Source organism: Lithobates pipiens, unplaced genomic scaffold (genome assembly GCF_037356315.1).
Source record: "Lithobates pipiens isolate NorthernLeopardFrog02 unplaced genomic scaffold, aLitPip1_a1.2 Scaffold_30, whole genome shotgun sequence".
NCBI classification, from domain to species: Eukaryota; Metazoa; Chordata; class Amphibia; order Anura; family Ranidae; genus Lithobates; species Lithobates pipiens.
Genome location: NW_027507791.1, coordinates 47,055,051 through 47,127,139, shown reverse-complemented (window position 1 = coordinate 47,127,139; position 72,089 = coordinate 47,055,051). Strand labels below are relative to the sequence as shown.

General features: G+C 45.7%; 1 protein-coding gene across 2 annotated transcripts; it reads right to left on the bottom strand.

Moving 5' to 3' along the window:
* Positions 1-37,705: 37,705 nt before the first annotated feature.
* Positions 37,706-70,596, bottom strand: LOC143942774 (signaling lymphocytic activation molecule-like). 2 transcript variants are annotated; one of them, XM_077464166.1, is made up of 8 exons: positions 70,459-70,596; positions 65,165-65,476; positions 53,935-54,207; positions 50,614-50,724; positions 49,740-49,858; positions 49,571-49,657; positions 47,933-48,031; positions 37,706-37,869 (listed from the first exon to the last, which is right to left on the bottom strand). In XM_077464166.1, exons 1-7 carry the CDS (start codon positions 70,574-70,576, stop codon positions 47,972-47,974), a joined length of 1,080 nt encoding a protein of 359 aa, XP_077320292.1. In that variant the 5' UTR covers positions 70,577-70,596; the 3' UTR covers positions 37,706-37,869; positions 47,933-47,971. The 2 variants fall into 2 exon arrangements, with proteins under 2 accessions (XP_077320292.1, XP_077320293.1); XM_077464167.1 differs by lacking the exon at positions 37,706-37,869 and adding an exon at positions 37,903-38,914.
* Positions 70,597-72,089: the final 1,493 nt, after the last annotated feature.

Below are 72,089 nucleotides of genomic sequence, written 5' to 3'. Positions count from 1 at the left end.
GGCAGGTGGCCTGGTATGGTCCAGAGGGGGAGGTGTGAGTGCTCTTTCTCCCCCCCCCCCCTTTCCTGACTTGGCTATCTGCATGCTTGGATAAGGGTCTGGTATGGCTGTTGGGGGGGGGGGCAGCCCCATGCCATTTTGTTTGGCGTGGGGGGGTTCCCTTAAGATTTATACCAGTCCAGTATCATCTTGGGGGAGTGAGCCTCGCGTGAGGTTCTCAGCACACAAGTCGGATCACCTTGATGCGACTTCTATTCAAATCAATGGGCTCCCATAGGGAACCATTCATTTTGAATAGAGGCAGAGAAATGCTGGACAAGGCTTAACGCGGTGTGTGTGTATACAACGTTGAACCTCATTAAAACGCGTTCAACACCTTTTACTGGTGTCTGGTGTGATGTGTTTCCTCCTTTTTTTTTTTTTTTTTTTTTTTTTTTTTTTTTTACAGCTCTAGCGCTGGAGCCTCAGAACGCGCTGGTCCTGGGCTTTTTATTTGTATTTATTTGTATTATTTTTTTTGGAGCTTAAAAACGCCATGGTCCAAGTCTATCAAAATGATCAAGTCTGCAGACCATCAAATAGCCACACCTTCCCTTCCAACTGTTGGACTCCAGTGTCGATCAAACAGCAGAGTTTTGCACCAAAATCGGTAGCACTGAGATACTTTGTTCATGAATACACTGGTATGTAGATCGATCGGATTATGAGATTACATGGAGAAAACGGGGGCGTGATCAATCATTTATGATTGTAAGTTAAGATCATGTCTTCATTATTGATTGGCATTCCCTTCCCTGTGTGGCATGGCAATCAAGTCGGTTGTCAACCATAGATTTATTGTCCCTATCACAGGAGATCGATTGGAGAGTACACCCCTCACATTTTTATTATCATTTATACAGCGCCAACAGTTTACGCAGCACTTTACAATATAAAAGGGAGATCATACAGTTATAATACAATAAGATACAAAAGGATTAAGAGGGCCCTGCTCAGAAGAGCTTACAATCTATTTTTGTAAATATTTTATTCTATCTTTTTTTTTTTTTTGTATTTGCCAACATAATGGAGACTCTCTGATCGTTAAAATTTATAAACCCCAAAAATGTAATATACTGCACCTGACCAGTCTGTGGTGGCTGCATCAGTTAGTTCTCTTTTCGCCTGGTGATCCTGCCAGTAACATACTTCCTGTACTGTGACAACACTCGCTGTACTGTATCTTTGGAGGGGCAATGTTGTCACCCTAGGATGCTCTCCTGATTTTTATTTCAGGTACTTTTACAGCGCCGTCAATTTACGCAGCGCTTTACATTTCTCATTCGTTGATTGACAGACTCGGACTTCATAACGGTAGGGTTTTATCGCCTCCGCAGGAGTAGGACTAGGCAGAAACAAAACACTTGGCCACTCCCATGGGCCGTCCACAGTCCGCATATAACCCCCTCCCTGCTCCAGGTATTCATTTTTTTTTTCTGCCTAGTCTGGAGTAAAGCACTTAGTTGCCTGCCGGGATCGCTAGTCCTGGGAATTTTTTGTTTATTTTCTCTTTTTCCTGAATTTTTATTTTATTTTTTTCCAGTAAGATCTACAATCAACTGCCGGTCTGGGCGACGGACTGGATATGTAGATCCAGAAGGTCAACCTACGCGCTAGGTCGGCCATGACATGGCCCCCACAGGACAGGGGCTGGCCCTGAGAGTTAAAAATCTTGCGAGGTCACATACGACCGGGTCTCGGCCTGTGTCGCAGCGTCCCTCATGGCCGACAGCCCCCCACTTTGGTGGCGAGGAGGATCTGTCCGGGAGCGTTACCCGCGCAGTTCCCCGGAGTGGTGTGGGACGCGGGTACTCCCTTGGGTGGTCGGTTCCTCTGGGGTTCTCCGTTTCTCCCCCCCCTTTCCCGGATGAGGCCCAGGCTTTTCTGGCCAAGGGACTTTTTGGGACACATGGCCCCTTTTTTTTCCACCCTCGGGATTTATATTGGGGGGGCGGTATCTGGTGGTGGGGCCTAGGTCCTAGGGCTGATCCATCCTGGGCTCAGGGTCGGCCCAGTCCCCATGCGGGACGCATGCTCGTGGCGGGCGGCCAGAAATTTAGACCGTGGCTTTTGCGGCCTACCACGGTCCGCCCGCAGACCGCATGCTGGCGTCGGGCGGCCAGAAATTTAGGCCGCGGCCTGCTAGGCCATGTGGCAGCTCCCCCTTTCCTGAGGGGTGGCCCTGTGGGCGTCTGTGTCCCCTGTGGGGGGGGTCACAGTTTGTGGTCCCTGTGGGGGGGGCTACGGTTTGTCTCCTGTGGGGGGCCACGGCCTGTGCCCCCTGTAAGGGTTTGTGTCCTGGTGAGGGTCCCCGGTTTGTGCACCCTGTGAAGGGCTTTTGTCTGGGCCCCCTGTGAGGGGCCTTGGTCTGTGGAGGCTTGGGTTTGTGTCCCCTGTGCAGGGCCTCAGTCGACGCCCTCCATGTGGACCTCGGGGGGGGGGGGTCCTGGTGGGTGGGACCCCCGTCTCCCCTAGTTTTTTGGTGTGGCGCTTAGGCAGTTAGCTTAGTATTAGTATAGGGCACTCCTGCCCTCCCCTGTTGAACAACCCTGTCTCACTCTGGCGCACGGAGATGGCCACCTTGCGGGCTGGTGGCCACGCTCCCTATCCTGTCAGTGAGTGGGAATGACGGCAGAAGGGCTCAAGGGGGCGCTGGTTGTCGCACTTGCATCTGTGCGGGAACCTTTCAGGTTCGGGGATACAGCGGTGGCTGCAGAGGAGGGCCGGTACCCGCTTGGATAAGCCGTCTTGCATGGCGAAAGCATTCCCTTCTTTCTTATTTTTGACAAATTTGTCCAGGAAGGCTGGGAATGTCAAAAGTGCCTTTTGCGTTTCCAGAAATGCTGGCTGTAAGGTACCCCTTTGGGGAGTCCCCCCTTCAGAAGGGGACAGTTACATAAGTGGCAATCCCCTCTGTCTCTAGGCTGCTAGAGGCAAACATGGCTCTAATAGAGGAATCTCCGGCTTCTAAGGATCCAGCTGGCATACCTGGAGGGGGAGCAGAAGCCCCCTGCCTTTCTGCTTGGGGACCTATTGGGTAGGCGCTGTGGTTTGTCCGCTATGCCTCTTGGCAGCAGTTCTGGTTGCTGAGTCAGTTGTCTTAGTGGTGCTTAGACATGTATTTTGGGGGGGTTACTCTGAATGACTTAATCGTCTTGTGTTTGGCCGGTAATGAGAGTTTCTAGATGTGTTCCTCCAAAACAGTTTGTCGCTTCCAATAGTCGTCTGTCACCAGACTGTTTGCTGTCCTCTGGGGGGGGGGGGGCCTTGATCTGCCTTGTGTGGGTACAGGAGTTCAGGATGGAGTCCGTCCACACAGTGGTGGCACTCCATCATGGGTTCTTTCTGACTTCTATGACTTTACGAATGCTTAAGCTTTCTGTTATGTGCTTGACTACAGCACTTCCTCCATCTGCTGTGGGTGCGGAGCATTATCGGCGTGTGGTGTGGTCCTTTTTGATCTGGCCACCACTCCTCTGGGGTTCATGAGGTGTTGACCCCAGATCTGGCAGGGTTACATCAGTGGGGGTTGATGGTGCTGGGCAGAATTCTCGTTTACCCCGAGGAGCAATGTAGTTTCTAGACAGACTTCTCTGATTTTCAGTTGGTGTCTATACTATCGGAAGCCAGCGTTGGCCCGGCCAGAACATTGATTTATCTGCGCCTGACCGGGCTTCAGTGTTTCTTCTCCTGGACAGACTCCAGGAGTGGCATGTGGCGTTTGTTTAATTTACTATCCGGCAGGTGGGCTCCTCCGCGGGTCCTCATGTGGATGTCAGGTCTGATGGTGTCTACCCTTCTTTGAGGCAAGGTCATTTGCACAGTTCCATGTAGGCTCCCTTTGGGGAAATCCTGGCATAATGGGACATATACCCAAGGTCTTTGAACAATCGGATTCAGCTGAGTCAGGAAACCAGAGGTTTCCTAGTCTGGGGGCTTGGTTCTCCGGTTCCTCAGTGGGGAGGATTCTTTCTCCCTGCATATTGAACAGGGTGACCACCAATACCAGTCTGTCTGGGTGGGAAGAAGTCCTGGGACTGAGCTCGGCTCGGGGTCGTTGGACATTGGCGGAATCCGGACTACCGTGTAATATCCCAGAACTTCAGTTGATCACACTATGTCTGGATCATGGACGGCTCAACTTCGGGTGCTTCCAGTATGGATACAGTTGGACAGGCAACAGTGGTGGCTTATGTCCCTCGCCAGGATGGGCCAGAAGGCTATTGGCGACCCTGGCTGTGGCCAGTATCCTCCTCCGGAGGGCAGAACATCTAGTTCCGGCCCTTTCCGACAAATGCATTCCAGAAGTGGAATGCTGTCAGACGGATACATCCAGTTGGCTAGGGTCGGACCACGGGGTGGGCCTTTCTCTGGGCCGAGTTTCATTAGATTTGTCCTTGTTCCTTTTAGGTGGCTCAGTTTTTTCCTACCTCTGTCTCGGAAAGTGACCTCTTGGTGGCTATCACCTCTACTCACAGGGGGTCGTGAATGATGGAGTTCTCCTTACCTAGGTTAGGGTGGTGCTTTGTTTAAAAAAAAAAAAAATAGTTCTGTCCTTCGATTTTCATTTGAATAAGGACATTGGAGTTGGCTTCTTGTGTCCCTGGTCAACACATCCCAAGGAATTGGCTTTATCTGGCTGGGATGTAGTTTGGGGGAATTGTATGTATTTGCCAGCCACTGAGTTTGTTGGTCTGGATGGATCGGACAGATAATGTCTCTGGGCTATCCTGTCAGGGATTGGTTTCCTCCTTTCCCGGTTATGGTGCATGCCTCTCAGGCAATTAGTGCTTCTTGGGCCTTCTGTCATCAGGCGGCTGTTGGGCAAATTGGCAAGGCGGCCACTGGTCGTCGGTGTACATTTTCACAAGTTCTACAAAGTGGATGGTTTGGCATCTGCGGGTGCCTCTTTTGGCCACAAGTTTTTTTGCAGGCCACCGGTTAGAGGGTCTATTCCCTCTGGAAGGGTTATCGTTCAGGTTGGGTTCCAGCTTGTCCTGGGTGAAGTTCCTGTTACCTGGTTGGCTCTTATATTAGCCTTGGGATTTTTTGTTTTTCCCACCCCTCATATTCGCACTGCTTTGGGATGTCCCTATTGTTATGAAGGCTGTGTCTGTCCATGAACGAATGAGAAAATAGGATTTTTTTTTACTTACCGTAAAATCCATTTCTCTGAGTTCATTGACAGACACAACACCCACCCCTCTATGGAGTTATTTTGATACTTCTATTACTGCTTGCTACTAAACTGAATACCTGGAGCAGGGAGGGGGTTATATACTGACTGGGGATGGCCCATGGGAGTGGCCAAGTGTGTTATTTATTTTATTTTTTATTTTTTCCTGCCTAGTCCTACTCCTGCAGAGGCGATATAACCCTATCGTTATGATGGCTGTTTCTGTCAATGAACTCAGAGAAATGGAATTTAAGTTAAGGAAAAAAATTGTATTACGCTTACATATTTAGACTACAAGTACCCCCTCCCCCTCTGTAGTTTGTAGCTCACAGAAATTCAGTGAGAACATTAAGATTTCTACTCGGTGCAGTCAGGAAGTTTGCTGGTGGGTTCAGCAGGAAACAATTTAACCACTTGCCAACTGACTCATGCCCATATACGTCGGCAAAGTGGCACAGGAGTGCAAAATCCTGTATTGGGTACCTCGGTCCTTTAAGAGCTGTGTGCGTGCGTGCGTGCGTGCGTGCGTGCGCAAATCCCTGTGCTGTCAGAGGAGAGGAGACATGTTGGTTGTTCCTAGTAAATAGGAACAACAATATGTCTCCTCCCCATACAGTTAGAACACACTGAAGGAATGCACAATTAGCCCCTTGATCGCCCCTTCCCTACCAGTGACATTTAAACAAGTAATCAGTGCATAGTTATATCACTGATCGCTGTATAAATGTCAAAGGTCCCAAAAGTGTCCGATCTGTCGCAATCCGGATATAAAATTCGCAGCTCGCCGCCATTACTAGTAAAGAAATGTTTTTTTAAAAAAATGATAAAAATTGCATAAATGTTTGCCATAGTTTGCAAACACTATAACTTTTGCGCAAACCAATCAATATACGCTTTATTGCGATATAATTGTATTTTTTTTTTTTTTATAGAGCAAAAAATAAAAAAAAACACAGAGGTGATCAAATACCACCAAAAGAAAGCTCTATTTGTGGGGGAAAAAAAGGACACAAATTTTGTTTGGGTACAGCATTGCAGGACCGCGCAATTGTCAGTTACAGTGAAAATTGTAAAAAGTGCTCTAGTCAGGAAGGGGGTAAAATCTTCCGAGGCTGAAGTGGTTAATTAGCATGCCATAAGAAATGAATACATTTATCACATTGAAGGAGGGGTTAGCTCCTACCACATGACATTTTAATTGTTGCATTTAGATATCCTTTATAAGAGAAGGAAGTGATTTGGTCCACCTGTCCCCCATCAGCAATCAGATGGCAGTCCTTATACATCCCCAGTTACAGATCTGCCTGTCTATTTATCCCTCTGATATGGAATATACATACAATCTTCAGGCTCCTATGTGTTCTCCTAATAGATGACACAGCCCGAATTTGCTGGTACGTATACAGTGGGGGGGGGGGGTTTGGGTCCCTGTCCTGTGATCGGTCCTTCCTATAGGAGAGCCTTCTCCCAGTAACAGGTGTATGACCCGTCCATTCTGCCCCCTCATCCCTGTCCGGGGATGAATGATAAGGATCCCCCGAGCCCCTGTACTACGATGAGAAGACCGCCGAAGAAGGAAGAAGACCCCCGGAGCTGTGCAATAAACTATTTTAACCCTTGTGTGCTGTGTTTCTTTCTTTTTTTTTTTTTACACAGGTGAATGGGTAGGGGTACATTGTACCCCATACTCATTCGCATTGCGTGGGGGGGCCAGGATCCGGGGGCCCCCTTATTAAAGGGGGCTCATGGATTTCGATAAGCCCCCTGCCCGCAGACCCCGACAACCAACGGCCAGGGTTGTTGGGAAGAGGCCCTTGTCCTCATCAACATGGGGACAAGGTGCTTTGGGGTGGGGCGCGCGGCCCCCCTTCCCCAAGGCACCCCCCCATGTTGAGGGCACGCGGCCTGGTACGGCTCAGGAGGGGGGGCGCGCTCGCTCGTCCCCACCCCCTTTCCTGGCTGGCTGGGTAGCGTGCTCGGAAGGGTCTTAAGTCCATACCAGGTGACGTGGCCATCAACGCCTCCTTCGCTGGTCCCGGCTACCTGGAGATGTGCTCAAAATGAGCGGACTTTTCTCCGGTCGGGAAAAGTCTGTTAATTTCAAAAGTACGGCGGACTGGCACACACACGGCCGTATTGTCCGCCGAAATGCGAGGGACTTTTGGGTAAAAAAAAAGTCAGTCGGAGCCTACACACGGGCGGATTAGTCCGCCGGACTTTTCCACCGGATTGTTTGATCGTGTGTACGAGGCATTAGGGTGTGTGTCCATCATCTGAAGGTGGCCTATAACCCACATAGTATCTACTATGGCTTTGTGTCCCGTAATGTACTCCCAAGAAAAGGATTTTACAGGTAAGCTTTTATAACAATCCTATTTTCTTTTGGTGGCATTTGATCACCTCCTGCGGTTTTTATTTTTTTGCACTATAAACAAGAAAAAGCGTACATTTTGAAAAAAAAAACACCATATTTTGTACTTTTTGCTATAAGAATTATCCCAAATGTAAAAAAATAAAATAAAAATTCTTCATCAGTTTAGGCTGCTATGTATTCTCCATATTTTTGGTAAAAGAAAATCGCAATAAGTGTATATTGATTGGTTTGCGCAAAAATTATAGCGTCTACAAAATAGGGGATAGATTTGAGGCATTTTTATTATTTTATTTTTTACTAGTAATGGTGGCAATCTTTTTTTTTTTTAATGGGACTGAGACGTTGCAGCGGACAAATCAGACACTTTTGACACTTTTTTTGGGACCAGTGACATTTATACAGCAATCCAGATTATTGTATAAATGTCACTGGCAGGGAAGGTGCTAACTCTAGGGGGCGACCAAGGGGTTAAATGTGTTCCCTATGTGTGTTCTAACTGTGGGGGGGATGGGGCTGACTAGAGGAGGAGAGAGATTGTTGTTTCTACTTGGTAGGAACACACGATCTGTCTCCTCTCCCCTGACAGAACCGGGATTTGTGTGTTTACACACACAGATCCCTGTTCTCGCTCTGTCACGAGTGATCGTGGGTGCACGGTGGTCATCGCGCCCGCTGAGACACGCTGTAGGCACGCTCACGCCTGCTACAGCGTCTTAAAGAGTCAACGCACAGCTACGACGGCTCGCATAGGGGATCCAACCTGCCACAGTATAACTGCGGCAGCGGGTCGGGAAGGGGTTAAGCTTTGGCAATAACACCTGGAAGCTGATTGGTTACTATGCAGATCTGCACCAGATTTTGCACTCTCTAGTTTTAGTAAATAAGCTACTAAGTGTCATTTCTGTCTGCTGCCTCCTTCCTCTGCTATCGTCATGAGTCACTTCTGACACCAAGGGATAAAAAGGTGACGGGAGGGAGCTCCAGCACAAAGCCTGTGATTGACAGCCTTAACTCTGTTGCTGTGTGAAGGGAGGGGGGTGTAACTTAACTCCAGTCAGCTTTCACTGATACACTCTGCAGAGCTCGTTGAGGATCATGTCGACTCTCCACCAACTTTTATTTGAACTCTCAATCTGTATAAATTCACTTTGAATGGATGTAGAGATGACGGCAGATAAACAGGTACAACTTATGTAGGAGGATTTCTAATATCTGAGGCTGGTCACTTCACTGGGTATTTGGAAGGGTTTACAGCCACTTTAAGGAGAACTCAGATCTAAGATGGGACCACTATGAAAGAGGGAACTCTAATGTAAGAGAGGACCCCTATGTATATGGAAACTTTTATCTAAGGGGGGGTTCTTATGTAAAGGGGCACTCTAATGTAAGAGGGGGGTGCTGATCTAAGAAAGGTATCTGATGAAGGGGGGGACTAATCTAAGGGGGGGGGGGAGAGGGGGAACTCTGATGTAAGGAGGACTCTAATGTACAAGGGAATTCTGGTGTAAGGTGGGCTGATCTAAGGAGGTTCTCCTATGTAAAGGTGGACTTCTATATCTAGAAGAACTCTGACGTAAAGGGGGGACTGACTTATATGTGAACTCTGATGTGAGGAGGGGGATCTAAGTTGGGAATGAATTTAAGGGGGGACTTTTATGCATAGAAGAATTCTGATGTATTGATTCTGAAGAGAGGGGTCCTTGATCTAACAAGGGACTCCTATATGTATAGGGGCAGTCGGCTGTAAGGAGGAAAAACTCCTACCCAAGGTCGGAACCTGATGTTGGATGAGGCCTGATCTAAGGGGGACTCCTATGAAAGGAGAGGGGGGGGAAACTTTGATTAAAGATGGACTTCTATGTAAAGGAGAGCTCTAAATTGAGGGGACAGCCATGGGCAGCTCTGCTGCCCCCTTATTTGCAAACCTATTTGTAGGATATTTGGGGGAACATGATGTCTGCCCTACAGATCATTTTCTCTGATCTTGTTAAGAGTTGGCCAAGGTATATCGATGATATTTTTCTTATGTGGGATGGGGATGGGCCTGCATTCTAGGATCTTGTGAACTATTTGATCTCTCAATTCTTTACTTTCTGATTGGTGAGTGGTTTCTTAACTTCTTGACCTCCAGAAGATTTAACCCCCCCCCCCTTCATGACCAGGCCACTTTTTGCTATTCGGCACTGCACTACTTCCCTGGCAATTGTGCGGTCATGCAACACTGTACCCAAATTAAATTTATATCCTTTGTTTTCACACAAATTGGAGGGATTTTTTGGTTGTATTTGGATCACCACTGGGTTTATTTTTTATTACATAAATGAAAATTTATGGGAAAAAAAATTAAAATAAATATATCCAATAAACCAAATTTCTTCATAAAATGTATTTTGCGGCATGTCTTTGGTTTAAAAAAAAAATCTCAAAGGTTTATTACTTGGTTTGTGTGAAAAGTTATAGCGTCTACAAACTAGTGGTGCACCAAAATGAAAATTCTGGACCAAAACCAAAAAATAATTAATATAATTGTATTATATTCAACTTTTTAATATCAATTTTAATGAATATAAATTTATTTTCAGCCGTCATAGGTACCTTTTCAGCTGATAGGCTGCTTTCACACTGAGAACTTTTTGAAGTGGTTTTGTGTTTAAAAAAAAAAAAGTCTCCCTTTTAAATTTTATGTATGTCTTCACACTGGTCCATTGCGGCGTTAAAAATCCTGCTTGCTGAATTTTTGGTGCTGTCAAAAACCATGAAATCAGGCCGAGACAGAAGTACAGTTGAATGACACTTGTTTAATAATAAAAGTAAAAATAGCAAACGTAGTTGAAACATAGCCAGAGTTCAGTAACCAGAATGGAATGTCAGCCAAGCCAGAAGTCAGGGATCAATGTAGTGGAACAGCAAGCAGGATCTGGAGCCAGAAGGGATGTCAGCAAAGCAAGTCTTCAACAGGATCGCAGTAGATCGTTTCTGTGATGTGACCTAGGTGAAGGCAGAGCTCTCCTGGACTAGACGGCTTAAGTAGGCAGGACTGATGAGCAGGATATCATCAACAGCTGAGTACCCGTGGAGAGATAGGAGCTGGCAATTGGCCAACAGCTGAGCGGCCAGCTCAGTGAAGGAAGGGCTCAGCCCAGCCCTGACAAGTGCATAGTTGGTCAGCTAAAAAAAACGCACCTCATTGAAATGCATACCCACCCTTGCCTCCCTCACCTCCTATTCCTCCTGGTACCGAGTCCAGCAGTGAAATAGAACCCATGCAGTTGGGCTTCACACGTCTCTCTGCAGAGGAGAGAGCCTTTAGGAGAATGGAGAGATTGGGCACAATCGTGTCACTTTTTGAAGTCCTGTCCTACCCGTCCAGGAAATGGCCGCACCTGAGGTCCTGTAGGGGACAGACCTGAAGTGGCATTGTTGCATCCCCAGTTATCCTAAAGGACAAGCCTCTAGTTGTGGTTACCCATTCTTGAATGTTTAGATGTTGAATTATAAAAGCAGCAGGGTTCTGTCCGATAAGCAAACCTGTGAGATCCGCAGGCTTGTGGCTGCTTTTAAATTCAACATCTAAACCAGTGATTCTCAACCAGTGTTCCCGTGGAACCCTAGGGTTCCTCCAGAGGTTGCTAGGGGTTCCTTCAGCAATTGGCAATTTCTTCCTCTCAGATAAGTTCCTACCAACACCATTGATCTTTTTAGCCAATTGTAAGGAGATATTTCTTCCCAATGACTACAAGTGTAAGGAGCATTCTTCCCACTGACCATCACACTAATGTATCATGAGTTGTAGATTTCAAATTTTTAGCAGGGGTTCCCCCGAGACCGGAGAACTATTTCAAGGGTTCCTCTGTGTTGAAAAGGTTGAGAAAGGCTGATCTAAACAGTCAGACTGAGTTCTAAGTACTGTATTTCACTATATAAACTCAGTTTACTGTTAAAAATAAGTGTAAAATGCAAAACTCCGGTGGGTGTAACAAGATGCCCACTTGCCCCCTTCTCATTGTATCCTTACTGTGGACGAGTGCGGGGTGTAGCAAGAGGGCAGCGACAAAACGTCACTTCTGTTACACATTCTGACGTGTCGCCTAATCTGATGAAACACTGTTTTTTTTCGATGGACCCAGAGAAACTATATGCAGCTCTACAGTGGCCTTGACCCATAGGTCTATGTCCTCCACAATGTTTCCTTGGCTTTGCCAATTATTATTGGAAATGTATTTGTAACTTCTCTTCTCTGGCCAAACCCCTGACTGATATCACCAGAAAGGATGGCCACCCACAGAATCGGTCTCCAAATTCCATTAAAGCCTTTTGAGTCTCTCAAGGCTGCCTTTGTTTCAGCTCCTGTGCTGGCACATCCCGATCCTACCTTACCCTTCATTCTTGAGGCTGATGCGTCTGAGACTGGAGTAGGCACCCTTCTGTCTCAACGTTCTACCTCTGAGAGCGCTATACATCCTTGTGGCTACTTTTCTAAGAAGTTGTCTCCTGCAGAATGCAATTATGAGATTGGGGACAGAGAATTGATAGCTATCGTTTTATCTCCTAAAGAATGGAGACCTCTCCTTGAGGGTACCACTGTGCCAGTCCTCATTTTGACTGACCATAATAATCTCACATTCTTGTCTGAGGCCAAAAGCTGATCTCCCAGACGGGCACGATGGGTTCTTTTTCCGTCAAGCTTCAATTACCCGGTACTAAGAATGTAAGGGCTGATGCATTGTCGCAACGGTTTTCCTCCTCCTCCAAGATGGAGTCAGTTCCTACTCCTACCTCCAGATCCCATTCTAGCCTCTATTCGCACTAGTCTCACTTCACCTTTTGGGTGACAGAATTCTCCTCCTGAAAAACCTTGTGACCACTGCTTTGCTCCAGACATACCATTCTCCCAAGGCAGCTGGTCACTCAGCTCATCTAGTCTATTTCTCAACAATTCCGGTGGCCTTGTCTCCGCGCTGATGTAACGGCTTTCGTAGCCGCTTGTTCCATGTGTGCTCAGAGTAAAACACCACGCCACCTTCCAATGGGCCTCCTACAACCCATACCCAATTAAGTGAGGTCATGGACCCACTTGTCTATGGATTTTTTTGTGGCGTTACCTAATTACTGGCTTGTCTGACTACACACTTTGGCTTTCAATCCCTGGCTTATATTTTGACTATGTTTACTGATCTGTACCATTTACATTAAGACTACTTTCACACGGGGGGGGGGGGGGGGGGGAATGGGTGGTCATTGGTGGTAAAGCGCCACTAGTTTTAGAACTCTGATCTAAGCCCTTGTACACACGATCGGAGAATCCATCGGAATGTGTCCTATCGGACTGTGTTGTCGGATAATCCGACTGTGTGTGGTATGCATCGGACTGATTCCATCGGAATATCCGTCGGACCCAAATTTCCAACTTGTTGGAAATATTTCCCGACCAACTGGGCTGATCGGACATACTCCGATCATGTGAGAATTTTGATCGGACCAAGTGCCACGCATGCTCAGATCAAATTCCTACATCAAAGCTATTGGCTACTAGCCTGAATGTAGTCCCATCGTAACGAAATTACGTCATCACGTTCTGAAAGATCGGATTTTTCGACAACTTAGTCCGGCCGTGTGTATGCAACAGTTTCGGACAAGATCCGACGGACAAAATCCGACGGGCAAAATCCGACGGATTTGGTTGTCGATATCTCCGACCGTGTGTACAGGGGCTAAGAGGGGGACTCCTATGTGGTGGTTTTTTTTTTTGTTTGTTTTTTGGGGGGTTGTTTCCTGCCATCTAATTTAATTTTGTTTTTTTCTATTTTCAGTTTTCGCCTTTTTTGTTTGGTGGTTTTTTTATTTTTTTCATTTTTTTTGTGTTATTTAATTTTTCATTTTTATTATCTATTTTACACGTTTTAAAAAAATAAAATAATTTTCACTTTTTTTTCTACAATTTTTTATTTTTTTTTGTCTTGCAGTTTAATTTTCAGAGGGGGGGGGGGTTGTTTATCATTTAATTTTTTGGGGAGAATCTATTTATTTTTTTATTTTTTTCAGTTTTCACTTTTTTGTATTGTTATTTATTTTTTCATTTATTATCTATTTTTTATTTTCAGTTTTCACATTGTTTGTTTTTATTTTATTTTTCATTTGTTATCTATTTTTATTGTAAAGCGCTGCGCAAACTGTTGGTGCTATATTTATCCTGTATAATAATCTTACATTTTAATTTTTGTTTGTTTTTATTTTATTTTTCCATGTCCTTGTTTTTTTTTTTTTTTTCTTACCTGGCAGTTAATTAAAAAAATTTTTTTTTTTTTATTATTCATTTTTTATTTTTTACATCTCCCTATTTTCTCCCCTTTCTTTGCAGCCGGGATTAATGCTTCTGCCCTCCTTCCTTTTGTCACTCTGTCCACTTTGTACATTGACACCGTGTTTTTTCCTTTTTTTTTTTTTTTTTGTGCTCTGCCTCGTAGCCACCACATTTTATTGACTCCCGATTTTGTTTACACGGGATCATCCATTGCCATGACCCTGGCGTTTGGCCCGTTGTGTAGACGATGCCGTAGTGCGCATGCTTGTCCTTGTTAAATCTGCAATACAAGCTACTTTGATTGCTTTAATATTTACACTGGGAATGTCTGGCTGTTATGTAATTTTAAATGGCATGGTTATGGCGGGCTTATGATGTCAATATGACATCAATGGACGTGGCTGAGCCAGTTCTTCGCTTTCCGATTGGTAGATGATTACTTAACCACTTGACCTACGGAAGATTTTTACCCCCTTCGTGAACAGACCATTTATTTCTGCTATTCAGCTCTGTGCTAATTACTGGTTCATTCAACGCCCTACGCAAATTAAGTTTGTATCTTTTTTTTTTTTTTTTTCTCGCAAGTAAGGCTTTCTTTTGGTCATATTTAATCACCACTGTGTGTGTGTTTTTTTTTTTTTTTATTTATTATTACATGAATGGAAAAAGACAAAGTTTTGAAATAAAAAAAAAAATTTTTTTTACTTTTTGTTATAAAACATATCCAATAAAATCAAATTTCTCCATAAATTGTTTTTATTATTACATGAATGGAAAAAGACAAAGTTTTGAAATAAAAAAAAAATTTTTTTTTACTTTTTGTTATAAAACATATCCAATAAAATCAAATTTCTCCATAAATTGTTTTTATTATTACATGAATGGAAAAAGACAAAGTTTTGAAATAAAAAAAAAATTTTTTTTTACTTTTTGTTATAAAACATATCCAATAAAATCAAATTTCTCCATAAATTGTTTTTATTATTACATGAATGGAAAAAGACAAAGTTTTGAAATAAAAAAAAAAAATTTTTTTTTACTTTTTGTTATAAAACATATAAAATAAAATCGAATTTCTCCATAAATTTAGGGAAAAATGTATTCTGTTACGTGTCGCTGGTAGTGACCAGGGGCTGATTCTGCCAATGAGGCATTTTTTGGCATTGCAAAGACGTGTGGCAAGCAGGGCCGTCTTTAATACTGATTGGACCCTGGGCAAACATTTTCTTGCCCCCCCTCCTCCATCCATGCAATTTCGCTCTCCACCTGCCTGCACACCATGGACTTGGAGGGAACCCATCAATAGACAGAAAACTCCTAGGGATCTTAGAACTCCTCTGATCAATGGCAATGCTGATTATTATTATTATTATTATTTTTTTTTAACAGACTACCAATATAAAGAGGAGTTTCAACACTGGTCTCCAATGTAATAGGGGTTTACACTGACCACTAATGTAATAGAAGCATTCATAGTAACCACCAATGTAAGGAGGGGGACCTTCACACGGGCCACTAGTGTGAATGAAAGGATTGTACACCAAGCCCCAATGTAATGAGAAGATTTACAATGACCACTAATGTAATAGGAGCATTCACAGTAACCACCAATGTAAGGAGGGATTTACATTGACCACCAATGTAAGGGGGACTTTTACACTGGTCAATAGTGTGAATAAAAGGATTGTACACCAAGCCCCAATGTAATGAGAAGATTTACAATGACCACCAATGAAAAGGGGATTTACACTGACCACTAATGTAATAGGAGCATTCACAGTAGCCACCAATGTAAGGAGGGATTTGCACTGACCACCAATGTAAGGAGGACTTTCACACTGGCTACTAGTGTGAATGAAAGGATTCTATGCCAAGCCCCAATGTAATGAGAAGATTTACACTGATCACCAATGTAACGAGGGAGACATTTGTGTGTGTCGGGAACGCATGCAAAATCGTTTTCCTGACACCACAGAAACGTGCTGCCCTTTAGCAGATACATAGCAGTGCCATTAATTGTTAATGACCTCCTCCACACATCTGCTGACATGTGCTGTGCAACCGTGTGAATTTGAAAAAGCGTTAGGGACTTTCTCCCGCATTTCTAAATAATTGAAATAACTGGGCTGCCCTACAGGCGACCTACATCTTTATCCAAAAAAAGGGGAAAACACTGCGCTATAGTTTATAAAAAAATGACCACAACGGCCACAACAGCAGCCAACACCAAAAACAAACGAAGTTCAACAGATAAAATAATAAAAACAGTGTAGCGCTTCAGTAGTAATAATAAATGTAAACAACATAAATTATAAGAATAGCAAAAAACACATGGATCTAAGTGGCACTTAGATCCATGTGTTTTTTGCTATTCTTATAATTTATGTTGTTTACATTTATTATTACTACTGAAGCGCTACACTGTTTTTATTATTATTACATCTTTATCCAGCCTGTCAGTACACCTTTGCATCCTAAAACCCCTGCTAACCTCTGCACCCCAAACCTCCTCCATCCTCTCCACTTTCCCTCCCATTTAATTATACCTACCTCCTCTGCTCATCTTTGCACCCGCCTTCCTTAACTCCATACATCCTCCTCCTTGCTCACCTGTGCAACCAAATTGTAAATATAGATATAATTATATTTATATATATATATATATATATATATATATATATATATATATAAAAAAAAAAATTGTATGTGTGTATGTATGTATATGTGTGTGTGTGTATATATATATACATATATATATATATATACTGTATATATATATATATATATATATTACCACCTCCCCTACATACAGTGGGGAAAATAATAATCTGCAGATTTTGTTATGTTTGCCCATTTACAAAGAAGTGAAGGGTCTATCATTTTTATCATAGGTGTATTTCAAATGGTAGTCAGAATATCAGTCAAAAATCCAGAAAAAACACACGATACAAATGTTATAAATTAAGTTGCGGTTCAGTGAGTAAAACAAGTATTTGATCCCCAAGCAAAACACGACTCAGTAGTTGGTGGAGAAGCCCTTGTTGGGAAGCACAGAGGTCGGATGTTTCTTGTAGTTGGTGACCAGGTTTGGACACATCTCATCAGGGATTTTGGTCCACTCTTTACAGATCTTCTCTAAATCCTTAACCACTTGCCGACCATCGCACGGTGATGTACGTTGGCAGAATGGCACGGGCAGGCAAATGGGCGTACATGTACGTCCGTTTAAATTTGCCGCCCTGCCATCGGGAGCGCGCCGCCGGCGGCGCGCTTCCGCGCTGGTCGGAACCCCCGTGAGTCCGGTCGCGGGACCCGCGGACTTGATCGCCGCAGGCATAACCGCGATCGTCTCACGGAGCGGTCGAATGAAAAAATGCCGTTGTAAACAGCATTTCTCCATTCTGCCTAGCAACTAGTGACGCTGATCTCTGCTCCATGTGATTGGAGAAGAGATCAGTGTTCACTAAATTAAAGCCCAGCCCCCAACAGTTAGTAACACACCCCTAGGAACACTTAACCCCTACACTGCCACCCACTGGTTAACCCCTTCACTGCCAGTGTCATTTACACAGGAATCACTGCATTTATATAGCAGTGATTGTGGTATAAATGACAATGGTTCCAAAAATGTGTCAAAAATGTCCGATGTGTCCGCCATAATGTCGCAGTCACAATAAAAATCGCTGATCGCCGCCATTACTAGTAAAAAAAAAATTATTAATAAAAATGCCATAAAACGATCCCCTATTTTGTAAACGCTATAACTTTTGCGCAAACCAATCAATAATCGCTTATTGCGATTTTTTTTTTTTTTTTACCAAAAATATGTAGAAGAATACGTATCGGCCTAAACTGAGGGAAAAAAACGTTTTTTTATATATTTTTGGGGGATATTTATTATAACATAAAGTAAAAAATAATGCGTTTTTTTTCAAAATTGTCGCTCTATTTTTGTTTATAGCGCAAAAAATAAAAACCGCAGAGGTGATCAAATACCACCAAAAGAAAGCTCTATTTGTGCGAAAAAAAGGACGTCAATTTTGTTTGGGAGCCACGTCGCACGACCGCGCAATTGTCAGTTAAACGACGCAGTGCCGAATCGCAAAAAGTGGTCTGGTCTTTGACCAGCAAAATGGTCCGGTCTGTAAGTGGTTAAGGTCTCTCTGCAAGTTTCAGGTCCCTTCATACATTTTCTATAGGGTTAACCACTTAACCAGTTGCCGACCGCCGCACGACGATGTACGTCGATAGCATGGCACGGGCAGGCATATTGGCGTACATGTACGTCCCTTGCCTCCCGCGGGTCGGGGGCCCGATCGGGCCCCCGCCCGGTGCCTGCGGCGGTCGGTATTCGTGCGGGAGCGATCCCGGACGAGGGGACGGCCATTCGTTCATGGCCACCCCCTCGCGATCGCTCCCGACGAATAGGAATCCCCCGTGACATCACTTCCTCTCCTGTAATGTAAACACAGGAGAGGAAGTGATGTATTCTCTCCTCCGTGTCGGTATTTTTCGTTCCGACACGGAGGAGAGCGGATCGGTGAGTTGCACCAACACTCTACACACACAGTAGAACATGCCAGGCACACTCACACCCCCCCTTTACCCCCCGATCACCCCCCCAATTACCCCTGCCCCCCAGTCACAGTGACACCAATGTCATTTTTTTTTTTTTTTTTTTTTTTTTTGCATTGGTGTCATTTGTGACTGTAATAACTGTTAGGGCAGTTAGAGTTAGCCCCCTTTAGTTCTAATGTACCCCCCTAACCCCCCCAATAAAGGTTTAACCCCGTGATCACCCCCCGTCGCCAGTGTCACTAAGGCTGGGTTCACATTGCAGCGGTTTATGAGAACGAATGTGATTCGCACCGCACTGCAGTGCAAATCACATCCGATCTCTGTGCGATTCGAGTTCAGCCATTCGCCGCACCCGCCGCACCCGCCACACCCGCCGCACCCACCGCAAATTCGCACGGGACCCTTTTTTTGGCCCGCAGCAGAATCGGATCGCATGGGTGTTCACACCATGCGATCCGAGTTTGCAGATCGCACTGCGATATGCGAACTGATCTGGGGGTGTCAGTAACATTTCACTGACACTCCCAGCAGTTCGCATAGGGCAGTGTGAACTGCCGCCGGGAGGCATGCGATGCGGGAACCCGCCGCGGATTTGCGGCGTTTCCGCATCGCTCCAGTGTGAACCCAGCCTAATAAGCGATCATTTTTCTGATCGCCGTATTAGTGTCACAGGTGACGCTAGTTAGGCAGGTAGGTATTTAGGTTCGCCGCAGCTTTTTATAGCGCCAGGGACCCCCATATACTACCGCATAAAGCCCCCTGATTGCCCCCTAGTTAACCCTTTCACCAGTGATCACCATATAACTGTTACAGGTGACGCTGGTTGGTTAGTTATTTTTTATAGTTTCAGGGCACCCGCCATTTATTACCTAATAAAGGTTTAACCCCCTGATCACCCGGCGGGTGTCATTTGTGACTAATAACTGTTAGGGCAGTTAGGGTTAGCCCCCTTTAGTTCTAAGGTACCCCCCTAACCCCCCCAATAAAGGTTTAACCCCGTGATCACCCCCCGTCGCCAGTGTCACTAAGGCTGGGTTCACATTGCAGCGGTTTATGAGAACGGATGTGATTCGCACCGCACTGCAGTGCAAATCACATCCGATCTCTGTGCGATTCGAGTTCAGCCATTCGCCGCACCCGCCGCACCCGCCACACCCGCCGCACCCGCCGCAAATTCGCACGGGACCCTTTTTTTGGCCCGCAGCAGAATCGGATCGCATGGGTGTTCACACCATGCGATCCGAGTTTGCAGATCGCACTGCGATATGCGAACTGATCTGGGGGTGTCAGTAACATTTCACTGACACTCCCAGCAGTTCGCATAGGGCAGTGTGAACTGCCGCCGGGAGGCATGCGATGCGGGAACCCGCCGCGCATTCGTGGCGTTCCCGCATCGCTCCAGTGTGAACCCAGCCTAATAAGCGATCGTTTTTCTGATCGCTGTATTAGTGTCACAGGTGACGCTAGTTAGGCAGGTAGGTATTTAGGTTCGCCGCAGCTTTTTATAGCGCCAGGGACCCCCATATACTACCGCATAAAGCCCCCTGATTGCCCCCTAGTTAACCCTTTCACCAGTGATCACCATATAACTGTTACAGGTGACGCTGGTTGGTTAGTTATTTTTTTATAGTTTCAGGGCACCCGCCATTTATTACCTAGTCTCACTAGTGTACCCCTAAATTTAGGGGTGTCTACTTTCCAAAATGGGGTCATTTGGGGGGGGTTTGTGCCATCTTGGCATTTTATGGCCTTCAAAACTGTAACGCCCTTAGAAAGCCTGAAGGCGGTGCTTGGTTTTCGGGGCCCCGTACGCGGCTAGGCTCCCAAAAAGTCCCACATATGTGGTATCCCCGTACTCAGGAGAAGCAGCAGAATTTATTTTGGGGTGTCATTTCACATATGCCCATGGCATGCGTGAGCAATATATCATTTAGTGACAACTTTGTGAAAAAAAAAAAAAAAAAAAAAAAGTTTGTAATTTTCCCGCAACTTGTGGCAAAATATAAAATATTCCATGGACTCAACATGCCTCTCAGCAAATAGCTTGGGGTGTCTACTTTCTAAAATGGGGTCATTTGTGGGGGTTTTGTGCCATCTTGGCATTTTATGGCCTTCAAAACTGTAATAGGTAGTGAGAAGTGAACTCAAAAATTTACGCCCTTAGAAAGCCTGAAGGCGGTGCTTGGTTTTCGGGGCCCCGTACGCGGCTAGGCTCCCAAAAAGTCCCACATATGTGGTATCCCCGTACTCAGGAGAAGCAGCAGAATTTATTTTGGGGTGTCATTTCACATATGCCCATGGCATGTGTGAGCAATATATCATTTAGTGACAACTTTGTGAAAAAAAAAAAAAAAAAAAAAAAGTTTGTAATTTTCCCGCAACTTGTGGCAAAATATAAAATATTCCATGGACTCAACATGCCTCTCAGCAAATAGCTTGGGGTGTCTACTTTCTAAAATGGGGTCATTTGTGGGGGTTTTGTGCCATCTTGGCATTTTATGGCCTTCAAAACTGTAATAGGTAGTGAGAAGTGAACTCAAAAATGTACGCCCTTAGAAAGCCTGAAGGCGGTGCTTGGTTTTCGGGGCCCCGTACGCGGCTAGGCTCCCAAAAAGTCCCACATATGTGGTATCCCCGTACTCAGGAGAAGCAGCAGAATTTATTTTGGGGTGTTATTTCACATACGCCCATAGCATGTGTGAGCAATATATCATTTAGTGACAACTTTGTGTAAAAAAAAAAAAAATTTTTTTTTTTGTCATTATTCAATCGCTTGAGGCAAAAAAATAAAATATTCAATGGGCTCAACATGCCTCTTATCAATTTCCTTAGGGGGTCTACTTTCCAAAATGGGGTCATTTGGGGGGGTTTTGTACTGCCCTGCCATTTTAGCACCTCAAGAAATGAGATAGGCAGTCGTAAACTAAAAGCTGCGTAAATTGCAGAAAACGTACCTTAGTTTGTAGATGTGACAACTTTTGCGCAAACCAATAAATATACAATTATTGACTTTTTTTTTACCAAAGACATGTAGCTGAATACATTTTGGCCTAAATGTATGACTAAAATTGAGTTTATTGGATTTTTCTAATAACAAAAAGTAGAAAATATCATTTTTTTTCAAAATTTGCGGTCTTTTTACGTTTATATCGCAAAAAATAAAAATCGCAGAGGCAATCAAATACCATCAAAAGAAAGCTCTATTTGTGGGAAGAAAAGGACGCAAATTTTGTTTGGGTACAACATTGCATGACCGCGCAATTACCAGTTAAAGCAGCGCAGTGCCAAAGTGTAAAAAGACCTCTGGTCATTTACCAGCAAAATGGTCCGGTCTGAAAGTGGTTAAGGGCCTCTTTTGTAGAAAATTATTTAGAACCCTCAAACATTATCCATTTTTTTCTAACACCCTAGAGCAGTGATATGCAATTAGCGGACCTCCAGCTGTTGCAAAACTACAAGTCCCATCATGCCTCTGGGTGTCATGTTTGTGGCTGTCAGAGTCTCGCTATGCCTCATGGGAATTGTAGTTCTGAAACAACTGGAGGTCCGCTAATTGCATATCCCTGCCCTAGAGAATAAAAGGGCGGTCGCTGGAATACTTTCTGTCGCACCGTATTTGCGCAGCGGTCTTTCAAGCGTACTTTTTTTATTTTTTTTTAAATAAATTTTTAAATTAAAAAATAAGACAACGGTAAAGTTGGCCCAATTTTTTTTTATATTCTGAAAGATAATATTACACTGAGTAAATTGATACCCAGCATGTCACACTTAAAAATTGAGCCCGCTCGTGGAATGGCAACAAAATTTTACCCTTAAAAATCTCTATAGGCGACGGTTAAAAAAAATTCTATAGGTTGCATGTTTTGTGTTTACAGAGGAGGTCTAGGGCCGCGTACACACGGGCGGACTGTTCGCCCAACCTTGTCCGCTGAACAGTGTTTGGGCGGACAGTCCGCTCGTGTGTGGGCTTTCAGCGGACAGTTTCAGCGGACAGTTGGACGGACAAAGTCTTTCGGAAATTCCGAAAAACTGTCCGCTGAAACTGTGTTTGAGCGAACAGTCCGCCCGTGTGTGGGCTTGTCCGCTGTACTTTCGTAATGAGCGGACTGTTCCCGCTCGGAAAGTCCGCCCATTTCGAGCGCGTGTACAGGTAGGCGGGGCCCGCGAAGGAGACGTCGCGGGCTCCGCCGCCTGGAATGGGCTTAAAGGGGAACCCCAACGCCGAAAAAAATCGGCGTGGGGGTTCCCCCCAAGTCCAGACCAGACCCTTGTCCGAGCACGCTACCCGGCCGGCCAGGAAAGGGGGGCGAGCGAGCGCGCCCCCCCTCCTGAGCCGTACCAGGCCGCGTGCCCTCAACATGGGGGGTGCCTTGGGGAAGGGGGGGCCGCGCGGCCCCCCCACCCCAAAGCACCTTGTCCCCATGTTGATGAGGACAAGGGCCTCTTCCCGACAACCCTGGCCGTTGGTTGTCGGGGTCTGCGGGCGGGGGGCTTATCGGAATCCGGGAGCCCCCTTTAAGAAGGGGGCCCCGGATACCGGCCTCCCACCCTATGTGAATGAGTATGGGGTACAATGTACCCCTACCCATTCACCTGTGAACTAAAGTACAATAAAAAACACAACACAGAGAAAAAATATTTTATTGCACAGCTCCGGGGGTCTTCCGTCTTCGGGGGTCTTCTCGCCGGACTCCTCCGCTATGTGTGTGTAGCTCTTTTGCTAGCGGAGGAGTCCGGCTTTCTTCCTCCCCGCCGCCGGCCTCTTCTCCCGACTTCGGGGGTCTTGTCCCCCTCTTCGGTTCTTCTGCCGGGCCACCGCGCCTGGTCCGGTGGCCCGGTCTTCTGTCGCCGTCTTCCGTTCTTCTGTCGCCGCCTTCGGTTCTTCTGCCGGGCCACCGCGCCTTCTTGTAGCTCTTTTACAGGCGGTGGCCCGGTCTTCTGTCGCCGCTGTCGTCGCCGCCGCCTTCCGTTCTTGTTCTTCTTGTTCTTCTTCTTCTCCTGGAGATGTTGACTCGACGAGCTCTCCGGCCGGAATGCCAGAGCCGCGCTGTGCGGTCACTTATATAGTGACAATGGGGCGGTGTCACATGGTATATGTCACATGGGTTGGTCACATGGTGACCCCGCCCCCTTACGATGTCATAGTCCCCATGTGACATCAACCCATGTGACCAACCCATGTGACATATACCATGTGACACCGCCCCATTGTCACTATATAAGTGACCGCACAGCGCGGCTCTGGCATTCCGGCCGGAGAGCTCGTCGAGTCAACATCTCCAGGAGAAGAAGAAGAACAAGAAGAACAAGAACGGAAGGCGGCGGCGGCGGCGACAGAAGACCGGGCCACCGCCTGTAAAAGAGCTACAAGAAGGCGCGGTGGCCCGGCAGAAGAACCGAAGGCGGCGACAGAAGAACGGAAGACGGCGACAGAAGACCGGGCCACCGGACCAGGCGCGGTGGCCCGGCAGAAGAACCGAAGAGGGGGACAAGACCCCCGAAGTCGGGAGAAGAGGCCGGCGGCGGGGAGGAAGAAAGCCGGACTTTTATTTCAAGCATTATGCTTTTATATACATTGCATTTCACATTTCCAGTGTAACAAAAGGATTGTCAATTTGTAAAACTTATCCACACTGAATTGTGTTTTCAGCGTGGATAATTATTTTCCCAAAATTTCAATTTTTTGGGCAAAAAAATAAATAAATAAAAATAAAAAAAAAAAACTGGAAAAAAACAGTTTTTTTTGCCATGGCTTCAAAATCCTCCGGAATTTTACATCTCTACACCGAAACCAGCTCGGCAAAAATCGCAAAAGGATTGCAGGCCCACCAACCCAATCTGCTGCAACCGGGGGAAAGTTCCCTGCACCGCGCAGAACAAAGGGGCGAGGGTGCCGGTAACACCATTGACCTAAAAAGGCCACATGGCAATTAGCAACTCGCATCAGGGTGAATGTAAAATGCTTTTCATCGCAGTCAGGAAGGGGTCTCGTCCAGAGGGGGACATCAGCAGTGGCGGGGCGTCCATAAGGGCGCACGGGCGCCGCCCCCTCTTTCCTGCCACCCCCACTGGCACCAGTAGATTCACGCATTGCATGAATCTATCTATGGCCGCCGCTGCCACCCCTATTCAGGCGCCCGGCCCCTTTTTCTGGAGCCGGGCGCCTGAATTACAGCGGCAGTTTTTTTTTTGAAGCACCTGATTGGAGCCATAGGCTCTAATAGGCGTCAAAAAAGGTGACCTGCAAGCGTCATGCTGGGCGCTCGTAGGTCACTCAGCTGTGCTAGAAAAGCGAATGAATATTCGCTCTCCTAACACTAAACTGCCTCTCTCCACCAATCAGGTGCTCGGATCTGTTAGCAGTCACCTGATTGGCTGAAACGACTGGTGCTGTGATTGGACGCCTATCAGGTGTCCAATCATACCAGAGGAAGGTGTGAGAGGATGAGAGAAGACATCGAGGCGCTGTCCCACCGAGACGTTGTAAGTGCAGATGGCAGTCGGGGGGGGGGGGGGGGGGGCAGTTTACACTGGCAGCATTTGATATGGCACAGTGGCTGCATTTGATGGCACAGTGGCGCCGTTTGGTACAGTTGCGGCAATTGATGGGCACAGTGGCTGCATTTGATGGTACAGTGGCGGCAATTGATGGGCACATTGGCTGCAATTGATTGGCAGTGCCTGCGTTTGATGGGCACAGTGGCGGCACTTGTTGGTACAGTGAGGCTGCAATTGATGGGGTTTTTTTTCCAGAATTTTTCAGTTTGTTTGCGCCCCCCCCCCCGAGCTCCAGCTGCCACTGGACATCAGTGAATAGGTGAATAGGTGAAGTGGGAACGCTGGCAGAAGAAGCACCTGTAGTAAGCAAGAGGGCGCCAATTAGGGTTGCCACCTATCCAGGATTCACCAGGACAGCCCGGGTTTTGAATCATGTGTCCAGGTTTCAGTCCACCTGAAACCCGGACACAATAATCAGACAGGAATGTGGCTCAGGACAGAACTTGACACGAGGGGGAGGGGGCACTGTGTGCGCCGCATTACTATGCTCTTCACTTTGTGGTTCCCAAAGGTGTCCCTGGTCTGTTACAATCCTATACTGCAGGGATATGCAATTAGTGGACCTCCAGCTGTTGCAAAACTACAAGTCCCATCATGCCTCTGCCTCTGGGTGTCATGCTTGTGCCTGTCAGAGTCTTGCTATGCCTCATGGGATTTGTAGTTCTGCAACAGCTGGAGGTCCGCTAATTGCATATCCCTTCCATACTGTATACTAAAAAGAAAAAAAAAAATACCGTGTCTTAATAGCCCACTCCCCTGTCCCACAATCCAGTGCCCTCCTCACCCGGGCCAGTTCTTTACTAGCCACAGACGGGTGCCCACTGCGCATTTTGAATGATCCCGCAGTCTTCTGGGACCTGTCACGTGTCCCGGAAGACTGTAAGTAGGTGTGTGTGTGTGTGTGTGTTGGGGGGGTACTTCCATTCCGCTCACTTAGGCGGTTGGAGTGGAAGTGGGTACCTGTCAAAATCGGGTCACTCCCTCCCCAAAATTGCCATTCTTGAAAGAGCCGGGGGAGGAGGAGACCTTAAAGCAGGACTTCCCCTTTTGGACGGAATTCCACTTTAAAAACGCCACTGGGAAGTGGTGGGACTGGTGTCCTAGGCGACATTAACTGGCGATTGACAAGCCATTAATTGGCGATTAATTGGGGAATGCAAATAATTTCACCTAGTGTTACAGTCCAGACAGGATGGCCCATGCATTGTGGGCGCAGTGGGCGCCGCCCCCCCCCATCCATGCGCTCAGCCCGTTTGAGGACCCAGTCGTATGGATTCCTATGGCGAGGGTGGGAGGGGGACAAGACCAGTACCGTCCAGCACCTGGTGATACCACTTTTTAAAAAAAAGGGTCAGTGACTTATTTCCGTGCAGGTATAGCAGTCAATTCAAATGAATAGGCTGCTGTGCTCGTGCAAACGCGCATGCGCGACCTCCGACCTGCACAATTGTGAACCTAGCCTAAGGCCGGTGTCTTGTCTAATAACGTCCTCCATCGGATAGTGTCCGCTGTGTACTGCGCATGCGCAGTACACAGCAACACAGATTCCGAAAATTGCCGAGGATGAATGGCGCCTGCGCCGTGAGTTCAGGTTCTATCCCCACTATCCAAGTGGACATAGAGTAGGAATAAAAAAGAGCCGAGCACAGCGAGGCCGAGCCCGAAGCGTGGCAAGCGAAGCTCGCCCGCGAGGGGCCCTTTAATACTCACAACCCTATGTCCGCTTGGATGGTGGGGCTACCACCTCCACTCACGGCGCAGGCGCCGTTCAGCTTCGGAAATTTTCCGAAGCTTCGTCTGCTCCGTACTGCGCATGCGCAGTACGGGGTGGACGCTATATGATGGCCGGACACTATACGGCAGAACACCGGCTTCACACCGCTGCTCTCTGCTCTGTCTGCAGTGCAGGTGTAGCCACGGTTTTTGCAGGTATTTTTGTTTTTTAGTCATGAAATTCTAAATGTGAAAATACATCTTATTTTTTTTATTTAATTTTTATGTTTTTTAGTTTTCAAAAATGTTAAAATATCATCTTCTTTCTATTGCTGGTGCTATGTCTCCATCTTGTGGTAGTAAATGGAAATACAGATTACACAGACAGAATAGATAGGATGGAGAGACAGAAAGAAAAGAAGGGAAAGAAGAAAAGGAAGGATAGAAAGAAAGAAAAGAAGGGAAGGAAGAAAAGGAAGGATGGAGAGAATGAAAAGAAGGGAAGGAAGAAAAGGAAGGATAGAGAGAAAGAAAAGAAGGGAAGGAAGAAAAGGAAGGATAGAGAGAAAGAAAAGAAAGGAAGGAAGAAAAGGAAGGATGGAGAGAAAGAAAAGGAGGAAAGGAAGGATAGAGAGAAAGAAAAGGAAGGATAGAGAGAAAGAAAAGAAGGGAAGGAAGAAAAGGAAGGACGGAGAGAAAGAAAAGGAGGAAAGGAAGGATAGAGAGAAAGAAAAGAAGGGAAGGAAGGATAGAGAGAGAACAGAAGGGAAGGAAGAAAAGGAAGGATAGAGAGAAAAAAGGGAAGGAAGAAAAGGAAGGAAGAAAAGATAGGATGGAGAAAAAGAAGAAGGGAAGGAAGGATAGAGAGAGAACAGAAGGGAAGGAAGAAAGGGAAGGATAGAGAAAAAGAAAAGGAGGGAAGGAAGAAAAGGAAGGAGAGAGAGAAAGAAAAGGAGGGAAGGAAGAAAAGGAAGGATGGAGAGAGAGAAAAGGAGGAAAGGAAGGATAGAGAGAAAGAAAAGAAGGGAAGGAAGAAAAGGAAGGATGGAGAGAAAGAAAAGGAGGAAAGGAAGGATAGAGAGAAAGAAGAGAAGGGAAGGAAGGATAGAGAGAGAACAGAAGGGAAGGAAGGATAGAGAGAGAACAGAAGGGAAGGAAGAAAAGGAAGGACGGAGAGAAAGAAGGGAAGGAAGGAAAGGTAGGTTAGAGAGAAAGAAAAGAAGGGAAGGAAGAAAAGGAAGGGAAAGAAAAGGAAGGAAGAAAAGATAGGATGGAGAAAAAGAAAAGAAGGGAAGGAAGGATAGAGAGAGAACAGAAGGGAAGGAAGAAAAGGAAGGAAGGTGGAGCATCAAAGTAGACTAATTGGGAACAACTGGAAATGCAACATAAGCAATAATGGATTACACCAAGTATAAAGCAAAGCTAATGACATTAAAAAAAGAAGGTGGAAAGTCTTTAACCACTTGACCTCCAGAAGGTTTTACCCCCTTCATGACCAGAGCATTTTTTTTGCTTGTCAGCACTGCGCTACGTTAATTGGCAATTGCACGGTTACGCAACGATGTACCCAAATTACATTTATGTCATTTTTTTCCGCTCAAATAGAGCTTTGTTTTGGTGGTATTTGATCACCACTGTGTTTTTTTCATTTTTTGCACTATAAATGAAAAAAACAAACAGTTTTGAAAAAAAAAATTCCCAAAACAATGTTTTTTAATTTCTACTTTAAAACATATCCAATTAAAAAAAAATCTTTTTTTTTTCATAAATTTAGGCCAAAATGTATTCTGCTACATGTCTTTGGTTAAAAAAAAAAGTGTATATCCACTTCAGCTCTGGAAGATTTTACTCCCTATTCAGCACTGCACTACTTTAATAGATGGTATTTGATCACCACTGGGTTTTTTTATTCTTTACGATATAAATGAAAAAAAAATATATATATATATTTTTGACTTTCTGGCATAAAACCTATTCAATAAAACGTGAAAAAATAGAATTTGTTCATAAATGTATTTTTATGGCATTTTTTTTTTTTTTTTACTAGTAATGGCAGCGATCAGCGATTTTTTTTTTTTTGTTTTGTTTTTTATTGCGGTAGACAAATCGAAATGCCTAGCTGACACTTTTGACACTACTTTTTTGGGGAACCAGTGACATTAATACAGTGACCAGTGCTAAGATATGCACTCACTGTACTAATGACACTGGCAGTAAAGGGGTTAACACCAGGGGGCGATCAAAGTGTTAAATGTGTCCCTAGGGGGTGCTTGCTAACTTTGTGGGGGATCGACTGACTGGGAGAACACAGAGATCCGTGTTCCTGCTTAGCAGGAACACATGATCACTGTGTTCTCCCCTGTGAGAATGACGATCTGCCTTGTTTTTCTGCCTCTCTGGGGAACGATCGGTGGACATTTTGCCTGCTGGACCTGCTGATTGGCTCCCCCCCAAAAACACAGCCACAGCTCTGCTTGGTGTACAGAGCACTGTGCTTTTAGGAAGCACATGGCTCTATACTGTGAGTTGCTAAGCCAATTGGCAGGTCCTGGCTATAAATCATTGGCCGGGAACTGCTAACCGACTTCTGCTGTGGTGAATCACAGGACAGATGGGGCGGCGGGCACGCGCCCCCTACCAAGAAAATGCGGGATCACGTACATGTACGTGATCCGACGCAAAGAGGCCGCCCTGTCATGTGCATGGGGCAGTCCGCAAGAAGTTAAAGAGCATATTTAGGGGTTTGCATCCATTTTTTAATTTTTTTTTAAATAATTGTGGTTGGGACTAAACAATATTACTTAAGATAATATTTTTAGTGCCCGAAAACATGAAATCTTGCATAAGAACATTGTTTTTTTTGTTTAATTTCCAGACATCGGATGGGGCTCTAGGTCTATTTTTTTATGTGTTAACCCACCTTTTCTTAGCTGCTCTGCTAAAAAAACAAAAACAAAACAAAAAAAAAAGATTTCTTGTTTACAAAGCTCAGTAGCTCAAGCTGAATGTCAGAGCTGGAGTGGGAGTAACTTCATCAAATTGTATGTCAGAGCTGTGACCCCTCCCATTTTTCTTCCTTTTTCTTCCCACTCTGTCCCTATGGAGTTTCATCTAGAGAGTGGCAAGGGCCTTCTAGGGGCCCAGCACTATTATGCCAATTGGCAGGGGCATGCCTACTTTTCCCCATTCCCTAGTATTCAGCCTATATTGAGGCGGTGAGAGAACTCTGGCAGTTCTTTATTGAGAATTTTTGCAACAAAGGTGTTGGCAAGTGAGGTGGGCTCGCTCGAGGTGGGGAGTCTTCACCAGAGCACCCCCCCCAAAGAACGGTGGGCCCGTGACCCAAGTTGACCCTGGGCTACTTTATTGCAAGATGTTACTAGGTCATGGTATTCAGGTTTGCCCCACTAAGGGGATCACAGGAACAAGGTGGCTATGATATGAAGACTGGTCAGCGACACTAAAGCCGGTCAAGGTACAAGCTGGTGTCCGGCAGGCAGCAGGCAAGGGTAGTCATAGTCCAGGCTATGGCCAAAGCAGGTGGGAGGTGAGAGTAGTCAGAATCCAGTCAGTGGTTGGGGTAGGTGGCAGATGAGAGTAGTCATAGTCCAAGCAATGGTCAAGGCAGGCACCAGGCAAGATTAGTTATAGTCCAGGCTATGGCCAAAGAAGGTAGGAGATTAGAGTAGTCAGAATCCAGTCAGTGGTTGAGGTAGGTGTCAGGTAAGAGTCAAGGCAGGCAGCAGGCAAGAGTAGTCATAGTCCAGGCCAGTGTTTCTCAACTCCAGTCCTCAAGGCGCCCCAACAGGTCACGTTTTCAGGATTTCCCTCAGATGAAAAGGCTGTGCAAAATAAGGGAAAACCTGAAAACATGACCTGTTGGGGCGCCTTGAGGACTGGAGTTGAGAAACACTGGTCCAGGCAATGGCCAGAGCAGGAGGGAAGCGAGAGTAGTCAGAATCCAGTCATTGGTTGGGGCAGGTGACAGGCGAGAGTAGCCGGAGTCCAGGCAATGGTCAAGGCCGGCACCAGGCAAAAGTGGTCATAGGCCAGGCCGGGTGAGAGTTGGCAGGACCCAGGCAATGGTCAGGCAGGTGACAAACAAGAGTTGTCAAAGTCCAGGCAGGGGTGGAGGCAGGCAGCAGCCATCAGGCGAGAGAAGAATAGGAACACGGAAATTCGGCAATGAGGGCAGGAAATACAGACAGAGTCAAGTGGCCCAGGTCAAGGCGGGAGTCAGCAGTCTAAGGAACAAGGTGGCTGGTGAGAAGCCACAGCACTGGCCACCATAACAGAAGGAATTTAAATACCCTCTTTGGCCTGTGTGCCCGCCCAGCGTCAGGGATGCGTGCCAATGTACACCAACACGTGCCTGTCCACACCTACACATACAACTGGCCATAGCTGGAAGGCCACCATCCTGCACACCCACGCAACATGCTACACACAGTCTGGACGGACCAGGTCCCTGGATGACGTGGACCCTTGGGGTGGGCTGTGTTCCTGCATTGCTTTCTTGCGCTCCTATAAGTTAGCATGTTTATAAAGGCTGTCCGAGTTGATTCGGATGCAGCCTGAACAACTCAAAATCCCAAGCAAACCAAAAATTTGGTCAAGCAACTCAAATGCAATTCATGAAAGCACAATGGCAAACTCAACTCAAGTTGCTACTGAGCCTGAGGTCAGTGTACAAAAGTCAGTGCGCAAACTACCCCCACCCACCTCCCTCGCACCCCATCCCTCGCATCCCATCCCACCCCTCCCACGCAACACCTCCCACGCAACACCTCCCACCCCTCCCCCACTACAGATTTAGATAAGCCACGTGCTTTATTGGCAAAAGAACATCTGTGCTCAGGCTGCGTTACACCAAACCCCGCAGGGAACTTTCAGTTTATGGAGTTCTTCTTTTTTTTTTTTTTTTTTTTTTTTGAAGGAGCTATTTTAAAAATAAAAAGTACCTTGTACAGTCAATTTGAAGATGAGTGTCTGTCTTCGGGGGGGACATTAGAGTGTAAGCTCTTCTGCTGCAGATCTTGATGTGATTAGTTCAGTTTCCTGTGTACAGCACTGCGGTATATGTCAGATATAAATATAAATATATAATAACAATAATAATTGTGTGTGACTGGGGGGGGGGGGGGGCATTAGATTGCAAGCTCTTCTGGTGCAGATTCTCATGTGATTGGTTCAGTTTCCTGTGTACACCACTGCGGCATATGTCAGAGCTATATATATGTATAATAACAATAATAATTGTGTGTGAATGTGGGGGGACATTAGAGTGTAAGCTTCTCTGGTGCTGAGACTGATGTGACTGGTTCCGTTTTCTCTGTACAGCACTGCGGTATATTGTCAGAGCTATATGAATGTATAATAATAGTGTGACTTAGGTGGGGACATTAGAGTGTAAGCTCCTCTGGTGCAGATCCAGATGTCACTAGTTCAGTTTCCTGTGTACAGCACTGTGGTATATGTCAGAGCTATATAAATATATAATAGTGTGTGACTGTGGTGGGACATTAGAGTGTAAGCTCCTTTGGTGCTGAGACTAATATGATGGTTCCCTTTTCTCTGTACAGCACTATGCTATATGTCAGCACTATATAAAGTATAATATTAATATTGTGAGACTGCAGGGGACATTAGAGTGTAAGCTCCGCTGGTGCAGAGACAAATGTGACTGGCTCAGTGTTCAGTGTACAGCACCACTGCATATGCCAGAGCTATATGATTGTATAATTACATAGTTAGTTACATAGTTAGGTTGAAAAAAGACACAAGTCCATGTAGTTCAAGCATAAAAATAAATGAATATATTGAAGAATATTAATAATGCATGACTGTGGAGGGGCATTAGAGTGTAAGCTCCTCTGGTGTAGATCCCGATGTCACCAGTTCAGTTTCCTGTGTACAGCACTGTGGTATATGTCAGAGTTATAGACTGTAAATGTATAATGATAATAATGTGGGATATTAGAGTGTAAGCTCCTCTGGTGTTGAGACTAATGTGACTGGTTCCGTTTTCTCTGTACAGCACTGCGGCATATGTCAGAGCTATAATAAAATATATAATATTTAATATTGTAGGACTGTAGGGGGACATTAGAGTGTAAACTCCTTTGCTACAGAGACCGATGTGACTGGCTCAGTGTCTTGTGCCTTGAAAAAGTATTCATATCGTAACCCTTGAAATTTTCCACATTTTTTCACGTTACAACCAAAAATGTAAATGTATTTTATTGGGATTTTATGTGATAGACCAACACAAAGTGGCACATTAGACACTTGGCATTGCAAGCCCTTATGTTTAGTAGACATGTGCATTCGTTTTCGTCCGAATGCATTTTCGTCCGAATTTCAGGTATTTTCGTTTTCGTTTTGACAAACGATAACGAAAGTGCAGATTCCGAAAAACGAAAGATCCGACATAAATAAATGCTTTTTTTCGTTTTCGTTGTTACAACAGTTCGATATAGAATAGGAGATTCGACGTGACTCCATATGTCTATTGAACCTGTGGTCGAATGTGCCTAAGTTTCGTTTACCTCTATTAGTCCTATTATATAGAAAAGCTTCGACAGAGAGTAAATATTCGACATAGAGAGAACAGAATCGACAGAGAGAAACGATACTGGAATTGGGTGGGGGAAGTAAATAAAAAAAAAAAATGATAATATTCGACGGGATCGTTGCACGTTTATAATAATATTCGACGGGATCGTTGCACGTTTATAATAATATTCGACGGGATCGTTGCACGTTTATAATAATATTCGACGGGATCGTTGCACGTTTATAATAATATTCGACGGGATCGTCGCAACTATACGACACTGCAATCGTACATTTCGGCAATCGAATGCTCCGCCTATAGGCTATATAGTTTAGCAGCTCCATCGAATCTTCTTTATCCTTTCGACAGATACCATAAGCCTTCCAAGACAGATTCGACCGTAATTCATGTGGCTTTTCGGACGAATGCAATTTTTGCACGAAAAACGAAATGAATAAAAACGAATTTCGGGAGTAACTAAATAAATAAAATTTACGGACGAAAACGAAAAAACGAAACGAAATATTCTAGTCTGCACATGTCTAATGTTTAGATGTTGATCCATATTGAGAAATTGGGGTAATCCGGGGGGAGACGGACTGATTCATCTCTCATCATTACTTTGTGGTCCAGACATCCGTGGCCTTTGTTCTATTTTGGTTACTAAAAATGAGTCATAAAAAAATTAACTCAGTTTCAAAGGAAAGTCGCCACGTTTCATGGATGCATACCCCCGAATATATTCCTATATAATGTTTAAAGTAGATATTTTTTTGCGTTAAGCGCTCACATGCTGAGTAATGTGTCAATGTAATCACAGAGATCACATGACTCCCTCTGACATCTGCTTTTCTCTCCAGTATAATTGAGCATCATGGGAAATGTAGTTCCAAAACATCTGCGGTGCCAAGGTTCACCATCACTGATCTAGGGTCGCTATCGACTTCCTGGACTGAGATGCCACATTCAGTGGTGGTCAACTTGAAAATGATAGATGGCCTTAAGTGCGGTCCACGGCAGTGCCAGAGGGGGCGCACAGTAGCAGCATATTTGAATGCGTTGAGGTGGATTGTGTCAGGTTAGGCTGTCCAATTAAAATGAATGGGCTGTGATGCACCTCAATGCCTCCAAATATTGGCCCTGCGGAATTTTTTGCAACATATCGCAAGGTACACTGAAGAAGTTGGAGTATAATAACCTCCAAGAATTGGTATCAGTGGCAGTAAAAATAACACCCAGCATTTGTGGCAGTGGACAAAATAATAACCCCCAGCATTGGTGGCAGTGGATACAATAATAACCCCCAGCATTGGTGCCAGTGAACACAATAATAACCCCCAGCATCAGTGCCAGTGGACACGATAATAACCCCCAGCATTGGTACCAGTGGACACAATAATAACCCCCAGCATTGGTGCCAGTGGACACAATAATAACCCCCAGCATTGGTGCCAGTGGACACAATAATAACCCCCAGCATTGGTGCCAGAGGATACAATAATAACCCCCATCATAACCCCCAGCACAGGTGTGAGTGATGACAATAGAAAACAATAAGATTGGTACCAATGGACACAATAATAACCCCCAGCATTGGTGCCAGTGGTCACAAAAATAACACAAAGCATTGGTGCCAGTGGACACAATAATTCCCCTAACATTGGTGCCAGTGGACACAATAATAACACCCAGCATCGGTGCCAGTGGAGACAATAATAACCCAAAGCATTGGTGCCAGTGGACACAATAATTCCCCTAACATTGGTGTCAGTGGACACAATAATAACACCCAGCATCGGTGCCAGTGGAGACAATAATAACCCCCCCCCAGCATTGGTGCCAGTGGACACAATAATTCCCCTAACATTGGTGCCAGTGGACACAATAATTCCCCTAACATTGGTGCCAGTGGACACAATCATAACACCCAGCATTGGTGCCAGTGGACACAATAATAACCCCCAGCATCGGTGCCAGTGGACACAATAATAACCCCCCCCCCCCCAGCATTGGTGCCAGTGGACATAATAATTCCCCTAACATTGGTGTCAGTGGCACAATAATACCCCCAACATTGGTGTCAGTGAATGTGATAAAAACCCCCACCACAGGTGTCAGTTTCAGTAATCGTAACCCCCAGCACTGATGTGAGTGATGACAATAATAACCACCAGTGTTGGTATCAATGGATGCAAAAAATAACCCCCAGCTTCGTTGTGAGTGGGAGAAATATTTCATCCCCAACACTGGTGTTAATAGAAATCATAACCCACAGCTTTGGTGTCAGTGACAGTAATAGTGACCCCCACCACTGGTGTCACTGATGGCAATAAAAACCATCAGCTGACCAAGGAACTCAGCCTAGGGATGGTGGGAACACCTTATATTGGACCCAGCAGGTGTACAGACCAGGGAACTCAGCTCAAGGATGGTGGGCACCCCTCATAATGGGCACAGAAGATGTACAGACCCGGAAACTCAGCACAGATATGGTGGGAACCTCTCATAATGGGCACAGAGGGTTTACAGACCCAGAAACTTAGCACAGATATGGTGGGAACCCCTCATAATGGGCACAGCAGGTTTACAGGCCCAGAAACTTAGCACAGGGATGGTAGGAACCCTTGGTAATGGGCACAGAAGATGTACAGACCCGGGAACTCAACACAGGGATGGTGGGAACATCTCATAAGGGGCATATCAGGTGTACAGACATGGGAACTCAGCACATGGATGGTGGGAACCCCTCATAATGGGTACAGTAGACCCAGGAACTTGGCACAGGGATGGTGGGAACCCCTCATAATGAGTGCAGAAGATGTACAGACCCGGGAACTCAACACAGGGATGGTGGGAACATCTCATAAGGGGGAAAGCAGGTGTACAGACCCGGGAACTCAGCACAGGGATGATGGGAACCCCTCATAATGGGCACAGCAGGTGTTACAGACCCAGGAACTCAGCACAGGGATGATGAGAGCCCCTCATAATGGGCACAGCAGGTGTACAGACCCAGGAACTCAGTACAGGGATGATGAGAGCCCCTCATAATGGGCACAGTGATGAATGTGAAGAGTAGATGTTGGGCCAACGAAGCCAAGAGTGTCAAATCTCGTTTTTGCGGGAAATCAAACAATGGGGAAATTATTCCTTCATCACTCTACAGACGCCCCCCCCTAGAAGATTCCAGTGGAAAGCATTACCACCGCTCGCTTTTGTAATTAAATGTCATTAAATGTTGTTTTTTCTTCTTCCTTCACAACTGTTGAAAACAGCAACCTCTGCAACACCTATCAGGCCCGATCTCGTGTTTTCATGTGAAGGGTGTGGGTGGGGGGTGGGGGGGGGTGATTTCCTCTCTGCATCCTCGGCTACTTTGAACTTCGCTGCGTAAATGCGTTCAGGAAAATAATAAGTCTTGCTTTTCGAAAAAGAGGTCAGCGCTGTGCTCCGTGTGATCAAAACTGAAATGCTTATGGGGGTTAGAACTGCAGTTTTAGAAATTTTAGCGATAACCTTAGAGATATTTTCTGGATAAGTAATGTTTATAATGAAAGCAATAACAATCTAAACAGTAGACACAGATCTAATCTATATATAGCTGCCAAAGGATGTTTCTGTCCATCCAGTCCTGAGTTTTACACAACTCTGCCATACAGCACAGGCCTGTCCTGCAAGGCAGGAGATTTGATTTTTTTCACTGCAACACTATTCCTTCCCACAGCCTTAGACTGGACAGGGAAAGGAAAAGCAGCAAACCGATGAGCTCATCTCTGTCATTCTGTTCTCTCCTTCTATCAGCAGGGCTGGAACAAGGGGTGGGCAAGAGGGAAAGCTGCCCTGGGCGCAATGGTTAACTGTAGGCATGGGGTGGGTTTCTTTCTGTTACAAGGCTGACAGAAGTAGTGACAGAGGCAGTCACCCAGCAGTCACTCACTTGTCAAAATGCCTGCTTCTGTCACTACTCCTGTCAGCCTTGTAGCAGAAGAAAGGCGCCCCAGTAAGCTATGGCGCCCAGGGTAGTCGTACCTTCTGCCCACCCCTTGTCCTGGTCCTGGCAGTTTGCCATCTTTGCCCTGGGCTTTAGATGATCTTATCCCGGCACTGCCTATCAGCATGTCCTTTGTTAAAACATGCACAGGGCAGCACAACTCATTGGCTCCTTTGTGCTGTTGCTTCCTCCCCCAGTCTGAACTCTGGCCAGCAAAAAAAAAAACATATTTTGCTGCAATATTCACTTTGAATTAAGAGATTTCCTCCAGCGGTACTTTTTTTTCCCCGCCACTATTGGATCTGATAGCGTTTATGGGTGTTAAAATGTAGCCATCATCCCGAGAACTACCAAAATGAATACCCTCCAAACATAGTGAAGGGACTATTATGGGCTACTTTTAGGATACACAAGACAAATTTAAATAAAAGATATAATTTTTATTGTACAAAAATATAAAAACATATGCGGATAGAATATAAAATGTAGCACATACAGTAACATGACAGTGATTGATAACAGCAGGGCATCTGACGTGTTTCGAAACCACCTTCTTCTTCAGAGGTGCCATATACAGAATAAACTATAATTGAAAAATAATATCCAAAATTAGTTTGAATACAACATATACCAAAATCTAGATGTGTACATATGCGTATATACACACATTTATGCATATACACTCACCGGCCACTTTATTAGGTACACCTTGCTAGTAACGGGTTGGACCCCCTTTTTGCCTTCAGAACTGCCTTCATTCTTCGTGGCATAGATTCAACAAGGTGTTTGAAACATTCCTCAGAGATTTTGGTCCATAGTGACATGATAGCATCACGCAGTTGCTGCAGATTTGTCCTCTGCACATCCATGATGCCAATCTCCAATTCCAGCACACCCCAAAGGTGCTCTATTGGATGGAGATCTGGTGAGTGTGGAGGCCATTGGATGAGATCTGGTGAGTGTGGAGGCCACTGGAGTACAGGGACCTCATTGTCCAGTGGTGAGATGATTGGAGCTTTGTGACATGCTGCATTATCCTGCTGGAAGGAGCCATCAGAAGATGGGTACACTGTAGTCATAAAGGGATGGACATGGTCAGCAACAATACTCAGGTAGACCGTGGTGTTTAAACCATGCTCAATTGGTACTAAGGGGTCCAAAGTGTTCCAAGAAAATATCCCCCACACCATTACACCACCAGCCTGAACCGTTGATACAAGTCAAGATGGATCCATGCTTTCCTGTTGTTTATGCCAATCTCTGACCCTACTATCTGAATGTCGCAGCTAAAATCAAGACTCCTAAGACCAGGCAACGTTTTTCCAATCTTCTATTGTCCAATTTTAGTGAGCCTGTGCCAATTGTAGTCTCAGTTTCCTGTTCTAAGCTGACAGGATTGGCACCCAGTGTGGTCTTCTGCTGCTGTAGCCCGCCTGCTTCAAGGTTCGATGTGTTGTGTGTTCAGAGATGGTATTCTGCATACCTTGGATGTAACGAGTGGTTATTTGAGGTACTGTTGCCTTTCTGTCGTCTGGAACCAGTCTGCAAATTCTCCTCTGACGTCAACATGGCATTTTCCTCCACACAACTGCCGCTCGCTGGATATTTTCTCTTTTTTGGACCATTCTCTGTAAACCCAAGAGATGGTTGTGTGTGAAATTCGCAGTAGATCAGCAGTTTTTGAAATACTCAGACCAGCCCGCCTGGCACCAACAACCATGCAAAGTTCAAAGTCACTTCAATCCCCTTTCTTCCCCATTGTGCTTCTCAGTTTGAACTTCAGCAAGTCCTCTTCACCACGTCTAGATGCTGCCATGTGATTGACTGATTAGCAATTTGTGTTACCAAGCAATTGAACAGGTGTACCTAATAAAGTGGCCGGTGAGTGTATATCTATGCACATAATACACACATACTTATACACATACACACAAGGACGATTGGTTATTTCTAGATATAGCATAGACAATGTTGCTTCTCAAAAAGGTGATACTGATCCTATAAGTGCAATATACATATATTGTCAAAAGTGTTGGGACATCTGCCTTTACATTAACTTTAATGGCATCCCTGCCTTAGTCCATATGGTTCAATATTGAGTTGGCCTACCCTTTGCAGCAATAACAGCTTCAACTCTTCTAGGAAGGCTGTCCACAAGGTTTAGGAGTGTATCTATGGGAATGTTTGACCATTCTTCGAGAAAGGCATTTGTGAGGTCAGGCACTGATTTTGACAATATAGTGTAGTAACATCAAAAAAGGCAGGGACTCCTGGTTGTAGGTCATCGTGAAACCAAGATTAAACTCATTAGAGTTCAGTTTTAGTAAGAATTCCTGTAGTTTATCGAGTGGGCCGTCCCTTACTGTAAATACGTCATCTATGTATCTAAGCCACAGAAACTAAATATGATGAAGGCCTGGGATATACAGTAGAGATAGGTAGTATAAGGTTGAAGGGGTACCATCATCCTAATAAGAGAGATCTAGAGAGAGGTTTAGGAGCACCTCTCATGTGCCCCCAACCAGGGGATAAATGGACTATCTCGGTACTTAAGTCCATTTATCCCCTAGTTGGGGGCACATGTGGGGGTGCTCCTAAACCTCTCTCTAGATCTCTAAGCCACAGAATGGCATGTTTAGTAAAGGAGGAATATTATTCGGATTCAAAAATGGTACAATTCTACTCCCCACGGTACAGATTGACGTAGGATGGAACACAACATGTTCCCATCACTATGCCTTGTACCTGGAGGAAGTGGGAACCGTGAAAAGAGAAATAATTATTACAGATAATGAAATTCAAAGATTCAGTAATGAATTTATTAAATGAATCGATCAGCTCAGCTATGCAGGATATCAACAGGTGAGTCACTGTGGAGAGAAAGGAGCTGGCAATTAGGCCACAGCTGAGCGGCCAGGGGAATCTTTTTAATGGAAATCATGGAGGAGGACAGGGGCACATACGAGGATAAGACCCAAGAGCGTTCCTCCGGACCGTACCCTTTCCAATGCTGTATGCGCCCACTGAACCTACAGGAGTCAACAATGGACTGTACTTCATACTTATTGTGGTTCTCAACCTGTACGGGGTGAGGCACCGAGGTGGTAAAGCGGTTGCAGACCAAAGGTTTTTTATAAGGAGACGTGAAATAGATTTGAGATACGCATATTAGAAGGAAGGTCTAATGCATAACCACCATAAGGATAACTGTGTTGCCCTGGAAGTTGGGTAACTCCACAATGAAATCCATAGACAGGTGAGTCCAGGGCCTCTCTCCATTGGGTATGGGTTGTAGGAGGCCCACTGGAAGCTGTTGTGGAGTCTTACTCTGAGCACACACGGGACAGGCAGCTACGAAAGCAGTAACATCAGCCTGTAGACTAGGCCACCAGAATTGTTGGGAGATGGCCCAAATGAGTTGATTCTTCCCAGGATGGCCAGCTGCCTTGGGAGAATGATAAGTCTGGAGTACTGCAGTACGGAGACTCTCTGGGACAAAGCAGCGGTCACAAGGTTTATCAGGAGGAGCATGGACCTGAGCAGCAAGAATTTTGCTTTACATGATTAGTACTGGGTAAGAATGAGACATGATCTTCTTCCCCTTCACGAGCACAACCTCCTTTTAATTTCATATTTTTTTTTTTTTTCCTCTAGAAGATCCTGGGTGGGTACTTAGGGGGTATCTGGCTAGTCTCGGCTTTTTGACATCGCTTAATATTAATTTTTATTTTATAACAACTTTTTTTCTTCCGGTGAGAATATGTCTCTCTTCCCTCGAAATCTCCAATGGTCCTTTGCCGAGTTGCGGAGGGAGGGAGGGGCTAATGTGTCTGCCCCCTGCTCTGACTCCCCGGCAAGGGCAGGAGGGGTTTCTGCCTGTATATTACGGACAGGCCTCTCCATTGGTTCCCCCTCCCCCCTTGTGGAGGGATGGTGGACGTGCATTCCCTTGCCGGTGGCATCCTCGGACACTTCCGGGCGCGTACCTCGGGCGCGTCCGCTCGTTTGGGCGAACGTGCGTGATATACACTTCGCGCGCGTCCGTTCGATCGAACGGACGTGCGCGACGTTGTGACGCCACGTTTTTGCGACGGAAGTGACGAAATTTCGGGGCCGGTTTCCGGCCTTCCAGGACGCCGGGGCGGCCACACGAGGCTGATCCTATTCAGGCAGCCAACACGTTTGGATACGCCGACTGATTGGTGGGCGTTTGCACCTGCAGCCAATCTCCAGGCTTTATATACGAACCTTCATTCATAGGAGGTGTATACTCATCCAGGAGGAAAGAAACCTGTACCCGTGGTTAGGTGAGCACTTATTTTCCCTTTGTACTTGACCTATACTTGGTGATATACTGCACCAAAACAAGCCCTTTTTATTGGCTGTTCAATATGAGGACTGATCTAAACTAATTTACAGATCGGACTTCAGGAAATACGTTGTAGGGGCTGCGCCAGTTACCACTTGTGGTTTAACGCCTAAGTCGCCGTCCCTCATCTTTACCTTCTGGAACAGTTTTCTATTAGGTCCTACAATTCAGGTAATAACCTCACCACCCGCCTGGCTATTCCAATGACGCTAATACACCGGTGCGGTATTTTCCCACACACCACATTCACACACTTTTTTTATATGTATATATTACTATGCACTTGACACTCTTATTGATTATGTCCCTCACCACTGTCACCTAGTTTAGTGCATCTTGTTTTTGCACACTTTCACATGCGGTGTTTTTTTGTTTGTTTGTTGTATGACCCGCATATACTATTACTTACTCACGTTTTCACTTTCTCACCATTCCTTTGCGCACTTTTTTCTTTCTTTGTTTAAGCGCATACTCATACCGCTTCCACACATTTCACTTCCCATCACCTTTATTCCTCTTTTTCTTCCCCATTTTTCTCTTTCCCCCGTCCCCTTTTTTTTTTTTTTTTTGTATATTAGAACTCACACACTGACACACATCTGCACACCCACTCACCCCAGGCCATTTTTTCCCTTTTTCCTTTGTTCCCCTCTTTCTTAGGCTTCTTGGACTCCCAGGCGTGGTTTCTCTTTTCCCCCCCTCCTCTTTCTCTCTATGTCTGGGTTTTAGAAAGAATGTTATGTGGACATTTAGGCAATTGGGGGTGCAAGTGTGTATATGTATATGTGCACATGTGCACAACCCTTGGCATACATAACGGGGATATGATACTATTATCCCCATAGTACGTATGCACTCCATGTCTCCAAGACTAAATAATCCTTGCTTTCAATTATTTAATTAATTAATTCTTTGCCACTGTTGGGATTTTGCTGCAGGTGTGACCCGCCATATCTTCGGTGTACCCTCACTCGTACCTACCCCCCCGGAGTTTCCCCCTCTGGGGGGCAAGGCAATAGTGTGACCTCCCGTGAGTCACGTCAGTGGGTGTATGACACTGCCTCTTCTTCCGTCTGGCATCTTGGCAATACATACGGACCAAGCACCACTCAAGATGTGTAAAGGAAATTGAGATATTGCCTTATGGGAGAACCTTTCTTTTGAAGCACTACAATCCATCTTACCTACCTGGAAGTACATTATTGGGTAAACCATTTTTAAATTGATATTGGGTAATCCCTAATATGCATAACACCGGATTTATTTATTCAGTGTAATCTTGTTTTTCTTTTAACAGACCACCATCTCTGAAGAAGACCCCCTCTGGGGTCGAAACGCGTTAGCTTTATGCTCTCACTGTTATCTACTCATACAGTGTAACATAGTTGTGTCTGTTATTTTACTTCCATGTGACATTATATGTACTTTATATACATGATTTTGTCTGTTATCCAAGTGTTCAGGTGAAGCTCATGTTTGTTTTTACCAATTATTATTATTAAAATACCTTTTATACTACTTCTATTGGCTTCTATTACTGTCTCTTGCTGCCTAAAAACCCCGCTTGTGGGGGAACTAGTTCTATTAGAATGAGACAATGTAAGTGAAACTTAACAAGAACAGAGCCCATCGTGCCCTTCTGGGAGAGAGGCATGTAGCCTCAGACAAGAATGTGAGATTGTTATGGCCAATAAGAATGAGAACTGGCACAGTGGTACCTTTGAGGAGATGTCTCCATTCTTTCAGGGCTAAAATGATCGCTAACAGATCTCTGTCCCCAATCTCGTAATTACACTCTGCAGGTGACAGTTTCTTGGAAAAGTAGCCACGAGAATGCATAGCGCTCTCAGAGGTAGGACGTTGAGACAGAAGGGCGCCAATTCCAGTCTTGGGAGCATCAACCTCAAGGATAAAAGGTAATGTAGAATCAGGATGTGCCAACACAGGAGCAGAAACAAAGGCAGACTTGAGACTCTCAAAGGCCTTAATGGACTCCGGAGACCAACTCTGTGGCTTACCGTCCTTTCTGGTCATATCAGTCAGGGGCTTGACCAGAGATGAGAAGTTATGAATAAACTTCCGATATTAGTTGGTAAAGCTAAGAAAACGCTGCAGAAGACATAAACCCACGGCTCTGGGCCACTGTAGGACTGCTGAAAGTTTTGCTGGGTCCATCGGAAAACCAGCAGTAGAAATTACATAACCCAGGAATTTAACCTGTTCATCGTGGAATTCGCACTTCTCCAATTGACAATAGAGATTGTTGTCTCTTCGTTTCTGAAGCACACGACAAACATCTGTGTGGTGGCTCTCCAGGGACTTGGAAAATATGAGGATATCGTTGAGATAAACCATCACATATAACTGCAACAAATCTCGGAAGACATCGTTAATAAATTCCTGGAAAACTGCCGGAGCGTTACAAGCGTTAAATGGCATTACGAGGTACTCATAATGGCCTGTTCTGGTATTAAATGCAGTTTTCCACTCGTCGCCCTCCTTAATCCTCACGAGATTGTATGCCCCTCTCAAATCAAGCTTCGTGAAAACCGTTGCTCCCTTGAGGCGGTCAAGTAACTCAGTAATCAACAGAATTGAATAAGCATTCTTAACCAGTTCCAGACCGGCTCGCATACATTTACTGCGGCACAATGGCACCTCTTTGTTTAAGAGTCACCAGAGGGCGCGCCCGAGTGCCTGCTGCACGACAGGTGAGCCGATGCACGTGGCCGGCGGTCGCGATCGCATACATGATTTGTGTATGTAAACACACAAATTCCTGTGCTGTCAGAGGAGAGGAGACATGTCGCTTGTTCCTAGTAAGTAGGAACAGCGAAATGTCTCCTTTCCTACTCACTTCCATCCACATACAGTTTGAACACAGTGAGGGAACACATATTTAACCCCTTGATCACCCCCTAGTACCTGCATTTTTATAGCACTGATCACTGTATAAATGTCAATGGTCCCAAAAATGTGTCAAAAGTGTCCAATCTGTCCGCCGCAATGTCACAATACAGCTAAAAATCGCAGATCATCCCCATTACTAGTAAAAAAAAATTACCAAAAATATGTAGAAGAATATATATTGGCCTAAACTGATGAAGAAATTTTTTTTTTAACCACTTGGGGTCCGGGCCATAGCCAAATGACGGCTACAGCGGGGACCTCAATTTCCGGAAGGCCGACATAAGACATCCTTCCCTGTGCACACTCCCTGCACGCGCCCGAGCGCGCTGTGATCACCGAGTCACTGAGGCCTGGGTGATCATAGATCCGAGTAAGGAGCCGTTCCCAGCCCCTTACCATGTGATCACCTGCCAGCTAATGACAGCTGATCACATTATGTCAACAAAAGCTTGGTCATCGTTTTTTTTTTTTCTCCTCACGCTGACAGCGGCTTAGGGACATTGGTCCCGAAGAGAAAGGAAAACATGCACCTCATCTGTGCCAATCAGTACCCCCTGCCAGTGTCCACCAGTGCCACCTATCAATGCTCACCAGTGGTGCCAATCAGTGCCACCTATCAGTGTAAGCAATCAGTGCCCATCACTGCCACCCATCAGTGCCCATCACTGCCACCTATCGGTGCCCATCACTGCTGCCTCATCAGCGTACATCAGTGAAGGAGAAAAATTACCTGTTTGCAAAATTTTATGACAAAATATAAAAAAAAATTAAAATTAGTTCTTTATCAATTTTTTTAACAAAAAAAAAACAAAAAAACACAGAGGTGATCAAATACCACCAAAAGAAATCTCTATTTATGGGGGAAAAAATTATAAAAATTTCATTTGGGTACAGTGTTGTATGATCGAGCAATTGTCATTCAAAGTGCATCAGTGCTGAAAGCTGAAAATTGGTCTGGATAGGAGGGGGTTTAAGTGCCCAGTAAGCAAGTGGTTAAAAACATTTTTGGGGATATTTGTTCTAGCAAAAAGTAAAAAAAAAAAAATGTTTTCCTTTGAAAATTGTCGCTCTTTTTTGTGTAATGCGCAAAAAAAGAAACAACGCAGAGGTGATCAAATAGCACAAAAAGAAAGCTCTATTTTTTGGGGAAAAAAGGACGCAAATTTCGTTTGGGTACAGCATTGCATGACCGCGCAATTACCAGTTAAAGCGACACAGTACAAAATTGTAAAAAGTGCTCTGGTCGGGAAGGGGGTAAAACCTTCCGGGGCTGGAGTGGTTAATCGTGAAACGATTGAGACCCCTATAATCAATACAAGGTCTCAGTTTACCACTCTTCTTCTTCACAAAGAAGAAACCATCACCAGCAGGAGACAGGGATTTGTGGATGAAACCTTGGACTGGATCGTCCCAAAATCACTGGGGAAGCGGAGTGGAACCAGACATACCTCTTATAGAGGTAATACTCGAGGCGGGGTGCCTGCACAGCAGTAGCAGGGACGGCCTGTGACACAGGTTGTACCAGAGCAGCCACAGTGGGAGATTACTGGTGAGCCATGTGACTCAGAAGCGTTTGTAACGCCATGGCAAACTGATCCATGCGGTGATCCTGTTCATCCAATCTGGAAAAAATATTACGAACAAGTGGATTGACTACATTTTCTGAATTCATGGCCTTCGTCTACTGTCAGAAACCATGAATCAGACCGAGACAGAAGTACAGTTAAATCACACTAGTTTAATAATAAAAGTAAATAGAAAAAACGTAGTCAAAACATAGGCAAAGTTCGGTAACTGGAATGGATAGTAAGACAAGCCAGAAACTCAGGAAGTCAGGAATTAGCATAGTGGAACAGCAAGCAGGATCTGGAGCCAGAAGGAATGTCAGACAAGCCTTTAACAGGAGCGTAGGAGAAAGTCTCTGTGATGTTGACCAAGGCGAAGGCCGAGATCATCTGGGCTGGACGGCTTAAGTAAGCAGGACTGACTAGCAGGATATCGTCAACAGGTGAGTCACTGTGGAGAGATAGGAGCTGGCCAACAGCCGACAGCTGAGCAGCCAGCTCAGAGAAGGAAGTGCTGAGCCCTGCCCTGACAGCTCTGTATCACTCTGGTCTCTTCTCCTATCAGCGTGCTTTTTGCCCTCTTACACTCTCTGGTGTACAGGAGCTGCATGAGTCTGATACCAGGTCAGATTCAGATTTAGGTTCTTCCATTACTTGCATGTAAAAAGTGCATTTTAATGAATACAGAGCTTTTGAATTTGCTATGTCTACCTGTAATTTAGCTTTTGAGTATCTAACTTAAAAACAGCTAAAATAAGCACATAAAAGTGACTTTCTATTAGCTTCCAGCAGCACAGTCACAGGGAAAGGTAAGGTCAGCACTAGGAAATTGCCAGTGTTTTTTTGTTTTGTTTTTTTGCTGTTAGTCTAACCATGTAAACATGTTTACAGGAGGGTAGAGTAGAGAGATGACTTTGCCAGTGTGCTGCTGCTTCTTAACTGTCCAACCAGCAGTTTGGAGGTGGGGCCTTGACCAAGCTATATGTGTTCTATATGTATAGAAGTCACTTTTGACGAAACGACGTAGGGTTAGCGGCATGCTGACGTCACCGCATTTCCACGTTAATCCGGAAGGGCGGGCAGTGCAAACAAGAGAGAGCCGGCCGGCTCGTTTTTTATACGCTATATGCTTATACTCTGCTGGGAATTCGTGAGTTGTTACTTTACTTTTTATATTTTAATAAATCTTTACGGAATTATGCTATGGGAGCTTTTTTTCTTCTCTCTTTGCCGTACTAAATGAATGTGGTGGAACGAGATATACCATAAAGAGGGAGCAGATAGATTGGTGTTACCAACAGAGCCCAGTGTGGGGACCAGGAACGTAACATTTTACAAGCCCGTATGATCTCCTTAAAAAGAGATCTTGACAGCTGGTAAGCCTCCTCTAATTTGGTGGTGGATAATCTCTTTCTACTCTGGGTGCACCTGCTACGTGTGTAAAGGGTGGTTTTTGAGAGTCACCGAAAATGGACTAAGATTCAGCATCCTATCCATCTTTCCTTTTCTTTGGACTGCTTATATGCCTGGAAATCATTACTTTGGCACTATTTTTGCATGTTTTGGGGATTTTTTGTAAATTAGAAAAATTATGTCACTTTATAATTTTGTTTTATAAGTTTTAGCGCAGCTATATTTTTTGATTTTTTGATTTTTTGATATATGTGTTAACTGCAGCAGAGAAAAGTTAGGTCACCAAACTGTCTGTGGGATTTTTTTTGATCACAAAGCTGGCTGAAAGAGTTACAAATCATATTTCAGTTTCCTTCATGCCAGTTTATGGCTTTACAGTATCTGCTTACCATAGTCTGGTCTGGTCATAATTTGGCTGTAATGTCTTCTCATGGATCTGCTATGCAGGGACCAGCCAGCTCATAAACTGTTGTGTAGTTATCTTCACTCTTAAAACAAAGAAAAAGAAAGGCATCCATGTGACAGTAATAGGGTGGAGACCTGAGGGGCATTCAGTTTAGCAAAGTCTTAGAGTTTAAGGGAGAACTCTGGAATTATCTTCATAGAGGACCATAAATAATAAGGGTAATGTGTTACTCAACCGAAAAAAAAAAAAACACAATAAGAGAAGGTGCACCAGCATAGCGCATTATCTCTAAAACCATTTATTCAGGAGACTATAAATAAATCTACTTCCAGACGTCCAGACTGACATAGCGTATCAAAATAATACAATCAGTTTGTCCACCACGCCTGCTTCTGGGCTTGGGAGGACCACATCAGAGATCCAAATGGCTAACGTGTTTCGAGGGCCGTGCCCTCTTCCTCAAAACCAGTTTTCATCAGTTTTAGCTCTGAAGAAGAGGGCCTGTCCTTCAAAACACGTTAGCTATTTGGATCTTTGAGATCCTCCCAAGTCCAGGAGCAAGCGTATTGCCCATCAGTGCTGCCTTATCAGTGCAGCTTCATCCTCATCAGTGCCCATTAGTGCAGCCTCATCAGTGCCGCGCCTCATTTTCATCAGTGCCATTTCATCCTCATTAGTGCTCATCCGTACACATCGGTGCCACCTCATCCTCATCAGTGCCCATCAGTGCAGCCTGATCAGCACCCATCAGTGCCACCCAGGGTGGATATAAATCAATGATTAAAAAAAAAAAATAATCAGATTTTTTTTATTTAAATCGATTTTTTTTTGTTTGCTGAGTTGAGTTAAATCAAGCCTTTTTAGTGATTTTAAATCACAATTCAAATCGTGATTTAAATCCACTTGATTTAAATAAAATCTGCCCTGGTGCCCCCTTATCCTCATTAATGTCCATCAGTGCATGCCCATCAGTGCAGCCTCATCAGCTCATCATTCCGGTCTTTTTTTTGTTTGTTTAGCTAAAAGTATAAATACCCCAGTAATAAACACCACCCAAAGAAAGCTTTATCCGTCTCAAAAAAATGATAAAAATATTTAAGTAAAGTGTTGTATGACAATTGTCATTCAAAATGCAACAGTACTAAAAGCTGAAAAATTGGCCTGGGCAGGAAGGGGGTGAAAGTGCCCAGTATTGAAGTGGTTAAAGTGTATCTAAAGCCAAATTTATTTATTTTAGATTTGGATAAAGCAGTCAGAACTCTTGTCAAGTTTTTTTTGTTTTTCTATATCCCCCAATTTCGAAATTCGATCCCTCGATTTGCCCTAATTTCCATTGTTCCTGGGACTGAAGGTGAGGGAGAAACCAAAATGTTGAGCTGCAACCAGAACAAGAATAGAGGGGACATTTTCATGGGTGAGCAATGGTTCCGATGACAACTGTCTAAGAGGGGATTTCCCTTAAAATTATCTTTGTGTCTACAGAAAAATCTCTGTGATCGCTTAATAAATCTCATTGGGAGACTAGATTCTCATTAGTAATCCCTAGTAGTTATCTCTTCTGAAAGGTCAAGAGAATTTAAATCGTCTTGCTGCACTAGATAAGTCAACAAGCAAGCCTTACCTTTTTCCTCTTGACTTTGTCATAAACCGTGATGGCCACTTGCTTCACAGACTCTGAAGGAACTTGATTCGGACTTGTCGCACTTAACTGGAAATAGATTGACACATCGTCAATGTATCTTCAACAAGTTGGCAATGAGTGCACCCGCCCCACATAAAAACCTTGATACCTCTTTTTTCTGGACTGCCGCATAAACTGTGTTTAGACTTTGAGTGGCTACAGGCTCCAGTGCTGGATTTGGTGGAGGAGGCATACGTGGAGGAAATCGTGGATGTATGTGGAGTTTACCTTAAAAATGTAAGCACATTGGATGCATCCAAAATGACTGGTCAAAATTTAGCCTGTGAGTCTACCAATATTCTGATTGTTTACATCTGCAAATGTTATACTTCTAAAGTTGGCTACAGGGTGGCTTGTCCTAGGGCTCCAGGTAAAGTCCTAATTTGTAGGCTATATTAGCCTTACAGCTGCACCAGAGAAAGTGCCAAACAAAAGATCCAAGAGTCCTGAAATTATTTTATTTAGCTCAGTAAGTGACCATGTAAAGGACAAGAGACTGTCAATGCATTTTGGTTACCCAAAGCTCTGCACCTTTCTTGGGCCTTCAAAACCCTGAGGAATGGGGAGATCTTTGAATAACTGAAACATGTTGGTTGCCTGTTTAACTTTCCATAGTCTTTTACTGAGCCGATAAATAAATAATTTTTGACTAATTAACTAATTTTTAATTAATCCTTAGCTTGGCGTTTTTTTGGTGCAACTGAATTTGGACTACTCATCATGGGTGACCCCTATTGTTGTGGAGAGCTACCTAACCCAAGCCATTTGGCTCAACTAAGGACTTTTTACTGGTAGAGGATTCATATCCAGTGTCTCGCCCCCACCCCATCTCTAATTCTTAGGTAGGTTGCAAGTTCATTGAGGGCTGTTAACATAGTGCCTTTAAGTTTTTCTAGTCTTGGGGTTGGGAATAATGAAAGTCACCAAATTTTCTGGACTGACCAAGAAAACTGGTATTTACCCAGAGTGTAACATGCACTTACCTATTTTTCGGTTCAGTATTTTTCTTATCAAGATTCCCACAATCATAATGGTGATTACAGCAAGCAAACCAATGATCAAATATTTAGGGTCAAAATTATTTACACTTGCAGCTAAAAAACATAAAATGATAAAAAAAAAAGCATATTATGGACTAAACAAGAATGCACACCACACAATATATATAAAAGTTGTAAGGATGACCTAGAAACTATACCACACAGCAGATATTTTGTGGATTCCTGACCATCATGCCTATATGCCCTTGTACACACGGTCAGACATTCCGACAACAAAATCCGTCGGATTTTGTCTGACGGATTTTGTCTGAAACTTGTGTTGCATACACACGGTCGGACAAAGTTGTCGGAAAATCCGATCGTTCGTTATTTCATTACGACGGGACTACGTTCAGGCTAGTAGCCAATAGCTTTGGTCTAGGAATTTGATCTGAGCATGCGTGGCACTTTGTCCGATCGGAATTCTCTACAAACGATCACGCAAAGTCCGATCGGATCATGTTGTCTGAAAATTTTATAGCCCAGCTCTAAAACTTTGTCGGTCGGACATTCCGACGGAAACAGTCCGATGGAGCCCACACACGGTCGGATTAACCGTCAATACGGTCCGATCGGACATTTTCCGTTGGAATGTCCGACCGTGTGTACAAGGGCTATGAGATTGATGGACGTCCCACTCCCAAACCATGGCCAGTAATATGGAGTTGGCCTTCCTTTTGTGGCTTTAACATCCTCCGCTATTCTGAGAAGGTGTCCTACAAGATTTTGGGATTTGTGTCTTTTCAGCCAAAAGAACATTTTATGAGGTCAGGTACCGGATGAGAAGACCTGGCTCACAAATGGCATTCCAAATCATCGTTCTCATTGATCCAGTTCATGGTTCAGCTAATGCTGAAGACCTCTAGCAGTTTCTCCAAGCCGCGTCTTCCGTTTCAATGCACTGGAACCAAAAAAGTGTCTTGGAGAAGCTATAAAATGTCTTCAAGATTACAGAACAAGTTCAGTTGGATGCAACTAACTACTACTATTTACCAGAAAAAATAAATAAAATAGATACTCCCAACCATTATAGTTTCTTTTAAAAAAAAGAGCTTCCTCCTGCTCACAGAACTGTCAAAGTTCTTCCTCTCACAATCCATCCTTCTCAGTACTGATGATTTCAGATAAGGACTTACTCTTGACAAAGTACTGAGCCTGATTTAAATAACCCTGATGCTGGCCATGAACAGCTATATTTGCTTTTATGGAAGTTCAGAAAAATCATTCATCAGAACATTCAATCTCGCCATCAGTAAATCAATGAATTGTGTTCAAAAGCCCTTAAAGTTTGACTAGACCTGCTACTGGTATCATATGTCATGTATTCTCGCAAGTCCTCAAGTGTAGGTTCCCCTTCATCGCCAAACATAAAATGATCTGTAAGGCTCTCCCACAGCAATCCAGGGCAGCCAAAGTCATATCCCTCCAGAGAGCATTCTGTTGTCTCCCCTAACTATTCCTGCTCTGCGTGCCATCACAGAGCCCGATAAAGATTGTCTAGCTATATCTCCTGCTGGACCAGCCTGTCCAACTCAGTCACCCATTGCTCCCATGGGGCCGCTCTCCCAGGAATGCCATCCGCAATGCCCGTTGGTCACTTTCCTGCTGCTCTGGGGTTGGAAAGCACTTGCCCTGTTGCATACCAGCGATCTGGAGGGCTCCAATCCAGAGTCCTACCTGAATCTGCTGCCTGAGCTCTTCAGACACAGACACAGTCCTGAAGTATGCTGAAAGGACGATCTGCAGCACCCCCGGGAAACCTGATGCCAAATCCATATCTCCGCTGGTGTGACTGAAGTCTGCTAACCTGCTCTTGGATCCAGGTTGAGGTTTGGATGTCCCAGACTGCAGGAAGCATCCCACTGCTTGCCACCAATGCCACAAAACGTCCCACACTCCGCTTGAGTGCTTTCGTCATATACTGCTTTCTCCTGCCAGACTATAGATATCAGAGATTCCAAACCGCTCACAACCAAGAACTAGACAGTACTTGTTTTGGCTGCTGAACATGAACAGGCACACAGAGATATTCAAACTTCTCATCAGTAGACTGTCCAATCAGCAGGGAGAGCCGATGGAGGAATCCCCCCCCCTCCCCCCTCACAGCTAACCTACATAGACATGTACATACCATAATAGTTTGCTCCCAAGGCAGGCAGTGTGTAAATAAAAGTTTTTTTCAGTCTTAAACATTTCACTACACATGCTATAAGAAGGTTATCAGAGTTGTTATAGCCTCAATAAAAGGAATTTCCCCACCCCCATACACAGCCTGTTTTTTTTTGTTTTGTTTTTTGTTATTGCTCTTTTTTTGTTGTAGGAGGTGAAAGAAAGATTGTGCAAGATATGCTACAAAGAATTTGAGCATGTGCAGAAAACTGAGCATGTGCAGAAAACTGAGCATGTGCAGAGCTGCCATCACTGCTCTGCAAAATCCCTAGCTGAATTGGGGACATAAACAGAAGGCGGAGATAGAGAGCAGCAGAATCAACCAGGTTTTTTTTGTTGTTGCAGAAAACAGAAAATGAATCTCATGGTGAATGAGTATGGAAAGCACGTAATACACAATTTATTCATTGTTTTTTATGATTTGGTTTATTGACACTTTAACTTGCAATAAACTTTCAAAAAGGCAATCCGCTAGACTCTTTATATTCATGTGGTTTATCAGTTGCACAAAAGAGGAAGGATTACAAAAACATTAGGAAGTGTGCCTTCTCCCAAGCTTGTCTTGATTTAAACCAGGGTCAACAGACGCAACACAAATCTTTAGCGATGCACCGATACCGGTATCAGTGCTGATACCAAGCATTTGCGCAAATATCGGTTCGGTACTCAAATTCTCCTGATACACAGGTGTCAAAAATCTGGGGGAAATAGTTGTGTAGGCACTACAACCTTCCCACATAACAGCTCTGCCCGCCGCTCAGACTTCGAGGCTGCCGACACCTCCAACATACCAGAATAAGAAAAGGGATAGTCGACACTCAGGATGACATCCAAAAAATAGTATTCCTTTATTGAAAAGACATGCAGCATCTAAAAACAGCCTACGTTTTTCAGACGCTAGTCATGACTCATGACTAAGGACTAATGTACGAAACGCGTAGCCCATCTTTACAGCATTGTACATGTCTTTTCAATATAGGAATACTATTTTTTGGATGTCATCCTGAGTGCAGACCATCCCTTCACTTAAAAAACAACAACTCAGGGTTCACCTTCTAATATTGATAATAAATGTGTAATATAGAATATATATACCTGGTCTCATGCCGCATATCTCCATTAAGTTGACCTTACGAGAAACCTTGCTGACAGGGTTCTCGGCTTGGCAGGTGTAGGTGCTGGTTGCATCGTCTTTTGTGACCCAAACTCTTAGAGTGCTGTTTAGTAGTTTGTAGTGTAAATCTGTCTGGTTGATAATCCAGCCAAAGGTTATATTGTCCCCAGTCTGAGGGACACAGTCCATGGTGACCACGCAGCTGTCATTCTGGAGGCTGTGAGTTAAGTTGACCGTCACATTATTGATCTTCTCTGTGAAGAGGGAAAGAACTCTGGGGTTTTAATTTTTGGCACTATTATATTTATTTCTGCAGTATATTCATACTAAGCATTGTGGGAGCTAAGGGCATTCAGGGGCTACAACAAAAACATTATACCATACCCGGAGATGCATGAGGCCCTGGTCAGTAAGAAGTCTATGGAAACAACTTACATTTAAAGTGGTGGGAAGCAGTGATCAGAAAGTGAACAGAGAAGTCTGTGAGCAGGGCTGCTGATACGGAGGTAGCACCTACCCTTCTGTTCAGGGGCCCAGGCCCCATAAGTTTAACAGGGGGCCCCAGAGCACCAGGAGTGGGATCAGTTACTAAAACTAATCACATACTATTTAGGACTAATCACGTACTATTAGAACTAATCATCCAATGGAACATAGTGATAAGACCCGCTGTAGGGTGGGGGGGGGCTGGTGATCCTGACAAAAAAAGATTATAGTGTAGAATTAGAAAGATTGGTCACAGATACTATCACATACCAACCACTTAAAGAGGAAGTAAACCCTAATGGGTTTACTTCCTCTTTGATTGCTTGAAAAGATCTTTGATCTTTGATTCCCTGCAAAGGTAAAGCATAATGGACTACTATGCATCGCATAGTAGTCCATTATGTGTCACTTACCTGACACAGGAGCCAGCAAAGTCACCGCTGTCCCCTGTAGTTCAAAGCGTCCATCTTCTTGGTGGGTCTCGCTGCTCCGGCACTGTGATTCGCCGGAGCCGCGATGACGTAACTCCCGCACATGCGCACGGGAGCCGACACTCGCGGCATATCGCCGCAATCTGCGGCCTGCCCAGTGCGCCTGCGCGCTAATGCCTACGGCGCATACGCCGTAGACAGCGGTGGCTGCCTTCGGGTAAATATCTCCTAAACCGTGTAGGTTTAGGAGATATTTCTTGGACCTACAGGTAAGCCTTAATCTAGGCTTACCTGTAGGTCAAAGTGGTTTGTAAGGGTTTACAACCACTTTTAAAAGAACCCAAATGAAGAACTCAAATCCAAATTAAAGGAATTTTTGAATAAGGGCATTGCATATAGAATAATAAACAAGAGGGAGGGACGACATCTATTGCCTGAAGCACTAAAAGTCCCAGTAAAATACCAAGTACCCAAAATCCACAAGAGTAAAACAAAACCACCGGGAAGGCCCATAATTAGTGGGATTGGATCGGTGCATTCCAGGTTAGGTGAGTACCTGGATGTATTTCTCCAACCGATGGCGGGGAAAGGAAAAGCCTTCATTAAGGACAGCAATTAATTGATGTAAATGACTCCACATTATTCGTCACGCTGGACGTGGAGTCGTTGTACACCAACATCAAGCAGATAGATGGCGGCAGTAGCATGGGCAATGAAAAATCTGTCAGAACTGAGGTTAAAGCAGAGGAGGTTTATATTGGAAGGACTCAGAATGGCCATAGGTAATAACTTTTTTTTGGCACAACCACAGATACTACAAACAGATCAAGGGGGTAGGAATGGGAAATAAATATGCACCAAGTGTGGCCAACATCTTCCTTAATAAATGGGAGGAAGAGGAGATTTTCGGGAGGTGTTGGCCATACTTGCTGTTATATAGAAGATTCATAGATGACATCCTGATCGTCCGGAAAGGCGGATGAATTAGATCAGTTTGTTAAACATATAGGTGCAAACCAATATGGAATAAGGTTGACTGCAAATGTAGATCGGAAAATACTATACATTTTCTAGACTTGGAAATTTTTAAGAATAGAAACAAATTAAAGTGGGGTTGCCACCAAAAAATAAAAAAGTGTTTAAAATTCTTAAAAAAAATAAAAATAGAAGTGATATCAAAAAGGAGTGCGCTTCAGAGCAGCAAGGCCGTCTTTAATATTGATTGGACCCTGGGAAAAAATTTTCTTGCCCCCCCCCCCCCCCCCCGCAGGCAATTTCACTCTCCACCTGCTCTGAGACATACAATAAATAGCAGCTAGACTTAAAATCAGTTTACTGTATCAGATCAGGCAGAAATTGCGATTGGTTTTCAGCAGTTACAGCATATCATTACTGCTTACTGACTGGTTGCTAGAGGTTACAGCACACATTATGGCTCACTGATTCGTTGCTAGAGGTTACGGCATATCATCACCTCACTGCAGGGGAGCATGATATACATATGAATGCTGCCTTTATTTACATATCAATGCCACCAGCCGCTTCTATTTACTTACTAATGCTGCTGCTATTTACATATGAATGACGGTTATTTACATGTAAACACAGGGTCTACAGGTGAGTTACTTGTATACAACAATAGGGCAGAGCTGGGCAGCATTAGTACCAGATATTGGGACACAGCACAGGACTAAAACTTCAAGGGACAAGGGAATTTAAACTGAGATAGTTGGCACGTATGAGGCAGCTGCTTTGGGCCCCCAACAATGACAGGGCCCAGGGCAGCTGCCCCTTTCGCCCTGCCTTAAAGATGGCCCTGCAGAGCAGAGCAGCACAAAGTGAGAAGTTGTGATCAGAAGATAAAAGCTCCAGAGAAGAGAAGGATTGTGACAGTTCTGAATAAGTGAGTAAGGAGCACTGATAAGAATTAGGGATTGCTTGAGAGAAGAGGAACAACACATGAAAAGTCATGAGGGAATAAAGCAAAGTGGCGATTAGAGGAGATTAGAGTCCAAAGAAAAGGAACTAAAAAAGAGAGGCCCTAAATATGTGGGAAGTGATGGTTAAAAAAAGGAAGAGAGTTTCATAGAATAGGATCAGCATGTGAGAAATCCAGAAAGAATGAGATAGAAATGATGATCGAAAAGAAAGAGAGCTTCAGAGCAGAGGAGCACAAGGTGAGAAGTTCTAAAGTGAGAATTAGGGACAGAGTACGGGAGACCTCCAGAGATGAAGAGCAGCATGCAAGAAGTTCTAGAGATGCAAGTGGAAAGTAAAAATGACATAGGTGGAGGGTGGCAGAGATAAGGAGCAGCAAGAGAGAAGCCCTGAAGGAATAAGTGTGATATTGATATGGTGATCATAAAGGAAGAGAGAAGAAAAAAAGACGAGGAGTATAAAAGAGGTCCTAGACATGTAACTGAGAAGTAATGACAATGAGGAGTGCTCCAGAGAAGTGGAACAGCAATTGAGAAGCCCTGAAGGATGAGGTCTGGAAGAGAGCTCCAGAGGAAATGAGCAGCATGTGAGAAGTCCTAAAGAAAATAGTGAATGGCTGTAACTAGAAAGCAAGAGAGCTTCAGAGAAGAAGATCAGCATGAAAGAAGTCCCAGAGATATAAGTAATCAGTAATGATCAGAAATTAAAATTCCAGAGAAAAGAAACAACATATGTTGTGTCCTGAAGTAATAAGAGAGATCTGATGATTATAGAGGAAGAAGAGCAGCAGGAAACAAGTGGGAAGTTGTGATTGTAGAGGAAGAGAACGCCAGAGAAGAGGAGCAGCACAAGAGAACTCCTGAAGGAATGGGGTGAAGTTGTGTTCAGAGGAGAAGAGAGCTCCAGTGAAAAGGAGCATCACGGGGGGCGTGACCGGAAGCGGACCTGCATGGACGCTTGCTGAGGTAGCTCTCTCATCAGCCCAGCTACACAGGCACAAAAGGGGGACAATCCGCACCCATCCGATGGGGAGATCGAGGGCCACCCGATCCACGACTAGCAGGGGACCCTCCGCCGTCCCTCCGGGGCCCGCAGCGGACCTCCGGACGTACTTTTCGCCGCCAGACGCTCCGGCCGGCGGGCCTCCCAAGATGGCGCCGACCGCGCCGGAGGCGACGCGCCAGGCCCCATCCCCGGCCTCGAGTATGAGGAGCGGACATCAAGCGGAGATCGGGGCGGACGGGACGCCTCCTCCATCCAGCGCAGCCGACCGGACCCCCGCAGCGGTGAGTGACACCCCGCTCCCGCCCGTGTATCAGCCCACCAGCCTAGGCCCGAGGCCTACTGCGAGGCCCCTCAATCCGGGCGCATGTGAACCCATCCCCCCACGGCATACAGAGCAGCGCGCGGCCCTGGGGGATCTGAGCCCGCTGCGCTGGGGCCAGAGGTCCCCTCCACGCAGGGCGGCCAACTGGGAGCAGGACAGCGGGGAGGCCTGGGGGATGGCAGGAGGCCGCACCAGGCTGGATCAGAACTCGGGGTACCTGGAGCATGAACCCCCTTCCCCTCCTACGGACACGCAATGCACGGGGAACCTCCCTAGGCTGCTGCGGGCGACATCGGACCCCCTCCTCCCCACTAGTTCACTGGGGTCCCCCCCTTCCATTGAGGACACTGACTTCCCAGCCCTCCCCCCTCCGGGAGACCCACTGCCATGGCCTCGGCGGGGACGTGGGGGAGTGGCGGAGCCCCGAATGGACGTAGGGGTCCGGTCCCCACCACCCAAGTCCCAGAGACTGTCCTCCACGTGGGCTCCTGGCCCACAGCGACACCGGAGTGGCTCCCCGGCCCCTGTCGGCTGTAGAACAGGCTTGGACCCGTATCGGGATGTGAGGCAGACCCGCACGACTCCCCTGCAGTCACCACCTCCTCAGCCCGGGGTGTGGGACTCTCACATCGGGCCCCCCCCCAGACTCACGGGAGGCACACGGACCCCATGGTTCTCCACAGCCGCCCCTTCTGATTCCTACTGGGGATGACCCTGGAGGGCCCCCCCCGCCCCTACACCCGCAGTGGCAGCAATACCTACAAGCAATCCCCACTAAGGAGGACTTTAAGCAATTGATAGAAGATGTTAAATCAACCTGTCGCTCGGAAATACAAATGTTGCACTCCGGTCTCAAGCACTTAGCGGATCGGGTCGAGATGGCCGAGGAGGAGATACAGGAAACTAAAATCGCGATCCACAGGACCCAAGTACAAGGGGCCGACCATCGAATGCTTCTGAGGGACATGCAGCGTCATGTGGAGGACCTGGATAATAGGGGGCGTCGGCATAACATACGGGTGAGGGGGATTCCAGAGGCGGACGGACCGGAAGATCTCCAGATTATCCTGCAAGAAATATTTAATAACCTTCTTGGGGAACCCCCCACCCAGTTTATTGAAATGGACAGAGCTCACAGGGCATTGCGCTCTAAAGGCGCGACTTCTACCCCCAGGGATGTCATCTGTAGAATCACTTCGTTCCACATCAAAGAGGACATAATGAGACAAGCCCGCCTGGCCCGGGTGGTGAACTTTCGCGATATCCAAGTCCAGCTCTTCCCAGACCTATCCTGGCTCACACTGCAGAAGCGCAGATTGCTTCAACCGTTGCTCCGCACGTTGCAGGACGCCCATATCCCGTACCGCTGGGGATATCCGTTCGCTCTCACAGCCAAACATCAAGGCAAGACAGCAACCTTGCGGTACCCGGAGGATCTCCACTCCTTTTGTGAGGATCTTGGGCTTCATCCCCCCCAGTTGCCGGACTGGGATCTCGTGGCTGCCCAGCCTTCCGCACCCGCCCTGTGGCAGAAGGTCCCCTCCCGCCAACGCCCTCGCAACCGGGAGGCACCTAAGAAAACGGCCCGCCAAGGAAAGGGCTGAGGCTATGTAAGGCGGCAATCTTTGTGTACTCTCTTTTTTCTCCTTTTTTGATCCCGTAGGCCCGCGGGGCGCAAGGGATCGTGGCCCGTTTTGTTTGTTGGTTGGCCGATGGACTGATGTCCGGACTCTCCGAACTTGCCTTTTTTTTTTTTTCAGCCCCAAGAGTTTCCGTTTTTTATTTGTTTTTTTTCTCCCCCTATTAAGTGCCTTCATGTTGAGTTATGTTTTTCTTAAGGCTGATGTATCTGAGAGATTGAGATCATGGGTCTTTCTCAGTCTCTGAGTCACCCCCCTTCTACCCGGATGCATTGGTGTTACATCCGGGATTTTGGGAACTGCCTGGCGACTGTTGTCGCAGGGGCGTTTCCTCAGCTCCCCCCCACCGTATGTCAACGGCCTTATCTACGCCTCCTGATGGGGGGGGCTGGACTCCCATGCGGCCGCCAGGCCCGACCCACGGGTTTGGGTTCTGGTGGCCCCCTGGGAATCCGATTGGACCTGAGCGATCTGCCTGTTCATGGTCTCCTATGGCTTAATTTTGTAATGTACAGTGGTTGTCTATTTGCTGTGTATACCTTTATTTACGATACTAACCTCTTCTCTCTCTCTCCTTTTCTACTTTTCCCTTTCCCTCTCCCCTCCCTGTTCTCTCACCGTGTCATGGCAGGTGGGCAACGTGGAGCCCTTTCTCCAGAACGAGCAACCTCCTGGCTCCTGGCGGTCGTCCTACAAGGTGGAATATGGGTAAGTCCCCACTTATACTGTTACCCCCCTGACATGACTAATGGCTAAGATTTTATCCCTTAATGTCCATGGACTGAATTCTAATGGGAAACGGCATCTGGCACTTAGGGAATTCAGGCAGTCAGGAGCGGATATAGTCTTTGTCCAGGAGACACACTTTGATAAGGGGGGGTCCTTTGCTTTCGCCTCTAGATATTTTCCCTTAGCTTACCTATCCTCGGGCCCTCACAGGAAGGCCGGCGTGGCCATCCTGATACGTCGCGGAGCCCCATTTACCTACCTCGATCACTATGGTGATCCCGGGGGAGGCTTCTTGATTCTTAAGGGCAAATGGGGTCCACAGCCGATCACTCTATGCACCCTGTACGCCCCCAATGTCCGCCAACATAGCTTTCTTTCCAAACTCCTGTCCCGTCTGTTCAAGTCGGATCATGGTTACTTAGTGGTGGGGGGTGATTTTAACCTGGCTCACTCCGCCATTGCGGACCGTTTGGCGACAACGACCCGACCTCCCTCTGCTAAAGCTCTTAGGGATTCGAAACTATTCCGCCAGCTGACCCGTAGGCACGCTCTTTTTGACGTCTGGCGGGCCCTTCACCCGGCGGACCGCCAGTACACGTTCTACTCGGCCCCGCACCAGTTGCACTCCCGCATAGACTACTTCTTTACTAACAATTCAACGCTGAGAGTGGCCCGCCGAGCCCATATCCTGCCGATCTCATGGTCGGACCACGCGCCGATCCTGTTAACACTAGATCTAGCGGCCCCTGTAATTAGACCCTACAATTGGAAACTTAACACCTTTCTCCTACAACATTCCCCCTCACAGGCGGAAATGGCCTCAACCCTGAAACTCTACTTCACTGAGAACGCGACCCCGGACGTTACTCTCCCCACTTTGTGGGAGGCCCATAAGGCGGTCATCCGCGGAAAGTGCATGGCTCTTTCTTCTGCTTTAAAGAGGGATGCAGGGGCCGCTAAACTGCGGACGGAAAGGGAACTGGGGCAGTTAGAAAGGGATATGCAGGCTTCTCCTTCGCTACGACTTCTCCGGAAGATCACTAGGCTTCGCATGGTGCTTAAGGACCTCGCGCTTCGCCGGGTAGAAAAGGCCATTCTGCGGGTTAAGCAGCTATATTACGACAGGGGCAACAAGGCGCACTCTCTTTTGGCGAGGAAACTTAAAGATAAAACCCTCCTATCCACTCCACATCAGATTAAAACTAAAAACAACACCGTAGTCTCTCACCCTAAGGAGATAGCAGACACATTTGCGAAATTTTATGCGGAGTTATACAACAGTGACGACATACCCAGTGCTCCCTTGTCGGAGGAGCTCTCCCAGAGCATGCGCCAATACTTGACGGACAGTGGGATCCCCCGTATCCGAGACCTGGATCTGGCCTCCCTGAATATGCCCATCACGGAGGAGGAAATAGAGCTGACCGTCAAGTCGCTACCGGCTCATAAATCCCCGGGCCCGGACGGTTTACCCTACGAATACTACAAAACGTTTCTGCCCCTTCTGCTTCCTTACTTGAGCAGACTGTTTAATGCGTTTCTCTTAAATACCCCGGTCCCTTCCGATATGCAACGCTCCTTCATCACCCTGATACCCAAGCCCGATAAGGACCCCATTCTCTGTGCCAATTATAGGCCCATTGCACTCCTAAATACAGATCTAAAGATCTTTACGAAGCTCCTCTCCCTCCGGCTCAATAGGGTTCTCCCCTCCCTCATCCATAAAGATCAGGTGGGATTTGTCCCTCTTCGCCAAGCCGGCGACAATACCAGAAGGGTCATAGATTTAGTCGACGTGGCGAATAGGGGGGGCACCCCGTCTTTGCTTCTGAGTTTAGATGCGGAAAAGGCATTTGATAGACTGGGGTGGCCCTTCCTGTTCGCTACGTTGCAGCACATGGGGATGAGGGGACCGTTTCTGCGGGCCATACGCCACCTTTATTCCAACCCGTCCTCCCAGGTTAAAACCCCCTTCGCCACATCCTCGGCGTTCTCGGTATCCAATGGCACGCGCCAGGGCTGCCCCCTATCGCCTTTACTATTTGCTATCTGTGTGGAACCCCTGGCGGCGTCCATTCGGCGGAACCCGGATATCAGGGGCGTCCCGGTTCGGGACAGGGAATTTAAGGTGTCCCTGTTCGCGGACGATGTCATTCTCACCCTGACCCAGCCCAGAATATCCCTGCCTAACCTACATAGGGAGTTGGACCGCTACAGCGCCCTATCGGGCTATAAAATTAATGCATCCAAATCGGAAGCCCTACCGGTAAATATCCCGCCCCAGGAAGTTGAACATCTCCGAACCACTTTTCCGTACCACTGGAAAACCGATTCCCTGAAATACTTGGGGGTACATATAACCCAGACCTTTGAATCTCTGTATCAGGCAAACTTCCCGCCCCTATATGGTGTTATTAGGCAATTACTTTCCCAATGGCGGAAGCACCAGATCTCCCTCTTTGGTGGGATAGCTTCGGTGAAAATGACGATTCTCCCGAAGCTCCTCTACCTTTTCCAGACCCTTCCTATCCCAGTACCATATCACCACCTGAGAAAATTACAGGCGGACCTGCTTGATTTTACGTGGAATTACAAGCGTCATAGAATCCCCCGCTCGGTCATGACAGCCTCTCGCTCGGCCGGGGGACTGGCGTTTCCGGATCTTGTAAAGTACTTCCAGGCAGCTCAGCTCCGGGCAGTGACCTCTTGGTTCACCCAGAGGTCGTACAACAGGTGGACGGAAATTGAGAAGCTCTGGATGGCTCCAGTGCATCCTAATAGTATGCTATGGAGCGCCCCAGCGTTGACTCCCCGGACCCAGCTGCTAGGATCTATGTCCCATCTACAGTGCCTATGGCGCAAGCTTACTAAGATCTATGTCTTGTCCTCGGACAAATCGCTCCTGACGTCCTTCCTGTACCACCCTAAGATGCCAGACAGTCTGACGTATGCGATGTCCCACCCCTGGTCGTCCCGAAACCTCTTCCATCTGGGGACCTTAGTGGACCCCAGATCACGGAGAATGTTGTCTTATGCTGATCTTCAGTCCAAATTTGACCTCCCGAGACAGAGCTTCTACAGCTATCTGCAGATACGGCACTTTGCCCAGACCATATCCTCTGACTTGCGATTCTCCCCTCCCTCCGCTTTTGAGACCATAATCCTAGAGGGCATGGCCCAAAGAGGATTGATATCAGCTATATATAAAATCCTTAATGCACCCCCGTTAACTTCGGCACGCAGACATGCTTACATGCTCAAGTGGGAGGAACAGCTGGGGGAGGAGCTAACGGATGAGCAATGGCAGACGATATGGTCCCAGGCCTCGAAAAGCTCTCTATGCACACTCTACAGGGAGAACGCGTACAAAATTTTGTTTTTCTGGTACATGACCCCAGACGTCCTTCACGCCATTTACCCTACTACCTCTGACAGATGCTGGAGGTGCTTGACTCACAAGGGCACGTTGTTCCACATTTTCTGGCAATGTCCCCTGGTGGTTCCCTTCTGGGAGGGGGTCCGGCGCCTTTTGTCGGATCTCTTGGACCGGCGGGTGGTCCTGGATCCTAAGACCTTCTTGTTGGGCATCCCTTTCCCTAAATTGACGAAGTCCCGCAAGACATTGTCACGACATATCCTGACAGCGGCGAGATGCCTAATAGCACTACATTGGAAAAGGGCACTGCCCCCCGCTCTCGGAGCACTCCATGCTAGAGTTCAGGACGTGGAGTTGATGGAGAGGATGACCGCCAGGATACGGGACAGGCTTGAGGCCCATGATGTGGTCTGGAGCCCATGGAACCTACGGGAGCTCCGGAGGTGAAAATGCCGCAGGGACCACACACGGTGACTATACCCCCTACCTTTCCTTACCCCTCCTTCCCCACGTTCCCCTATCCCTCCTTTTTCTTTTCTCTTCTCTTTATCTCCTTTGCTATTCTCTCCTCTCATCCTCCTTACCCCTCTTACTTCCTATCCTTCTCGTCTCTCCTCTTGTTCTTCCTCTCTCTCTACTGCTTGGTACTCCTATATCTCTCTGCCAGTCTCTTTCACCCTTTTCCTCATGGCTGGTGTTCCTATGTGCCTTGCTGCTCCTCTAGCACACTACTTCGTAGATGCTGCTACTCATGAGAGGTTAATACTGTTGGTAGCTGTTTATGATCGGGTGAGGGGCTACCCTACTGGACCCTAAGGTGGGCAACACCACTTGTTGATTAACAGGGTCGGCCCGATTGTTCGCGGGGGGCCCCCCCGGGCCTGGCGGTTGCCGGCCCTGGGGGGCCTACTGGAATGGGCCACTGGTTGGGTGGTCCCTGCAGCCCTCTCTTCTCTGTTCTGACTGTTCTACTATGTTGTAGTAATGCATGACGTGTAATGCACTCTTTGAATATAAATAAATATATTATTTGAAAAAAAAAGAAAAGGAGCATCACATCAGAAGTTCCGAAAGACCAAAGAAGAAGGTTTGATTATGGAGAAAGAGAATTCCAGAGAACAGCGGGCAAGAACACAAAACCTTTGTAAATTCTGCTATGAGTTTTAATCTCTTGGGAGTCTTCCTTTCAGTTCTGTATTTGGTATGTTTACCATTGATTTGTCTCACAGACCATCTGACTCTAGATCACGTCCCGCTCTTACCCAATCATGCAATATATCTTACCGTAAACTTTGAGGTCATATTTACAAAATGTTTCTGTGCTGCCATTGATGACCCTTATCTCGTAGGTCCCTTGATCCATCCTCTGCAGCTTTAGAATCTCAAAGGACGTATTTCCCTCGTTGTATCTGTATCTTTCATTAGGTATTGTGGGTACTTGAGGATAAGTCAGTAGGTTCTTTCTTTGGTTTTCAGTGGTCTGCTGCAGCATCAAGATTTCAGATTTCAATTCCAGAACCACTTTTTCAAAATGAAAGGGTTGTCCAAGAGCCCCCTTTAATTCAGTGACCAAGCCACCACATTGAGACACCAACCCTTTATGGAGAAGATATGTTTTGTCAAGCCTATTCAAAGTAGTAATACCAAAGCAATAAAAACATACAAATACGTTTTTTACGTTTATTTATTTTTACTGGAGATTATTTCGAAAAAAAAGGAAGGGAATAATCCACTGCGATCAATCAGGATTGATATTTCATTGATCTGGCTTCGGTATAGTGACATCCTATTGGTGGCTAAATAGGATGCCACTTTACGTAAGCTATATCGCTGCAAGTATAAGCCCTTGTACACACGGTCGGAGATTCCGACTGAATGTGTCCTATCGGACCGTTTTGTCAGATAATCCGACTGTGTGTGGTATGCATCGGACTGTTTCCGTAGGAATATCCGTCGGACCCAATTTTTCAACTTGTTGGAAATATTTTCCGACAAACTGTTCCGATCGGACATACTCCGATCATGTGTAGAGAATTTTGATCGGACCAAGTGCCACGCATGCTCAGATCAAATTCCTACATCAAAGCTATTGGCTACTAGCCTGAACGTAGTCCCATCATAACGAAATAACGTCATCACGTTCTGAACGATCGGATTTTCCGACAACTTGGTCCGACCGTGTGTATGCAACAGTTTCGGACACAATCCGTCGGACAAAATCCAACGGATTTGGTTGGCAGAATGTCTGACCGTGTGTACAAGGGCTAATTCTGATTGGTCCCTAAGGATTATCCCTGTAAATTTTAGAAAGCATCTTCAAAAGATATGAAGATTTTAATTCATTTTAGTTCATTTCTGTGGTTCTTTAAAAGTTACAAAAAATTTTAGTTTTTTGTTTTTTATTGTGAAATTACCTATTACCCGTAAAAGCTGAGGTTGGCCTTCCAGTGGAAACAAATGCTAATGTTATCTGATTGGCAGGGCAAATGCTCTGTTACCTGATTGCCAGGGCAAATGCTCTGTTATCTGATTGCCAGGGCAAAGGGGCTTACAAGAGAAAAATCTTTCAAGGAGAAGGATGCTAGAGTCCCCTCAATAAACAAGAAAAGTGGCATTGCACACACTAGACATTTGACCATCACACCTACAGTATATGAGCTTGTTGGACATCCCATTCCGAATCCACAGCCATTGATTTTGAAGTCTGCCCCTTTTGCGACTCTATCAGTCTACACTCTTCTGGAAAGGGTCTCCACAAGATTGTGAAGTGTGTCTGGGGAAATTTGTGCCCATTCATGAAAAACATTTTTGTGAGGTCGGGGTTCTTATGTTGGATGAGAAGATCTGGCTCACCATCTGCATTTCAATATATCCCAAAGTTGTTCTGTAGGGTTGATGTCAGGGCTTTGTGTAGGCCACTAAAGTTCCTCCACACCAAACTGGTCAAAGGTGTCCAGTAGGGATGAGCTCAAGGCTCTGTGCAGGCCATTCATGTTCACCCACGTAAAACTGGTCAATTGTGTTCAGTAGAGTTGAGCTTAAGGCTCTGTGCAGGCCAGGGGAGGGCTGGCAGCCTTAGGCTTGGGGGGCAAGTCCAGTCAAGTGGTCCATTGAACCACTGAATCAGCTCACCACCCATCTACACCACATTCCCCTTACAGAGAGAATGTTTTTAACACTTTCTTTGGCCACTAGTGGGGGTTAAAAGTGCCCCGCTAGTGCCACTAAAACAATGATAAAGCACCACTAAAACGAGCAGCGCTGTACCACTACCGCCCACATCGCCCCAGTGTGAAAGTACCCTTTGGTATTAGATGTGCAAACAAAAAGGTGAGACCACATCTAATACCTACAGAGAGTAATGGAAATAAGGTGGAGTTCAAAGTGAACTGTGTCATTGCCTGCAGGGATTGGCATTTAGGGGGGTTAAAGCAGGCAGGGATGAAGGGATGCAGGGATGAAATGTGATATCAACTATTCACTGCCTGTCAAATGCCTCTGAAAAGTGACCTGAGCATGGATCACTTTTCAGAGGAGTGGCAGTGGCTGCTGCAAGTGAATACAAGCATTTAGGCTCACACTGGTGTGCTGCGGTTTGGCTGCAGTGCGGATGTACTGGCGGGTGTCACACCCCCTAAGACTTCTTTTAGGTTACTCATTGTTGCTGCATGTTCTGAAAGTGCACCAAACAGGATGTTTTGTGCACTTTCAGAACATGCAGTAAAAATGTGCATCCTCTATGTCCCAGGGGCAACATGCAGGATGACTGCCAGTACACCAGCATTGCAGCCAAACTGCAGCATGTCAGTGAGAGCCCTCATCATACCACCTAGCCCTAGGAGGGCAAGGTACTGGCACAGGCTGCTAGAAAAAAAACTCTTTGGCTGCAGAGAGGAGGAGAGAGGAGGAGCTCACTTACTTGGATGGTCCCAGCCTCCCAGGAGCCTCACTGGATTCCAGCCAACTGCTCAGATTGAGCAGAGAGCAGGTCCAGCCTCTGCCAGCCAATGGTGTGGAGTAGGGATGGGCTGGCAGCTCAAGAACTTTGCATGTTGCGGTTTTGAGCTGATGACACAGCAGCCTTTGCCACCGCATATCAGAGCAGCCCAGGGGGCAATTGCATCCCTGCCCCCTGGCCCAGCCCTCCCCTGGTGCAGGCCATTCAAGTTCAAAAAGAAAAATAAATACTGCGCTAAACCTAAATCTACACTAGTACAACTAAAAATCGCTGCAGCTCAGTTTTACAAGATACACGTAAACACAATAAGATAAAAGAAAAAAGCGGCGCACATACATAAATACTGTAAATAAAATGAAATATAAACACCTATGAGTGATTAATTGATTGCAATAGTAGTGAAAAAAGTTGACCTACCCCTCTAATAAATCAAACATACCATCATTTATAAAAAAGAATTATAAATAACAAGTGTTAATAATGAAATTAGAAAAAAATCCCAGTGAAGTGATAAAAAAGTCCAATAAATGAAAAATAGTCCAGTGAAAACTTAATAAATACCTAAATTTCATAAGAATTCATAGAAAAATAAAAAAATATTAGATTAATAGTAGCAATAAAAATGAAATGTAAAAAATATATATTAGTGATAATAATAAAAAAAAATGTGATAATATGAGTGTAATAATAACGTAAAAATAAAAAATAATAAATAATAAAAAGTAAAAAGTGTTCAATCATGTTGAGTCAAGTTCAAATCAAGTTCACCCACGTAAAACTGGTCAATTGTGTTCAGTAGAGTTGAGCTTAAGGCTCTGTGCAGGCCATTCAAGTTCCTCCACACCAAACCGGTCAACGGCATCCAGTAGGGTTGAGCTCAGGGCTCTGTAAAGGCCATTTAAGTTCCCCACACCAAACTGGTCAACGGTGTCCAGTAGGGATGAGCTCAGGGCTCTGTGAAGGCCATTCAAGTTCCTCCATTATGAAACTGCTCAAAGGTGTTCAGTGGGGGTGAGGTCAGAGCTCTCTGCAGGCCACTCAAGTTCCTCCACACCAAACTCATCAAACCATGTCTTTATAAAAAAAAAAAAAAATAAGTAAAAAGTGTTCAATCACGTTGAGTCAAGTTCAAATCAAGTTCACCCACGTAAAACTGGTCAATTGTGTTCAGTAGAGTTGAGCTTAAGGCTCTGTGCAGGCCATTCAAGTTCCTCCACACCAAACCGGTCAACGGTGTCCAGTAGGGTTGAGCTCAGGGCTCTGTGCAGGCCATTCAAGTTCCCCACACCAAACTGGTCAACGGTGTCCAGTAGGGATGAGCTCAGGGCTCTGTGAAGGCCATTCAAGTTCCTCCACACGAAATTGCTCAAAGGTGTTCAGTGGGGGTGAGGTCAGAGCTCTCTGCAGGCTACTCAAGTTCCTCCACACCAAACTCATCAAACCATGTCTTTATAAAAAAAAAATAATAATAAGTCAAAAGTGTTCAATCACGTTGAGTCAAGTTCAAATCAAGTTCACCCACGTAAAACTGGTCAATTGTGTTCAGTAGAGTTGAGCTTAAGGCTCTGTGCAGGCCATTCAAGTTCCTCCACACCAAACCGGTCAACGGTGTCCAGTAGGGTTGAGCTCAGGGCTCTGTGCAGGCCATTCAAGTTCCCCACACCAAACTGGTCAACGGTGTCCAGTAGGAATGAGCTCAGGGCTCTGTGCAGGCCATACAAGTTCCCCACACCAAACTGCTCAACGGTGTCCAGTAGGGATGAGCTCAGGGCTCTGTGCAGGCCATTCAAGTTCCCCACACCAAACTGCTCAACGGTGTCCAGTAGAGTTAAGCTCAGGGCTCTGTACAGGCCATTCAAGTTCCCCACACCAAACTGGTCAACGGTGTCCAGTAGGGATGAGCTCAGGGCTCTGTGAAGGCCATTCAAGTTCCTCCACACGAAACTGCTCAAAGGTGTTCAGTTGGGGTGAGGTCAGAGCTCTCTGCAGGCCACTCGAGTTCCTCCACACCAAACACATCAAACCATGTCATTATGGAGCTAGCCTTGTGTACAGGAGCATAGTCCTCCTGTAGTCATGATCACAATGTTGGAAGTGAATGATTGTCTAAAATGTTTGTATGTTGTAGCATTTACAATACCCTTCACTGGAAACATCTGAATTCATTAAATCCACGGATGTCCACATCATCTGGCCACGTAGTATATATCTGCCTTACTCAACTTATTTTTACCCCATAGGAACACTCGTTTTCAAGTCTTGGGGAACCCCTACAAAAATTATTTTGTTGGGTCTCATTGGTGTTCGATGGGAAGAATGACTCCCTCTACAGCGGTGGTCAGAATGCCACCCTTACAGGCAGCTATAGAGATCACTGCCAGCATGTGGCTGACTCTGCTCAGAACTATGATGCCGACATCAAATGCAAAGTCAGTGAGTCAAAGCTTAGCAACATCTGGAGGAGCCCTAGGGTTCCAAGGAACCCTGGTTCAGAATGGTTGGTATATAGTGTGCCTTGCAACTACGGAGTGCAGTCTGATGTTATAGCACAACAGAATCACCTCAGTTTTGTGTCTTAGATCGATGAAAATTGGTTTAAAATATGAATAAAAGTACTTACCAAAACATCCGCGGGCAAAAAAGCAGATAATGTAGCAGAAATAAAACATAATTGTGTGAGTATTTTGTGTTTCCTGCCTGTGCAGAGAACTGACACGGTCTACTGTACATCCTTTCATCTCTTTTAGGTTTTGTAAGCAAAAATATTCTCCTACACATCTGCTGTATTTGTTTCAAGATAATATCGCTCTCCGGAAATAACACCTTTGGTAGAGTTTTTTTAAAAAAATCGGATGTTAAATGCTGTTTTGCAAATATTATAGGGCGTTTTGTCCTACAGCATATTTCACGTGCAATGCTATGCCAAATGCGTTTCAGTATAGAGGGGCAGAGTTTGACAAAATAAAAAATGGGTCTTTGCCAGCCTTATGCCCCGTACACACGATCTGAATTTTTGTCGGAAAAAACTTGGATGTTTTTTTCCGACGGAATTCCGCTCAAGCTTGGCTTGCATGCACACGGTCACACAAAAGTTCTCTGAACTTTCGACCGTCAAGAACACGGTGACGTACAACACTACAACAAGCCGAGAAAATGAGGTTCAATGCTTCCCGAGCGTGCGTCAAATTGTTTCCGAGCATGCAGGGTTTTTTTTGCGCGTCCGAATTGCATACGGACGAACAGAATTTACAAGGAACCTTTTCCATCCGTAAAATAGAGAACCTGCTCTTCATCTTTTGCTGGCGGCAAAAATTTGATGGAGCCTACACAAGGTCGCAATTTCCGACCAAAAGCTCTCATCTGACTTTTGCTGGCACAATTTTCGATCATGTGTACGGGGCATAAGAGTTGACACAGCCGGTACAGGCCAAGTTTAGCAGGCTCAAGGGTTGGAGGAGTACTTTGCACTAAAGCTGAAGCCTGACACCTGTCACACTCAACTGAAAAAAATAAAAAATAAAAACATTTAGGGTGTAATTTTTTTTTTTTTTTTTAATAATATTCAGTTTTACTAAGAAAGTAAAAACATCTCCTTACAGGTAAGCTATAATCAGTACATTTCAAGGACTTTGCTGAACTTTAATTCAGTTCCTGACCCACTGCTGCTCGGTAGAGATAACATAAACTACACTATAATACCAAAAGTATTGGGACACCTGCCTTTACACGCACATGAACTTTAAAGGCATCCCAGTCTTGGTCAGTAGGGTTCAATATTGAGTTGGCCCACCACCCTTTGCAGCTTTAACAGCTTCTCTTCTGGGAAGGCCGTCCACAAGGTTTAGGAGTGCGTCTATGGGAAGGTTTGACCATTCTTCCAGAAGTGCATTTGTGAGTTCAGGCACTGATGTTAGACGAGAAGGGGCCTGGCTCACAGTCTTCACTCTAATTCATCCCAAAGGTGTTCTGTTGGTACTGTGCAGGCCAGTCAAGTTCCTCCACCCCAAACCTGCTAATTCATGTCTTTATGGACCTTGCTTTGTGCACTGATCCAAATCATTTGGTGGAAGGGGGGGGGGGGGTTATGGTGTGGGGTTATTTTTCAGGGGTTGGGCTTGGCCCCTTAGTTCCAGTGAAGGGAACTCTAAGGCGTTAGCAAACCAAGACATTATGGAAAATTTTATGCTCTCAACTTTGTGGGAACAGTTTGGGGATGGCCCCTTCCTGTTCCAACATGTTTGTGCACCAGTG

Bases quoted from the DNA above. Each gene is read 5' to 3' on its own strand.
- LOC143942774 (XM_077464166.1), bottom strand. From the start codon at position 70,576: ATGAAAGGATGTACAGTAGACCGTGTCAGTTCTCTGCACAGGCAGGAA. The intron at 50,725-53,934 runs GTATATATATTC...TATGTTTTTTAG, and splicing joins GATATGCGGCATGAGACCAG to CTGCAAGTGTAAATAATTTT. The intron at 48,032-49,570 runs GTAAGGCTTGCT...CTTTGTTTTAAG, and splicing joins ACAAAGTCAAGAGGAAAAAG to AGTGAAGATAACTACACAAC.